Here is a 72,089-nt window from a genome sequence, read left to right as displayed (position 1 = left end):
TGTCTTGTTTATGTGAATAGCATTAATCAAGATAATATAAAATCTAAAAACTCACACCAAAACACATCTTGAACCTTGGATACTATCAAACTTTTTCAAAAATATTACAACATTGTCAACTTTTGTCAAACACTTGAAACTTTAAAAACATAGAAACATGTAACTTTAGGAGTCCTTGGTATGATTTAAGTTTCATCCTTGCATATCACACAATTACATTTTTCATTATTTGAGCCTCATAATTACATCCTATAGGCCTCATCTTGAATCATTTAGTCCTCATTTTTCATTCCTTAGGCTTCATCTTGCATCTCCTAGTCTTTACATTTCATCCCTAAATCTTCATCTTACATCACCCAAATTCCATTCTCCCATTTCTTCTCTCTCATTTTTTACATCTTATCCATCATTTATAATGTCCTACCTTTCATTCTTCATCCTCTTTCTAATCATAACACTATCCCCTAACATCTAGCTCTCTGGAATGTCAATCTAGAAGCCACCAAGTCCAAAATCACTCTAGTTTCATACCACTTTACCAACTGCAATATGAAACTACTAATTGTTCTCTAACTAGCCCCAAGTATACCATGAGTGCAATTGGCTCTATCTGAGCACACTTGGTTTCTAGAACACCCAATTTGGACTTCCAAATTTCATTTTGGGACCTTAGGAGTGTCACTAGGTGCCTAGATAGGTCCCCTTTTTTGATCATGTCCTAAACTTTATTCTTCATATCCTAACCCTATTTCCACAACTTAGGCTTCATTCGTCAATTCATAACTCTCCTTTTTCATCTTTAATCTAATCATAACATCATCCCCAACTAATTAGCTCTCTGATATAGCAGCTTGACAATCACCTAGTCCAAGATCAACAAACTAGTTTTAACCTAGCTTCCCAATTGTGCTATGAAACTACTAACTCCACTCAGACTGGCCCCAACTACACCCTAAGTATATTTGTTATTTTTAGAGTGCACTTGGTGCTATCATAGCACACTTTTTGACCAGATTGACCATTTTGGACCTTTAGACTGTATTTTGGGACCCTAGAAATGCCTCTAGAAGCCTGTATAGGTCCTCATTATGAACATAACCAAGAACATCATTTTTCACCCCAAACATCATTTTTTATCCTAGGATCCTTGCATATTGCAAATCAAGTCTACATATTCTTCATTTTGATCAACCCTAAACATCATTTTGAACCCAAAACTCCTTGAACTTAGTAAAAAATCAAAACAACATATGAGTCCTAGAGTATCTCCTAATGTTGATCAATGATGGATCTTGACTATAGTCTTTTTGTCATTTTCTTGGGTCAAACTCTATCTATGTCTTGATGGATTTTACCTTTTTATTTTTATCAACTTGATCTTTTAATTTTTTTATATCTTTTGGCCAAGACTCAAAGTCCATCTTCATAAGGTTAAACTCTTAGATTAATACTTTCCAAAGATTTATCCTAACTTCAAAATCTTTCATACACCCTTTTCATAGCATTATCATATATTGAGTCTCCCTAAATTTCATTCTCATTAACCCTAGTTGCATGATCACTTCATCGAGTATCTCCTAATGTTGATTGATGATGGATCTGAAATATAGTATTTTTGTCATTTTCTTGGGTCAAATTCTATTTATGTCTTGCTGGATTTTACTTTTTTATTTTTATCAACTTGATCTTTTCATTTTTTTTTATCTCTTTTGGTCAAGACTCAAAGTCCATATTCATAAGGTTAAACTCTTAGATTAATACTTTCCAAAGATTTATCCTAAGCTCAAAACCTTTCATAGCATTATCATATATTGACTCTCCCTAAATTTCATTCTCATTAACCCTAGTTACATGATCACTTCATCTTGCATAGTCCAAAACCCTAGCATCCCTTCTGATATCAAAATCCAATCAACTTGTCCAATGATTAATTTATCCAAATCACTTGCAAAACCCATCACCTTACTTGATCTCACATACCTATCTTGCATATCATAAATTTCATTATTGACCTTAACATAATTCCCTTTGCACTATCTACATTTTCATACATCAACCTTTAATATTATTTTGGCCAAGTCTAAAGTCCATACCTAATCTACATTTTGCATACCTTAGAATCATCCTAATATCCCTTAGTAAAAATCCAAAATGTTATTCACATTTGCATGTATGCATCATTCCCTTAGGTCGTTTACATCTTGTATATCATAACCATGGGTCATTTTGCACTTCCTTAGATTGCATAGTACATCAAAACCCCTAAAAATCCAAAAAAAATCATATCTTTCATACCCACTTACAAATTATCAAGTTTTGCCCTATTTTAACAATTGCACCCCTATTTTACCAACTGCACATGTGTAGTTAATAGTTTCAGTGTGCAATTGGTAGTTTTAGAGTGCATTTGTAATTTGGAAGTTCATTTTAGCTTCCAAAACACTAAATTGCACTTCCACACCTTTCTTTGCATCCATAAACCCTAGAAAAAACCTAAAAACACTTAGATCATCCATTCTTTGCATATTTTTCATGCAAACACTTTTTTTTACCAACTGCACCCTTCTAGATACCAAGTCAACACTCCTAGGGTGCACTTGGTACTGTTAGAGCATAGTTGGTAGTCTAGGTTTGCACTTGGCAGGTAGAGAGTCAATTTTGACATTTTCCCATTGCATCTAAATCTTTAGATATCATGCACTTACAAGGACTCAACAAGTTCACAAACTAGAAGAGTTATATCAACACTTATTTTTTGAAGTACAAACACAACCTAAAGTTTTTCCAATGTTGAAGAAAACTAAAATCCCCTAGCAAACACTTGACATAGATCAAATTGAAGCCTCACAACCTATGCTTTTGGACCCATTAAGTATGTAGCTGCAAAACCGTAACCATCAAGAAATGATATAACTAACCATCAATAACATGTCTACCATGAAGCTCCTTCAAAATAATTCCCCTTTACATTGAATGGTTCAATGGAGCCTTGATTTTGAACCCATATTCATACCTATACCACCCAGATGTGGAAGTGTACCTACAACCCTAGAGGATAAATAAACTTTCTCATTTGAATTCAACAAACCTAGCACAAGTACCATCAATCCTTTTAACATTCACCAAATTACTTTACATTTAAGTGATGATTCTAACATTGATTATGGAATCACTGATGAAGAAATGGCTAGGGCTTTCCAAGAAAAGACTTTTTGAAAGAACTTTATACTCTTGGCAGCCCAAGAAATTGTCAAATTTAATCCAAATTTGGAAGGACCCAAGTCTAAATATCAAGACAATCCAAAGTTTGAAAACATGCAACCTATGATTAATTTAGACATGGACAAGGGGAACAACCTTTAAAGTTTTCAAACAAAAAGAGAACACCTATAAGGTCTCACCAAGATTCGACCATTGAGATTCTCCAAAGTACTTGTTAATTTATTGTTTTGCATGATGCTTAACCACATCAATCCTTTCAAACATCTCTCTTGAAAAGCTAATCTAGGATCAACTCCAAGGTTCTATGAAATCTTGTGACCTAATGGAATCTTCTCAATTGAAGATAAATGTTTATGTTCACAAGGAGATCTTTCCTCAATTGACCAATTTTTGATAAGATGTTTGATCTTCTATTTGAAAAGTAACCACAAAAGAGATATATTTTTGGTATTTTTTGTTTTATGATGAATGCAATTTATCGATGCAACTATATGAATCCCTATTTTAACTAAGTGTTAGAAAAGAAAATAAAAAAGATAAAGTAACGAGAGATTAAAGAAAATAATTTGAAAGGGAAATTCCTAAAAGACATAAACCATAGTAACAACATGTCTGTGAGTTAAATCATTGAAAGATTAGGTAGGAAACCAATGAAAATAGGAGTAATGCTTCCTCAATTCCACTCATGCAATCATTGATGAGAAATCAATAATAACCAAAATATGTTTCACTTCTCATTGAATTGCAAGGACATGAAAAGTGTGCTCATGTGGGACAAGAATTTGTGTAGGAATAATAGGTGATCTTTTCTCCAACTCAGTACATCTGAAAAATTTGTTAACATGAGGAAAACATAAAAACTAAAAGGTTGCATAATCATAACACCACAATAAAGCCATTGGCTCTAGTATTATTCATGAACATACATTCACAAAAATAACACACTTTGGAAAGAATAACTACACTTAGAATGAGAGTAGCAATAACATATATTATTGCATCAAAATAATAGCCTAGTGTACATATTACATTCATGTATTTATAAGAAATAATCTCCTTAATTTGTGTTAGGAGAGAGAGTTCTTCAAAATGTAACTCATACTAAAAACTAGTAAAAGCAATCTAATTATTTACAAACTAACACTCTAAATGGTGCTAAGTAGGTCTCCACCCTTGTTTATATCAATTAATGGGTGCATGATCCTTTACATGACACAAAAGAATAAAATAATGAGAAGATAAGAGGAATGCAACTGCAAGATGAACTAGGAGTCTCTAGAAGCTCTAAACATAGAAGCTCGGCCTTAACTAGGCATTTTTGGGAGTTGAACTACTATCAAAATATGTTTTTGGTGCATGAAATACTCTAAATTAGGAACTAATAGTTAGCTATTGGTGCATTATTTCTTCTTCAAAACTGTTGGTGCATCTCTATGAAATGTGCACCTACGCACCTTAACGACACGTTCAAAAAATATCCAAAATTTTTTGAAGTGTCAAAATTGCATTTCTAGTAGCTAGGTTTTCTTCCCCTTTGACCAAAATGATGTCTAAATTTTTTCTCTTGAATTTCTTTATTATCTCTGTTACTTGGGAAACTTCTAGAAAATCTAGAGCTCTATATTTTTGCTTTACTAACTATTAGTAGTTTCTTACTTTGATTTGAGAATGCACAAAATCTTCAAGCTTTATATCTAACTCCAAAAATACCTCTTTAGCTTTAAATTATTGTCTTGAGTCTTCATATAATGAAGCATTCTCAAGTGTTCCTCAGAATTGTTGGACTATAACTTGTGTCAAAATGAGCTTGGATTTTGACTTATCTTTAGAAATCTCAAGGCAAGCAGTGTTCTAATACCTTTCTACTTCCAAATTTTTCTCTTAAGTTTGATCTCTTAATTTTTGAATATCTACATATAGTCCTTCCATGACTTTATTGCTAGAAAATATATTTTCAATCCAGTCATGATACCTTTGACCTTTTATTGATGTTAAGGCTTGTTGGTCTTTTGCATGGGTATGTACATCATCCATCAATCCAAAATCTTGGTTTACTATGGACACCAATTTGTCTGCACTTGACTAAATATGGTGCAATAGATTCAAATCCCCATGTATTATTTGTACACCTTTCTCCTCAAAATCATCATGCCATTAATAACATGCTTACAAAAATGGGTCTAATTGTATATTCCCCTTTTCTTTCTTCTCTAATATTGCAGCAAGAGTGGTCTTTGGATTATCTAGGGCTATAGGGACCCAAAATCCATGAAAATAGCCTCTTAAAAGCTCATTCTATTTCTACAATACGATCAATTTGGACTCATCTCGATCCATATGTCTAAACACCTCTTTCATCCCCATAGTGATCATCAGTTTAGTAGTTTCTACCATGGGTCTACCCAACATGACCTTGTTTATTTGGCAGTCCATAGGAGTTAGTTTCTCATGGTCAATATATAAAGGAGGAATATCTATGCACACAAGAAAGTCATGATCTTGGTTCTTCATGATGATGGCCAGTGTTCATGCATCACTCGTAGGTGGATCAGGTTTCTTGATGGCTTTTACCAATTCTATCATCCCCTCCTCAATAGTTAAATCTAGCTACTTCTTCTATTGAAACATGACCTCCCTCTTTAGACATGTCTGTATAGTTCCCATTAGAGATATGTATTTGATTGAATAGGTGGTTTCTACTACAAGCCCCTTTCCCCTATTAGTCCTCTCTACAGTCTTTTCTCATTGAGAAAGATCAACAGTTGGAGTCTTTGTATTCAATTAGGATAAGGTCCTAGCCTTTGTATTGTGAGGATTTTTTTGAGGCTCTTTAGGTATTTTCCCTTCCTCTAATACTTCATTTTCATGCAATTTATGAGGCTCAACTTCCTTCATCACCTATTCTTCTATTTTTGTTGCCTGAGGAAGTTGAGTTACTAAGCCTTTATCTAGGAAGATTAAGTCTTGAGGTGGTGGTGGGATGCCCAGAGGTCCTTGAGGTAGAGGCAATATTTGATTGCAGTCCTCCCCTAAGAGTTCACTCATGGGAGTATCTCTTATCTTCTTTCTCACCATCTCATTACCTACTTTCATAAAATTAAAATCAAAGAGATCAAACACATCAGTTTCTTGACCCTTTCATATCAGCTATCCATTATTGTTGCTCATCTTCTAATGTTGAATCTTGAATAGGTTCTTTCAGAGTAGATGGAGGTTTTACTATTGAAATTCTTCTTTTCTCCTCTCATTTTGCCCATGTTGATAAAGTCCTTTGACTCAAATGGACATTCAATTTTCTTCCCTTCTTCTTCTACATTAACTTTTCAGATTTTTTCAAGGACCTATTAGGGTGGAGTGTTCTTCTTCTTTAGTCTTCTCCTTCATGTTCCCTCTATAGTAAATTTGATCCTTTCTCTTTTTGGAGCTGGGAGGGAGGCTTCTTCCTCTTGTGTATTTGATGATTTCACCCTTTTCTCTTCTAGCTTCCCTTCTTTTGCATGTTCATCCTATACTTGTTCTTCATGTAGAGGCACTTGTGGCTCTTGGCTGGGCTCTTATTTGGGCTCTTGAGCTTTAGGCTCATGTTGTGGCTCTTGTTCCTATTGAGTTTCTTGGGATGTTTTCTCCTTTTCCTTTGTAGACACTCTCTTCATTTTTTTCTTTCCCTTATCCATCCTAAAGTACCCAACCTCCCTCTCATATTGATTTCATTAGGGATTGAGTAGGGAAGGTTGGAAATGTAACTAATGTACTTTTTCCTTTGGTTTCTTGAGAAGTAGCTTGTAGGGGGGTATCCTAAGGAATTGAATCCATTCTAAATGACTTCTTTATCCATTACTTTTTCAACTAGACTATATTTCTAGCTCGATGATTGATATTAGCATTCTCATCTCTTCTGATCTTCGCATTCATTATCGATCGGTCATAGATCTTGTCCCTATTGTACAAGGGATCCAAGATCTCTTATGTATCCTTCTCCATGACCTTTGGTAGGATCTTTATTTTGAGAACCTTCTCTACAAGATGTAGAGTCATCCAACAATAATCCCTTATTTGGATATCATAGTTGTCTACTGCGTTCATCTAATGATCCTCCAATACATCCTCATGTGTGAACTACTTCCCTCTAAGATGTGCCATTCAAATATTTGCAAAATATGGGTGAGTGGAGTTGTATTATTCAAGTGGATACTGGTCCCATTCTAAATCAAAAGTGATAATATCTTTCTTTTGCTTAACTTCAAAAGTATCAATTGTCATGGGTCAAACCCATGTCTTCTTGTTTTTTCTTCTTAATCTATCATATGTAGATGTAAGTTGGCATGCAATATCTAGAAAAATGAGCCTATCTGATGGATATCTTAGGAGCTTCCTTGGGTTTTCCAGCATATTGGCTACCCTTAGGTAAGTGAATGTTTTGAACTAGATGTAGTATGCACCAACCTTTGTGATCCTAGTCATTGCTTCTACTGACATCCTTTTTTCATAATCACCTTCAATGAATATGATGATTGCAAATATAAATTTATCATTCACCACCCTGTATTATATACTCTATGTTGAGAGTTTCTTCTTCTCCAGTTATTGATACACCGCATAGAGCCAAGAATTAGCATCTTGCATGCTCCCTTTTTTTGCAGAGTCCTAGGTAGTATGTAGTCCTTGCTGCCAGTAAGTACACCATGTATGATGTCATATTGAATCTTGGATCAGCCTTTAAGGCTATGAGTTACTCATGCACATTATTACTAAGGATAGTAGCCTAGTCTATTGGCATATTTTTAGTCCTGATGGTATCAATAAACTAGACTATCCAGGTATGAAGGTATCCTATTGCTGGCAGTCCCATGACCCTCCTCAAAAGTATAATTGTGTACCTAATATCATCTTTCATATGAACTTGGGTCATTTCCACTTTGCCAACTCTATACCGTACTAGTGTTCTATCTATTAGGAAGAAGAATTGAATTATTTCTTTAGCTTCCTTTTCATTCTATCGATGCCATCTTTCTACTCAGTCATAGGTTATCTTTAAATATTGATTAGCTCTAGGAATATGGAATAACTTCTTAATATTATCGATCAGAGGTCCATGACTATCTCCCTTTTGACACTCTTGATGATCTTCTCTTTGGTCACATAGTTCACTACAAGAGCCATTATAAGTCTAAGGACTAAATAGATGTACGATGTGATGTGTTAACAAGCCCTAATTTGATAAGAGTTCACACCATTGTAGATATCTCTTTTGGTTTGTTGGAGATAGTAAGGAATACATTCCAATCTATATGACCAAGCTAGGTATCTTTGATCTCTACATGCTCATCTTGAAACCAGTATTTCCTCAGTGAACCTTGGAACTTGAATACAATGAGTTTTGGAGCTATCTTTTCTACCACTTAAGAGGATGATGATGCTATCTTATCTAAACAAGAAAGGAGACATCAATTTAGAAAGACAAAGTTTGATCTAAAAAAAATCTAATTGATCATAAATAGATGAAAACCTAGCAAAAATCAACCCAAAATAGTCAAAACTCAATCAATCCCTTGACTAAAACACTATTATGGTGCTTAGCACAGCTAACACACCCTTATAGGTGTGCTAATGTGCTAAATGACCCCTAATTGTCCATTTGTGCATAGTTGCACATGTGCACATCTTTGTAAGGTTCACACATCTACTATGAAAGTGCTATTTGCAAGGACACTTAAGTTTTATTTTTATTTTTTAACTATCTTTGAGCACAAGGGTGTGCACATGTCTATCTTGATGAGGGTTGCATGTGCACACCTTTGTATTTACTTATGTTTTGTTTAATGATTTGAAGGCACAAAGGTGCACATGGGCGCACCTTGAGGGGGTGCCCATGTGTTCACCTTTGCATGTCTTATGTGTTTCATTAGTATAAACATTTGATGTTTAGAAGGTGCACACTTGTGCACCTTGAGGAGTTGCACATGTGTGTACCTTCTTGTGACTTATGTTGTGTTTAGGGTTTGTTTCATTTAGGTTTCATCTTAGGTTTAAAAGAAGGTACACACATGCACACCTTGGTAAGTTGTGCATGAGTGCACCTTCTTAGTGTATTATTTGACCTTAGGTTTGTTTGAGTGTTGATTGTAGGAGTAGAGGAGCGCACATCGAGGTAGTGAGAAGGTGAAAATGTCTAGAGAGTGTGGAGTGAAGTGAGAAGGTGGGGGCTCCATGGTCTTATATGGACCCCATGCCCTAGTGCACACCTCTATGGGTGTACACAAGTGTGCTTGTGTGCATCTCTAGAAGGAGATGAGTGCGCATTAGGGCACTCAATGTACTTGCACAACTTGAGGAGGTGTACGTGTGTGCTAGTGTGCTTGTGCACACTTAAGCACTTCAAACACTAGATACTCAAATTTTTCTCTAGATTAGACACTCTAGACTTCCCAAATAAGAGACTAAAGCTTGGCCCAAACTCCTAGGGGAGTCCAAAATATGACCCTCCCCATTTCTAGGAGAAATGGGGTGTGTGTTGTGTGACCATAACAAACAATCCCAACAAAAAGAAGAAATTACAAAGGAAATTATTCATTAGAAATAATTCTTCTAACATGTGTCAAATGAAAACTAAATTCTAAATTCTTTAAGCAGCTTTCAAGTTCCTTAATAGTCAAAACCTTAGAATCTTCAATTTTCAAGCTCAATATGTGCACATTGTAGTCAGTTCCTTTGACATCTCAAAGTATTGTCTATCATGAGCTTCTAGAAACTTGGGGATAATCTTTCACTCCACCATTTCATTGATTAGAAATCCTTATAAAACCTATGTATCAAGCACTATCTAATCAAATGAGAGAATCCATTCTGAGGGCTCTTAATGGGTCACCAACTTTGCATTGAAGTTTCATAGTAATCTCTTTTGATTTTTCTTGATAGAGCTCACATATTTCCATTTGATTCTTTCATGAAGCAATTTGTATAGATAATGGATAGCCATTTTGGAGTGCTATCCCTATTTTCTAATTACCTTTTTGGATCCTTTAGAATCTTTATTTCTTAACACCATCTTCTTAATTATTTTTCTTCTATACCCTGATGACTCTTAGACTGTGTGGCCAATGTATTGGTGTCATTGCTCATATTATTTCTTTCATTTCATAACCCTTGCATTCCTTTTTTATGAACATTTGGAAAACTCTCACACCAAACAATGATCTTAATAGTTATTTGAAAATACCTTTAGTCTTAACTAGCAAGTTTGGACTATCCCTTGCTACCATCAACCTAGATTTTTAAATCACCAAGATAGCCAATCATTAACTTTGTAAAGTGTTGAGAGTTATCGATATGCAATTCTAAATTCAAGGCTGAAATTCCTTTACATCTACAAGTACCATCTATTTTTACTTGGTATATGAAACAAAATCATCTGAATGCTTTGAAAAACAAATATATCTTCCCAAAAATTGAGACCAAAAAGGAGTGATCTATTGCATTTGTCAATAAAGATTCCTGATTTCACCTAACCCCTAGACTGATAAGAAAAGATGAACACAACTTTTAAACAAACAAACAACTTGAAATAAACACACAATTGAAAGTAAACAAAGATGTAGAAAATAAACACACTTGTGTGTGTGTGTGTGTGTAACTATAAAATTTCATTTTTTCAATTTTTAGGCCTCAAAGTAATGTTTTAGGAACTAGCATTGACTAGCAATGGGACCAATTCCCCTTGTAGAGAACTCATCTTGAAAGTATTTTCTCCCAAAATTCCTGCAATTTAATAAGGGCCAAGCCACAAGCATTGAAACTTAGTGTGATCACCTAACTTTTATTTTGCCTTGTCCAAAAGGAGAACAAGGTTGGATATTCTAAAATATTTGATTGTGGCCTGCTTGTCAAACCATCATTTGAAAATAGCCTAATGTTTTACCATGTGCTCTAAAGTGGCTATCCTTTTCGCATCCAATTCCAAGAGATTCATTAATATGATCTAAACTCTATCAGTTTCCCTAGCATATCCCTTCATAAATTTAAAACTAGAATCTTAAGATTGAGTGGGAACATTGGTTCTTTTTCATAGATGAGTAAATATGGAGATGTCCCCAAAGCATTTTTATCTTGACTCTATCCCTCCATAATTCATATTTCAGCTAAGTATGCCAATCTTTTGGGTTTTCCTTTAGCAATTTATTTATCACTATAATCAAGTTCTTATTGGTGGACTGAACCACTCCATTCCCTTGGGGATAGTAACTAGAGGAAAAATTGGTTATGGCCTAATTTTCTAATGCCCATTGAGCAAGGAAGAATGATGAAAAAGATGACACATTATTACATACAAGGAATAATGACATACCAAACCTTGTGATAATGTGTTTTTCCAAGAAATTTGTAACCACTTTTTTTGTGCAATTTCAAAAAGTTTTGACTTCTATATAGTGCATGCAATAGTATGTAGTTGTGAGGATGAACATATGTCCTGTAGATGAAGGTGGGTTTATTGGACCAATAAAGTCTAGCCCCCACTTAGAAAAATAGCATACCTCAAACACTAGTTGTAGTGGCATAGTTGGACATTTAGAAAAATAGCATACCTCAAACACTAGCTATAGTGGCATAGTTGGATGTCTTTCTCTATCAGCACTTGTTTGAAAAATATGGAAAGATCCCTAGAGATGGTAAGCAAAAAGTAACTTGATCTCAAAATCATGTGAATTGTAGCTTTTTCTGATCCATTTCACGTGTCATACCTATCATGAAACTATTCCAAAACTTCTTTCTCTTCTTCACATCCCAAACATTTCAAATACATTCCCTCATTGTTTCTTTTGTAGAGTTTTCTATGTTGAAGCAGAAAGGATTCACATTTCATCTCTAGTCCTCTATGCTGGGATCTATTGATCTAGTCAAGGTATTGATTTTGTAAAAGATAATAGATGATATCCTAATACCACACATCTATAATTATTCCTTGATCAATATCTAGTTGAGATACTAAGATCTTGTGTTGATTCTTGGTGTTGATTTCATCATCAAATCTGATTTCATTGTTAGCACTGATCTCATTATCTATGATCATCTTATTTATTTATTGTCCTCTTACCAAATTTATTGGTTGAATATCTAGATCAAACTCTTGTAATATAGCCATCTATTTTCCTCTTCTTTCACCCAATTCATTCTGCATCAATGATGTTTTGACTGTAGGGTCAGGCAAAATATCATATACCTTACTGTTGAGTATGTAATGGCAAAATTTTGTGACTTACTTTATTAGGGAAAAAGATTGTTTGGAAAGATTAGAGTAATTCAATTTATCATTCTTCAATGAACAACTCATTAGTATGATAGGTATCTCATACTCTTCTTCTTTCTTTTGAGTGATAATCCCAATGCATGAATATTCTAAAGAAAATGAATAGCTTTTGAATGGTAAATCATAATTTGGACTTACAAGAACTAGGGCCATAGAGATGGCCACTTTCATGTCTTGAAAAGATTTATTTATTTTAGGAACCCATTTAGTATTTGCTCCTTTCTTAAAAAAATCATTAAGAGGATGTACTATCTTAGCAAATCCACTAAAGAACTTACATACAAAATTGATTTTTCTGAAGAAATATTTTAGCTTTTTATGACTATGTGGAGGTGATAGTTTAAGAAGCACTTCTATCCTTTTAGTATTAATTGATATCCCAACTTTAGGAATAATATGAATGAGAATATTTCCTTTTGTGACCCTGAATGAACACTTTTTGGGATTTAGTGACATGTCATACCTTTGATATCAGTTGAATACTTATTTTAAGTATGCAATATGAGTACTCCTATCTTTGGAAAAGATAGTGTGGTCATCCATGTAGATAACTATGCATTTTTTTATCAGCCCTTTGAATACTTTGTCTATCACTCTTTGGAATGTGTCTCCCATGATGATCAATCAAAATGGCATCCTTCAATATGTAAACGTTCCCCATTTTGTTGTAAATGTATTCTTGAATCTATCTTCTTCATCTACCATTACTTGGTTGTATCAAAAATATCATCTGTAAAAGACATCATTTTAGACCCATTCACAATTTGCAATACTTCATCAAGCGAGGGAAAAGGGTAATTATCCTTCTAGGAAGCCAAGTTCAAATTGTGAAAATGCACACAAAGGAAAATTTCTCTTGTCTTATTCCTTACTAGAACCAAGTTAGCAACCCATGTAGAATGTTGGATTGGGAAGATAATTTTAGCATCAAGAAACTTTTGGACTTCTTTCATTATTAAAGGCTCAATTATGGGATTCACAAATCTTTGTCTTTGACGAAAGGGTTTCACATCAGGCTTCAACAAAATATCATGAATGATGATTTCAAGATGGTACATATTGAGTTCCTCATAAGTACATGCTATGATGTCTTTGTATTATGTAATAAATTGAAGCATACTTTCTCATTCTTGAGGGTTACATGCCTTTCAATTCTTACTAACTTAGGATCTTCTGTTGTACCCAAATTATAAGAATCACATTCTTCAATCACCTTTTCTTCAACATTTCTTTTACTACATGTGAATTTGTATTGATCAAAGATACATTCCAATTTTACCATCCCCTTAGAAATAGTATTGGTCTTCAAATTTATAATCTCATCTTCATCCTCTAGCTCATCATCTTTGGGTTTTTCATTGGGAGTATCATCAATCTCTTGTCCTTTGAAAATGCCATTGTACATAATGAACTCAAAAATATGTTGGTCATCTTGGAAGAGTTGGAATTTTGTAATGTTGTCTAGAATAGATAGGGTAGCAATCAATTCAACAAAAAAGCTCTTTAGCTTTGTTCTCTCAATGGGTTACAACACACTTGCTGAAATGGCAAGGGCATATGATACCATGTTCTTCTTCCTTGGAATGGACCTTATGTTCAGGGCCTAAAAATATTGCAACAAGTCCCAAACACTTTTCTAGTACCCAAGTATTCTTCTATCATTGCAAGAGTAGATTGATTTCACCTGTCTAATGACCAACTGAGAGTCTCCTTTAATTATGAGAGCTTTGACATCTTTCTCTAATGTGAAGAGAAGTTTATGAATCAAGGATTCATACACTACAACATTGTTAGTACGTCTAAATTGTAAGCAATATGTTGCATAAAAAGAGCTACCTTTGGGATTAATTAGTTCAATACCTATGTCATCCCATAATTTACATTTAGAGCTATCAAACCTAAGTGTCAAAATTGCTTGTTCTTTGGGCTTTCTGGACTTATGTTTATTTGTACATAGCTTTTCCTTCACTTGAGTTTTAAAAGATTGTTTCTTTGTGATCCATTACAATATTTCATGTGGTGGACTTTGTGAGTTTCCACAATTTATCTTTGATATAGGAGTCATTTATTTCTCTTGTTGACTTTGAATATCCCCAATTAATTTGGTGATTTTATCAAGTTGGGGTTTCAAATGAACAACCATCAAGGTCCAACCTTGTCCTTTTACAAAATTTCTTCTCCTTAGGACTTTGATCATCCTAGGTGGAGGATTAGATAAACCCCCATCATCTAAAGAAGTTTCACTATATGACATATTAGAATCTTCTTTTTCTTCTTCATCAATCCCCACAAATTCAGGTAAGTGCATGGAACTTGAACTTTCCTTTTGTACCTAATTTGGAGTTGATCATTTTTTTATTGCATTATTTGAGTGAGTACCCTAGCAATTGCTTTCTAACAATGTGAGCATTGAAATTTTAAATGACTAACTTTATGCAACCTACAGAATCTTGGAAGAAGCAAAATATTTGGGTCTGCTTCCTCACCTAAGAATTATAAGTTTACAACCATACTTTCTACAAACTAAGTCATGAGTTCTTCTTTTGGGATAAGGGTCGTAGATTCTTCATTTAGTTGGTCGAGTCTCTTGACTAAATTTATGTCAAGAGACATCAATTTTTAGGATTCTAACTTAGCTTGGAAAAATGCTACCTCATTTGGTGCATTATATTTTGTGATCATCGTCTTCATCTTTGGCTTAGTGTCGATCTTGATTTGATTATTCAGCCTTTTCCAAGGCAACCATAGTTGAGTAAAATTAGTTGAGAACCATCTTCTTAAGAACTTTTTCCTTCTCTACCTAGTAATTATCCATATGTTTCTAGGATTTCCTCCACATGTATGTCTATAATGTCTCAAATTCATAGGGTCTACAGTTAACTATATTCTAACATTTTTCAATACTTCAATAACTTTCACTTCTATCTTATTAAGTTGTATCACTATCCAATTTGAGGGTTGAGGAGTGACTCCCAATCTTTGAGCTATCAAAAGTGGCATGACGTTTGAAGAAGCTCTTGAATCTATTAGATAATTGTGTAAGTTTTTTCTAAAAATCTCAAGACTATGCAAAAAAGGAGGTACTTCAGCCTTGTCTTTATACATGGTAGGCATTTCCTCTAAAGTGTTGACTTCTTGCGATGCTATCTTTTTAGGGACTATGTTTGTGTTAGGAATTACCTTTCAATGATCAAGAGTCGGTAGGATTGGGATGATTTTGTAGCATACCAAACATGGACATATTATATTTTTATCTCTTTAGGCCTTCCATTGCACTATGATTTTTAGTTTCCCGTATAATTTTATCCAAAATTGTAGGCACACTTCTTTGATTTTAATTTTGTTTTGCAACATAGGGTGCTCTGGTAAGTATTGGATTGTTATTAGCTCTTGGATCAAGAGGTGTTCGATGTATAGAAGGAGGAATCCCATCAGCCATAGGTTTCCTTTGGTTATGTAAATTATAAGTATTTTGATTGTCATTTGGAAAAGCTAGCATCTCTTCTAGTTGAGGATTTGACTCTTGAATGAACAAAAAAGTGAATTCATCATTAGCTAGTTGTTCCAATTCAAGGTTTTGTGGAGAATAGTAATATTCTAACATCATAGTTTTGTACTGCATAGAAGACTCACTATTATTGCCTTGTGAATTTTGGTTCACTTCTTGATTTCCATTGAAATATGAGTCACCATCATTAGGTAAATTTTGATTACTGTCATACTGGTTGATGTCCACAAACTGAGCATTATTGTTATTATTAGTAGGGATGCTTCCATTATTTGGACAAGTATTCTATTGTCAATTTTTCCTTTGGAAACCATTACTGTAGTCTGTAGGATTGTAATTTTTCCCTACATTTTTATTTCCCATCTTATTATTTTCATTGAAATTATTGTTGTTGTTTTGACCATAGTTATTGTTGTAAGGGGCTACATTTATTCTTTGAAATTTATTGTTCTACCCTTGTGAAAATGTCAAATGGGTTAATTTGTTGGTAATTTGACATTGTCTTCTTCATTTGACTAATTTTAGATGTAACATTATTTTATTCTTCAACACAAATTACTACCTTTTGCTCAAAGAAAGCATGTTTTGGAGGTTCATATCCTAGGTAAGTTATAGTTGGAACTAGTACAATTGGTACCTATTGTAGTAGGAATGGATTCATTGGAATGAATTGATTAGACATCATTGATGGTCCAATAAGATATCTTGGTATCATTGTAGTCACTTAAGCCTGAACCATCAATCCTCCTTCATGCTTGGTAAACATAATCACTTTGTCAAAGACCTATTCTAATGTGTCAATGTTTATAGTAGGTAGCCTTCATAGAAAGATGCCAATGAGATGGTCCATAATGTTAAGATAAATCTATATTTCTCCTTTAACTAGTATAGGATAGGGTGTTTCCAACTCGTAGTAAGCCATGTGAAAGCGATGATTAAAATGTGAAATGGTCTCTATTGGATCCCTTTTGATCGATAAAAATTGATGTTGTATCACAACCAGGTTGAAAAATGTTTTGAATTTCTTGAGGAACAACTTTTCAAAGGTAGCCCAATTCTGGATACATCTTGGTGGAAAATTCACATACCAGTTAAAGTCAACTTCTCCCAATGAGTATAGGAATGAATAGAGGACCACATTCTCATGTTGAACTTTATTTCAATTGTATATTTCTTTAAATACTTTGATATGTTCCTCTATTGTTTTTGTTCTCCATAGATGAACCTTGGGCACAATTTCTTAGGATTCTTGGGAAGGTCATTAAGTGCACCTTGCAAGTCAATTGGTGAATCTACTACATTTGCAAAAAAGGCCATTGATGGAGGATTTGGTGGAATGATGGGTGGAGGTTGGTTTAGCGGTGGAACTAGAGATGATGAAATTTGGAATGGAAGTGGTAGAATTTTTGGGAGTCCTTTTATTGCTGTGAGGCTTACGAAATTGACTAAGTTCTAAGAACTCTGGTTCACTATCTAAAGATCTTAAAGCTCACTAAAATGGAGATGGTGGATTAGGATCTTCTAGTTTGCATCAACTATGGAAAAAGTATACCTCTATAGAAGCACACTCTCTCAAAATATTCCACCTATGTACGTATGCACCAGGGCACTTGTACACCTTCTAATAGTTTTAGGCAAAAAAAAAATTTAAAAATTTAAAAACCATAGAATTTCAAAATAGCAGGTTGTTTTTCTTTTCTAAATGATTTTTGTCCCTCGTCCTAGCACCACTTCTTTAGATTTTTCATTTTGCATGATGCTTAATGGTAGGAATCCTTTTGAATTCCTCTCTTGAAAAGCTAATCTAGGATCAAGTCCAAAGTTTGGGGAGATCTTGTGACCTATTGGAATCTTCTCAATTGAAGATAAATGTGTATGTTCATGAGGTGGCCTTTTTTGGTTTGACCAATTTTGGATAAGATGTTTGATTTGTTGTTTGAAAAGTAACCACAAAAAAGATATATTTTTGGTATTTTATGTTTTATGATGAATCCAATTTATTGATGCAACTATATGAATTCCTACTTTAACCAAGTGTTAGTAGAGAAAATAACAAAGATAAGGTAATCAGAGACTAAAGGAAATTACTTGAAAGGGAAATTTCTAACAAACATAAACCACAATAATAACATGTCTGTGAGTTAAATTGTTGAAAAGATCGAGTAGGAAATCAATGAAAATAGGAGAAGCTCTTCCTCAGTTCCACTAATGCAATTTTCGATGGTAACTCAATAATAACTAAAAGATGTTTTACTTCTCAATGAATCACAAGGCCATGAAAGGTATGCTCATGTGAGACAAAAAACTATGTAGGAACACTAGATGATCTTTTCTCCAACTCGATAAATTAGTGGAATTCGTTAACATGAGGAAAACACTAGAACTAAAAGGTCACACAATCATAACAACACAATAAAATCATTTTCTCCATTATTATTCATGAACATACTGTAGACACCTAAATTTGATTACACCGCTTTGGTAATCCTATTTAGTTATCTCTAAAGACATCATTAATTAAATTCTTATTTAATTAATCCTTTTCCATCCCTAGCTGATTAATTTAATTAATCATCTATAGTCCTAATTGATAAATCAAATAACCTATAATTTATCAATTAAATCCTATTCTTCTATCTAATTCCAAAAATCCCCATTTATTAAATAAATCTATTTGATAAATAAAATACTCAAATCTAAAAACCCCTAACTTATCCCTAATCCTCCATTTAGCCTAATCCACCCCATCCACCCATACTAACCAAGATTAGCCACTAACTCACCCACCCTCATTAATGCCATCCACTTGCACATCTCTAACATCTCTAATCTAATCCTAAACCCAAGCCTAATCCACTCCCTAATGTTGTCACATTCCCTAAACAAGTTTAAGACTTTCTTAAACCAAATCAAAGTCTCCCCTCAAAAATCCCAACCACCAAGTCATGAGTGCTCTTACAAAACATAAAAGACTCTTACAAGCCCACTCATGACTCTTACATCCATCTTCCACACTCTTCCCTCTTCCACACTCATTCCTCTTACATCTCTCTTACATACTCAACCCCACTCATCATGCCTTTAACCAACCCTTTACTCTACCCTCTCACGCTCATCCTCCTTGTGACAAGTGTCACCTTCCCATTGGTGCTAAACAAGCACAATCCATGTGCTCTTCTTTGAGTGCATCCTAGCCCTCCTTAAGTCTTCATCTCTCCTTGCATCTTAGCCCTCCATCCCTCAAGCCCTTAGCCTATAAATTGAATCCCCTCCCAAGCCATTTCATCACAATCTTTGAGCTAAAGTTACCATGCTATTTTGAGAACCAAAGTCATCAATCTTAACCTTATAATGCCAAATTGAGAGCTCACAAGGCTACCAATTTTCCATTACCCATCTCCACCATTGAAGCAATTGGGCAAGCAATTGAGCATACATCCACATCAAAAGACACATCTACAAAATCAAGAAAACATGGAGTGTTTTCTCTTTTGAGGTTTTCACTTCTTGTTTTCTTTTCTTTGTCTAAACATATATGTGAATTTAGTTTTAGTTTGTGAATGTTTACTTTAATATTAATGTTCCTCACACACTAAATCTTGTTCTACACATACATTCATAAAAAATAACATACTCTGAAAAGAATAACCACACTCAAAATGAGAGAAACATTTATTATTGCATCAGAATAATGGCTCGGTGTACATATTACATCCATGTACTTATAATAAATCATCTCCTCCCTTTGTGTTAGGAGAGAGTATTCTTAAAAATGCAACTCATTCTAAAAACTAATAAAACAAATGTAATTATATACAAACAAACTCTCTAAATGGTGCTATGACATAAGGAGAGTAAGAAGAACTAGGGCCAAAGGAACACCAAGCAATCCAAACCACCTTGCAAAGTTAACACAATGGAAGCAAACATACAAAGAGAACAACACCATAGAGAAAGAGAATGAAACACTTTTATTCATTCATCAAGTACTCAGCATACATGCCCAGCTGTAAGGCCTTCTAGGTTACGATTAGATAGAAAATACATTCAAGATCCAAGATCTAGCTTCAAATTCACACTTCTAGACACATATGCATCAAACTATCTAAGTTCTCCAAAATCTACAAAATAAATTTCTAACTCTAAACCTAAACACCCTATTTGTACTTGCCAAAATGACTTGCAAAAGATTCTAAGACATTAAATGGTAGAAAGGCTGACCCTAAAATGGTCTTCACACATCCCAAGAAAATATACTATCATAAAAGTCAAGATTTGTATTAATCCTATAAGTTAGCTTCTAAAATATAGAAAACTTGGGCAAAATACTGACACTCGACATCAACAAGAACACTTGGCACATGAAGGATCACTTAGCACACACTATACAACTCAACACATACTATCAAACTCAAGACACACTATAGATTGGGATGAGATAACATGCTAATCAAAGGTTAATATGAGGTAGGATAACTTCAACTTGATATATACTGCAAAATTACTAGCACTCAGCAATTGCTGCAACTCAGTAGTGGCTACAACTTGGCAACAATTGACAGAATGAACACAAGTGAATAGAATAATACATCAACTGAGGATGCTCCCACATCAAATAACCAAAGTAGAAGGAACTGACTCCCCTAGATGAATCCAACTTAGATTGAGAAATTCATCTAGCATCTTCAATTAGTCTACTCTTCCACTTTACCAAATATTCATAGTAGTATTTTCTGCTTGTGATTTTACCAACTCTCTGATCCAATATCTATTTAAATTCTTCAATCTACTTCTTATTATAATCATTAGGCACAAAAAATTTCTCATCTAACTCATGATACTTATTTAGATCTTACAAGGTCCAAACTTACATTGAATATAGAAGATATATCCATGTCATTAGGTAACTCAACTTCATAAGCATTACCACTGTCAAACTTCCTCAAGATCTTACAAGGTCCAAACATCTTCAGCTTTAGCTTACTATATGTTCCAATAGGAAATTTTCCTTTCTTCAAATAAACCATCACCTCATCACCAACTTCAAAAACATGATGTCTTCTATACTTATCAGCATTCTCCTTGTACTTGTGATTACTCTGTTCCAACTTCAACTTCACTTCCTTATGCAAAGACTTGATAAAATCAAAAAATTCTTCTCCTAAAACACTTATCTTCTCTTCACTAGTGCAACATCCCTTAGATATGATACTCCTCAAGGCTTCATTCCAGTAACAATCTCAAAAGGTGTCTTCCCTATACTCCTATTCACAAAATTATTATATGCAAGTTTAGATTGTGCCAATACCATCTCCCAATTATGTGGTTTGTCTCCAACTAAGCATCACAACGAATTACCCAAGCTTCTATTCACAACCTCTCTCTATCCATCAATCTATGGATAGAATGAAGAATTAAATTTCAAATTAGTACCCATCTTCTTCCATAAAGTTCTCTAAAAATTACCAACAAACTTACTATCTCTATTAGAGATAATGCTTCTCGATAATCCATGCAATCTAACAATCTCTTCGAAGAAAAGTTCAGAAAAATTCTTAGCATCTGATGTCTTCTTACATGGTATAAAATGATCCATTTTAGAAAATTGATCCATAACAAAAAATATATAATCATACCCCTTTGTTGTTTTAGGTAATCCAAGAAAAAAAATTGTACTAATGTCACTTCAAGGTTTCTCAAGAATAGAAACAGGTGCATACAATTCAATATTGTAACTTACTCCTTTTGCAACTTGACAAACTTCACAACTCTTCACAAACTTCCGAATATCCTTATACATCTATGGCCAATGATATTTCTCTTTCAAAAAACTCAATCTCTTATCAATTCTAAAATGTCTAGCCAATCCACCATTATGCTTTTCCTTAATCAAATTAATTCTCATAGAACTTCTTGGTATACACAACTAGATACCTTTGAACAACATACCTTCTTGAATGAAATATTCATCATACTTACTCATGTGATCAATTGGATTTGGTACTCTACACTCTGTCCAAGCTTTAGAAAAATTAGGATCAGTATCATACAACTCTTTCATTTCATCAAAATCAAGAACTTCAATCTTTGTCTCATTCAATAAAGAACATCTTTTACTCAATGCATCAGCAACTTTGTTAGTAACTCCACTCTTATGCGTAATTAGAAATGTAAAAATTTGCAAATATTCTACCCACTTCATATGCCTTTGATTCAATTTATGTTAACTTCCCAAGTACTGTAAACCTTTATGATCAATATACAACAAAAACTCCTTAGGAATCAATTAATGTTTCCACATCTTCAAAGCTTGAACAATAGTATAAAACTCTTGATCATACATAGAATACTTCCTTTTAGTATCATTCAACTTCTCACTAAATAAAGCAATAGCTTTACCTTCTTGACTTAATACAACTCCTATTGCACTACCACTTGCATCACATTCAACTTAAAATACCAAATTGAAATCAAGCAAAGAAAATATAGGTAACTCATCAACTGTTTGTTTCAAAGTCTCAAAATTGTTATCAACTTCATGTGTCCACTTGAATTCATTTTTATCTCCCCTCATTATCTTAGTTATAGCATTACAAATAGAAATTAAATTCTTTACAAACTTTTTGTAAAAATTAGCCAAGCCATGAAATGATCTTAACTCACCCACATTCTCAAGTGTAGGCCATTCCAAAATTTCTTTAACTTTCTTAAGATTCATCTTCAAACCATCATCTAAAATCACAAATTCCAAATACACAATCTCCTCTTGCATAAAAGAACACTTTTTTAGATTAATAATCAACTTCTCCTCTTTCAATCTTTGTAATACTTGTCTAACATGCTCAAGATGTTATTCCTTAGTCTTACTAAATATTAGAATATCATCCAAATAAACAATCACAAACTTACCCAAAAATCTTTTTAGAACTTCATTCATCAACCTCATGAAAGTACTAGGTGCATTAGTCAAACCAAAAGGCATACCTAACCATTCATACAAACCATCTTTTGTCTTGAAATCATTCTTCTATTCATCACCTTCTCTAATTTTGATTTGATGATAGCCATCTTCAAATCAATCTTGGTAAAATACTTTGCTCCACTCAAAAAATTGATTATGTCATCTATCCTTGACATAGGAAACCTATATTTCACTGTGATCTTGTTAACAACTCTAGAATTAGTACACATTCTCCATTCTCCACTATTTTTAGGTACTAATATAGTAGGTATAGCACATGGACTCAAACTTTCTCTTATCAAATCTTTTTGCAACAACTCATGCACTTGTCTATTAAGTTTTTCATTCTCTATAGGTGTCAATATATATGGTGCTTTTTTTGGCAAACTATCTCAAGGAATTAGATCCATACAATGACATATGCTTCTTATTAGTAGTAAACAATTAGGAATATCCTCTACAAAAATATCATTATACTCATTCAAAAATCCTATAATTTCTTCTGGCACTCAATCAATACTACTAGTTTCTATTGTCACTTGATCATTACCAACTTTTGTTGCTGGGTCATTACTACCAAAACTCGGTCCTCTATGAACTATAGCAAAAAAAACTTGTTTCTTCTTCTCTTATTTTTAAAATTTCTTTCAATTAACCATACAAACTTGAATAATAGTACAATTAACCTCATCTAGACTTTCAATCAAAGGAAGCAATGTTTTCTTATTTCCATTCACCCAAAGAATATATTGATTCAATCTTCCATCATGTACAACATATCTATCATATTGCCAAGGTTTACCCAACAAAATATGACAACATTCCATAGGCATAATATCACACAAAATTTCAACAAAGTAATATCCAATCTTGAACTTCATAATGCATTGCTCACTTACCAATATCTTATGCTCATCTTTGATCCATGAAATGTGATAGGGTTTAGGATGCTTTAGCCTCTAAAAATATAATTTTATAACCAACTCTTTTGATTCCAAATTTGTAGAACTTCCATTGCCAATGGTCACCTTGCAACATTTTCCAGCCATCTTACATTTGATCAAGTGAAAAGACTTCTTCTCAAAATGGGTACCTCATCACTTCCCTTATTACATAAGGTTCTTTTCACCATTAGATTTTCTTTAGCCTTAGGTCCACTTAGTGAACTCTCAATATTTCCTAAAACCACAACATTTATGTTACCTTGCCCACTTTCAGAGGATCTACATTCAAAGATCTATGCCCTTCTTTACCACATCTGAAATAATTACCATGAAAACCACCTCTAAACTAAAAACTACCTATTCCTTAGTAAGAACTAGTACCTCCTTGGTATGAAATACCACCTTTCCACTTGGTCTTGTATTTGTCATCATTTTTCCATTCATATTTTTCCTTATCTTTCACAAAATTATCAGATCTGCCACCTTCTCCATACGATCTACATCTACCTCTCTAGAATCTACCATCTCTACCTCTTTGTCAAGATCTCCTCATCTTTTAAGGAATATTTATAGGCTTCTTCCAAGCTTTCCAATTTCACATAACTTATCCAATCTTGAATTCTAGATCTCAATCCATTTAGATATCTTGCAATTTTCTCAACATCATCTTCCACATGTCCAAATTTAATGTCCAATCTATAGAATTCCCCAGTATACTCTTTCACAGTCATGCCTCTTTGTCTCAAATTTTATATCTTTCTCAACAAGATAACTTGTTAATCAGTATGAAGGAATTTTTTCTTTACCTTGTTCACCATCTTTGGTTATTTATCTATCGGATTGCAAATGCTTCCACCATAGTGAAGCATGACCTTTCAACCTAGCAACTAAAAGTTTCACTTTCCTATTATCAATAGTATTTTCATACTCAAATAACTTATCCATATTAGAGATCCAATCTAACACAGCATTGGTGTCCAATTTTCCATCATAAGGAACAACTTCTATAGCAGGCTTTGAATGTGCCCTACTCAACTCTCAACGATCTTTCCTCATATTGATTTTCCATAGGTTCTGGATTAGGGTTTGGGGCTACTACTTCATCATCACTCACATCCTCAAGATTTTCTCCTCTCCTCTACATTATCTCCATAGCCTCTAATCTGGTTGCAATTTGTCTCAATGTATCTAATATTGCATTATCACTATTCCCTCTACCTTGAACTATCTTTACAAATTAGATTCCTGCAAGATCATAACCCTCTACAAGTTATAGGTCAAATCCTTAAATCTACAACCTTACAACCAAATCCACCTAGGTTTCTACATGATTCAATATCCACAAGGACAAACCTCAAGCTCTAATACCACCTAATGCAATGTGGGTAAGAAGAACTAGGGCCAAAGGCATAACTAGAAATCCAAACCACCTTGTAGAGTTAATACAACAAAAGAAAACACACAAAGAGAAAATAACCATAGATAGATAGAGAGAGAGAGAGAGAGAGAGAGAGAGAGAGAGAGAGAGAGAGAGAGAGAGAGAGAGAGAGAGAGAATGAAATACTTTTATTGATTTATCAAGTAATCAACATACATGCCTAGATGTAAGGCCTTTTGGGTTATGACTAAATACAAAATAAATTCAAGATCCAAGATCTAGCTTCTAATTTGTACTTCTAGACACATATGCATCAAAGATTCTAAGTTCTCCAAAATTAGCTCTAACATTAAGCCTAAATACCTTATTATACTTTCCAGAATAGTTTACAAAAGATTCTAGAAAATTTCATAACAAAAAGGCCAACCCTAAGACTATTTGCACACATCCCAAGATAAGATCCTATCATAAAAGTCATGATCAAAATTAATCCTACAAATCAGCTCCCAAAATATAGAAAACTCAGCCAAAATACTGACACTCAACATCAATAGGAACACTTGGCACATGAAGGATCATTTGACACATGAAGAATCACTCAACACACACTATAGAACTCTTCATACACTATTGAACTCGTCACACACTATAGAGTGAGATGGGATAACATGCTAACTAAAGGCTAACATGATTTGGGATAACTTCAACTCAGCAAATATTGCAAATTACTAGTTTTTGGTAATTTTTGTAACTCGACAGTGGCTGCTACTTGACAATAGCTGGTAGAATGAACACAAATGAGCAAGATAACATGTTAACCCAAGATACTCCTACATCATGCTAAGTAGGTCTCCACCTTTATTTATATCAATTAATGGGTTCATGAGCCTTTACATGACACAAAATAATAAAATAATGAGAAGATAAGAAGAATGTAACTGTAAGATGATCTAGGAGTCTCTAGAAGATCTAAAAATGGAAGCTTGGCCTTAATTGGAAATTTTTGGGAGTCAAATTGTCATCAAAATGCATGTTCAATGCATGAAATACTATAAATTAAGAACTGAAAGTTAACTATTGGTAGGCTACTTCTTCTTCAAAATTGTCAGTACCTCTATGGAAAGTGCACCTACGCACCTTGATGGTAGGTTCCAAAAAAATCCAAAATTTTCTTAAGTGTCAAAGTTGCATTTCTAGAATCTAATTTTTCTTCCCCTTTTGAACAAAATGATGCATAGATGTTTTCTCTTGAATTTCTCTATTATCTCTATTACTTGGGTGACTTTTGGAAAATCCAAAGCTTTGTATTTGTCCTTTACTACCTATTTTTAGTTAGTTACTTTGATTTGAGTATCAACAAAATATTCAAGCTTTGTATCTAACTCCAACTATCCATATTTTCCATCTTCTATTTTCCTTGTCCACATTTGGTTCATTTTATTTTTCAATTGATCAATGTCCACTTTACCTTTGTCTCATTTTTTGAATGTACCTCCATCATGAAATTCTTGCTTTGATGTCCAAACTTGTGACATTTGGAACATGTATTGTTAGACATGTAGTTTTTCTTCTTTTGATTTATTCAAATTCTCTATGCCCATATTTTTGACATTCGTAGTAGTATCCTTCAAATCTAGGTGTATTCCTCAATCTTGACCTACACTCATGAATTTGATGTCCTTGTTTCTTGTAGTAAAAGTAGTAACCCATAAACTTAGGTTTAGAATTTTTCATACCATGTTTGTTTCGATAGATATTTATAGTATGGCCAATTTTTCCATAGTGATAGAATGTCAGTTTGTCTTTTGACTTTTTATTTCTCATTTCTCCATTCTTGAATGATTTTCTTTTCTCAATGCATGGCTATCCTGACCCATTAGAACAACTTCATGACTTCATAAGTTCCTCAAATCATTTCATTACTTCCTTTGGTTTTTTGAATTTCTCCACAGATTTGTTCTCATTCTTCAATTCATTCTTTACTAACTCATTATGTGAACTGAGATTTGCAATTTTGACATCCTTGTGATTCAGTTTCTGATTTGCAATCATTAGCTAATTCATTAGTTCTATTTGTGTATTTTTGATCTTCTACACATGTAATATCCTTTCTTCAAGTCTGGTAGCCATTATCCTTTTGTCTTCTTCTTCCATAGTCATATCTTCTTCAACTTTATATATATGTTCATTCACTTCAAATAGTCTCATTGATTGGATTCCATGCTCTCTTTTTAGTGCCCCTATCTCTTCATTGAGAAATTTGTTATTTTCAAGTAGTTCAGTAGATGCTTTGTCAATAGGATTGATTGGTTGAAATAGTCATTCAATTTCAACTTCTTCATAAGAGCATCACTTTATCTAAATGGAAATTTTATTTCTCCTTTTTAGGGAATCTGTTAGATCTTGTATTTACTTCTCAAGTTTCTATAGTGTGAGTTGAATGTTAATCACTTGATTGTTAATAGACTAGTCTAGTTTGAAAGCCCCTATCTCACAAGATCTAATCTCCAAGAATTTAAGATTCTTTTAGAGAACTAGAGCTTTGATACCAATTATTTATTTATAGAGGAGTAAACTAGATACTAAGAGGGGGGTGAATCAGAATCTAGAACAATTCATACTTTTCACAGATTCATCCAACATCTATCAAAAACTTGTGCATGCAACATTATAAATGTAAACTTGTTCTAATATGTAAATCAGTTCAATCACATGCATGAAAGTAATAACACATAAAACAATATTTTTTACCTAGAAACTGTCCAAGGTGAAGGTAAAACTAGGGTGGGGATGAGACCCAAAAATCTTTAGTACTACAGTAATAAAGATAACTAGTTAAGGTTACAATGTTTGACCATAAAATATTATCTTCCTTGTGAGGAGTTTGACCTATTAAAGACTTAAGAAATGGTTAGGTTTAATCTTATTAGAGGATTTGACACATACAACTAAGTAAGGACTCTATTAAGATATTCACAAAGATCTATTAAGATCACTCTATTAAGATTTACCTTGATTCAAGTCTATTATTACCTAACTCTTAGTTTTCTCTACAAGTTGATTTTGAGTCTTCTCCTTACTAACTAATCCTCTCCTATGATATGATAATGCTTGTCATTTCCTTTCACATTCACTTATAAATAGGTCACTTCCTATGTTATATGATAACATAACCCTTGAATGACTTTTGATCTTCTCAGTCCATCATAGTATAATGCTTTATTTTCACACATATTCTCTTCTCCTCCTTCTCCTTCTTCACGTCTCTCTGATCTAGGTTAATATCATCACTATTTAAAGATCCATGAAGACTCTTCTAAATGGTTCTATTTTTTTCCTCTTCATCATGATCGTTGAACATACACATAAGGATATGTGATTCATGTCATGTAAATGTTCTGTAACAAACTCTTCAAAACTTAAATAAACTTTCCAAGTTGGCTTGATAATTGTTTTGCCTAAACTCTCTTCCATTCCCAAATTTCATGTAAACTCTAAATTCTTGAGCCTTTACTATTTCTAATGATCACAATTGTTGTTGCTCAACCTTTGTTAAGCTTTTGATGCTTGACATATATTATGCCTGACAAATACTATATCACTTAATGGTTATGCACTTGTAATTTACTTAGTCATTGATAACTTTATAAACTTTCTCAATCTATGATGATCTCAGTATATATAGAAAATTAATCTATGACCGTAGACTTACTTGGCTTCTACAAAAATTTCTTAGTACATACCATCTTATGTACATATGTTAGCCTATGTAGAGTAGCTTGGTCATAGTGATGACCATCTAATTCTTCCTTATAAATGACTAAGTGGTTGATACTAATAGATAACAATGGTTATAGATACCAACACTTTTCTCCTCCTAAATTTTTCTTCTCTTTGCAATGCGCTAGAGGGTGGTGTAGAATATGGTGGAAAAACATGTCATATTTGAGACCTTTTGAGTGTTATCAATTGGAGATTGAATTATTTTTTCTATTCCCTTCCATGCCTTAACTCTATTGTCTGGAAATTTTTTAGATGGAATTATAAAATAGACATGTGGGTAATTGAAGGAGTAATGATATTTTAATGAGCTCTTGTGTTCTTTCACAATTTTGGTTGTTAAACTTACATTACTTGGGTACATTACAATACTAAACTAAGCTAGTAGAAAATAAATGTGAATTTAGATATATTTGTTAATATTTGATATCCTAGTTTGGATGTTAAAATCCTAAAGCATACTATGCATTTTTATTTTCTTTCTTGAGTGTGATTATCAATAGCAAGGTGGCTATGGCCCCTTAAGTTGAAAATATAGGTAACTAGTAAATCACCATATCATTGTCATTTATTTCTTACATTTTCTTTCAAGTTCTTTATTTTCTTTCACAAGCACTTGGACTTCCTGTAATGTTGTGATAGAAGAGGGAAGATGTATCAGTGGCTTCTCTTAATGTAACAATGTATTTTGTATGCAATCCTTGGGGAATTTAGAGAAGGGTGCCTTGGGCTTTGCCAACTCACCACCTTGGGAGCCTCTTTTTGGTAACATGAGAACTCTCATTTCCCTTTGTTTTCCCTTCTTTCCTCTTTCTTGCATATTTTTTATGTTTTATTCTTATTGCTTCTACACCCTTTCTTTTAATGCTATTACTATTTCTATTAATATCTCCCACTTCCTTGCTATTTGTTCATGTCTACTTTCCTTTTTATCTTCAATTAATTATCTGTCACTAAGTGGCAACATGTAGAGAAACAAAATGGCTAATGTATCCTACGTCTTTTGCTGATTTTTACTACACTATATGCTCTTGGGTGCATAACTACTACATCCTTTTAACTAAAGAATTAAGGAATAATGCATACATATCATTGTACTCTCCTAGGAGGGTAAATATAAGTTTCTATTGAAATTTTTATTTGTCATTATTGTTATTGTTTATTTTTTCTTGTTAATATATATAGATAGATATATATAAAAATTTTAAACTTTTACAAGTTATAACATTATCTTCAATATATGAAGATATATAATTATTTTCATGGGACAAAACTCTTACCAATGCCTCTATGGCTAACTAGTTATTAATGACAATTCAACATTTTAAATATTTGTTTGAATATTATTTTCAAAAAAACTTAATAAGAGGGGCTAACATTAAACAACAATTAACCTATCTTGTAGAATGTAATTGTATTGTTTTTTTCCCCCTAAATTTCATAGAACTGGCCAATTTTTAGTTGTTAATTATTAAAATTATGTATGTGAGTTTCTTTGGTGTATGAACATTCACATTTCCAAATACAAGAGAACACATGATAATTAGCTAGAAAATAGATTTAGTATGTGTATTAGATTGCAAATAAATAAATGTAAGTGGTTATATTGAAATGGATAGATGGCAATAGGTTTTATGTTTTTTCCATACAAGGGCAAGTGGTAAAGAAGCTCCACACCACCGCTCTCTTAAGTGACAAGAATGATTTCATATATAAATATTGGTAAGTTTTTTTTGCAATATTAAAAAGAGTTATAATGGAGGATGGTATTACATTAGTTATGTGGCTATTACTTTATACTACTAATAATAAATTAGGCAATTTTGATGTTAGTATCATACTGTTCTTGCAAGGTTGTAAACAAGTACCTTTATCATTAAATTTTAATATTGTTTCTCTTATGCAATGTAATGTAGGTTTGACGTGGCTCAATGATTGCAGATGCAATTATAGAATATAGTGGGAGTATTCAAGATTTTCTTCCAGCAAATTTTGCTGTAATGTCTATTGCAAATGATTATGTAAATGATCTTATATATTTGAAAACTTTTCTTTCCCCTCTTATGGTCTTCCTTGCTAGCAGTACTAGCTAGCCATCTTTTTGTTATCAAGTTTTATAAGTATTGTCATGAGTATTAGTGAGTTTCTATTTTCAATTGAGAATAAGATAAATAGTATTTTCAATTTTGTAAGTAGTTTTTCATAAGAAAAATAAGTTATTAAGTGGAAGTGTTGGTGTCAAATGGAATGTTGACTCATAACATATCATCCTTGTCAAAAAATTTCTTTTTATTCATTATTATTTTCTTGATTTGATGTGCTACAAGTATATATTGTATGTAGTTTGAGAAATATAAAAGCAAACATATGGATAAGGTTCAATTTTTTTTTTTGTCAATGGTAATAATTTCTCTTAGGTTATCAATAAATTATTCTTTAATTAAAGTAAAGAGGTCTTGAGTTGTTCCTTTCACCATCTAATGAGCTACACAGATCATAATAGATGACATTAAATTTTCTTACTTGTATAGAAAACCTTGTAACTAAAAATTTTTGTTACATATTTGACTAAAAGGTCCTAGACAATATTACTTTTTAATAACCTCCCACCATGCATAGAACTAGTTAGAATTTTTTCTTCATCAATATTAATAACCTTGGTCTTCATATATTCATTGTCATCACATATATCAATAACCTTTCCCATTACTTCCTTTGCGATTAAGTATTGATTATCTTCAAACCGATAGAAGTTATCATGAAATGACAAATAGAAATCCTCACAATAGAAATTGGATAATGCATTGAAAATATAAATCTTCTTTCACACAAAAGCTATAAATTTAGATTTTATGTTTTTGTTACCAAGAGACAACTCCTTTACCTATGTCAACAATCTTGTTGTGATTAAATTACTCTAATTTTTATATCAAGTGAATATGAATATATTCTATAGGAATGACATCATGTGATATCTTGTGATAAACATCTCAAAATGTGATCCTCTATTGAGATACTAAGACACAATTTGAGCTAGGATGCCACTCTTGCAATTCATCAATCAACATAGGGATAAATTTTTCAACCATTTCTATGAATGGATTTAGATATAAACTGAGATGTTATTTCAAATTCACTAAGAAAAGTTTCTTCAAACCCTAAAAATAATCCTAGCTCATCTTTGTCACTCTTCATCTCTCCAACTTGATTTTCACTGTGTGAAATGACTAGTAATGTATAATATTGATTGTATAATTCCAAGGTAATGATTAACTTAAATCATTCAATGCACCATGAGTTTGTTGGAATGTAGTATAGACTGGGTGATTGAGGTTTGGGGGGGTGTGTGGGTGGGGTGGGGGTGAATCAAAAACCAATAAAAATTATACTTTAATTCACCAATTAAACATCCAAAATGTAATATGATCTAATTACATGCATGAAAGACTCAAAGAAATAAAGATTTCATAACACTTGACACAATATTTGGTAACCTAGAAACCTTCCAAACATAAAGAAAAACTAGGGTGGGGTTGATACCCACAAGCTTTATTACTACAATTTAAGGTTAGCCTGTTAAAGCTTATAATTGATCACTTCTGATGATTTGCCTTATTAGGAGCAATAAGGACTATTAGGTCCACCTTGTGAAAGGATTTACAATATACAATGAAGTATGCACTCTATTAGGATATTTGGAATGAGACTATTAAGTCTACCTTGTTAAAGGATTTGACTAATGTACCTATTAGGATGAATCAATGGCTAATCTTTGATCTGCAACTCTATTTGCTAAATGAGATTCCTTTGAATAAAAATGATCGCCTTTCTATCATAGATAAGTCTCTTCTTTTCCTTATACTTCTTGTAGCCTTATTTAATTCACATTCATCTACTTCTTCTACTTGTTAACATCCTTGTTTGGATATGATACAATGCATTACATCTGTACCAATTCACTAAATTTCTTTTTGGAGTCAATTACAATACCTAATTCTAATAATAATCACAATTTCATATCACTTATTGTAACTTGAGTTCTAAAGACAACTCAATTAATGTTCTAAAACTTGGCAACACAGTCAACACTTGGCAATCTTTGGTACTCAATTGATATATAAGCTTGGTCCATACTGATCACTTGGAGTAGCAAGAACTTAGTTAGCACTAGATGACTTAGTGAATATTGAAGAACTTGGTAGATATTAAATTACTTAGTTGACAATATAGAGATTGGTTAACACTATACTCTATTGCATATGCTTGGTAGATATTAAGAAGGTCAACATGAACTACAATTTGTCCGATTAGCTCAATAGCAATTGAAACACTTGGTTAACACTTCAAGTAGTATGATAAGCTTAGTAGCAATTGTATAGCTCAATAATAATGTAACCAAGTAACTAAGTTTTGAGTCACTAATAGACAAATGATTTGACCATAAGGTCAACAATCTCCCCCTTTTGCATTAGTGACAAAAAAACTTATCATACCAAAATTTGAGTACTCAAAATACATGTCAAAACTCCCCCTATAAACATGTATGGGTTTGTAACTTGGTTTTGACTATTGTCTACTGTTTCTACTTCGTAAACTCTTACTTTTTGATTTTTCAAATTTTCTTTTCTAAATAAACTTTCTAATTTGTATATGAATCTTTCATACTATACATGTATTTGTATATGCAATTCTACCTTACATATGATATACACTTACATTCTCCCTTTTTTGACACAAATGCAAAAAAAAGAAGCATAACTACAAGGTAACACCAAAATGTGACAAGAAATCAATGTGTACCTTTAAAATGATGGTCATTTTCTTGTCCCAATTCTCTTGCAATACTTTTGATGCATGTAAGGCTATCTACACTTATGCTAAAAGTTCCATCATATGGTCAATTATGGAGAAATTATTATCATGGATCAATGTCTTTGCATGTGCAATATGTTTTTGCATTGCATCCATGTTGGGAAGGATCATGCCTTGAATTTCTATAAGTGTATCCCTTATCCTAGCTTCTTCCCTTAATAATTTAGCTTGAAGATCTATCAAATACCTGATCTTTACAAAATGTGTAGAACTCTAGCTAGGATTAGGTGATAATTGATGCACACTTGCCTTAAAAACAACATCTATCTTTGATAATTTATCCTTTATCTCCTTAGTGAAAATTTATGTGTCACTTAACTTTACAAAAAAAGTAACAACATTATTTATATAAATTTTAAAATTTGGAAGAAAAGTAGACAATTCTACTTGATCAATGGCTATCTTCTAAGCCACTTTCCCCAAAAATTTATTCTCAAATTTTATTTCTACCCTCTGCAAAATTTTATCTTGACCATTCAGTTCCTCATTGTACTTGTGAACTAATTAAACAAGTTGATCCAAAATTGGTTGTTTCTAATCAACCTCAATGCTTAGTGCATCAATGAATATGCCTTTGATATCTTTCTTTATTTTTCCTTTCCTCTCTTAGTTTTTTTTTTTTGCCCTCTTTTTCCATAGCTCACCAAGGGTATCCATCTGATCAAGAGTGAAATTGGTAAGATCACAATTTGGTATTACAATGTCCTCCTCTAGAGCAATTTCTTTAGTAGAGGCTTCTACCTCTTTACCCTTTTCTTTTTTAATAACTGAAGAAATAATTTCCTTATCTTTGATCAAAACTTCAATGCTCGGTTGAGGCTTGACCTCAACTGCCATTGCACATTCCATAGTAGAAATGATAGAATAAGTAACAATAGTAGAAATAGTATCAACAATAGATATGAGAGGAAAGCTTACTGATATTGGTTGTGACACTAATGCTGAGATGATTTCAGCCTGTTGCTCAATAGATAAAGTGATGGAAACTTCACTCATCATTGGACTCAGTTATATGGCTCCAATAGTTGGTTGGGTGATTGTTGAAGTAGTGTTTACCTCAACTAACTCAGTAGTAGCCTTCTCTGAGCTAGGTGGCACTAAGTCTTTTCTCAAAGAGAGAGGGAGCGAGGACATTACCTCTACTACTATCTTTTCTGGGTTTGGACCTTCAATAATTTGAATTTTAGGAAGTTCACCTCCTACTTCTTCTTGATCTTCTTCATCCTCTACATTATCTCTTTCTACATTGTCAATATCATCAATTTCATCATCATTTATTTCTTCATCATCTCTTTCAACACTTTCTTCATCATCAATTTACACAACTTCTTCACTAGGTTTGTGCAACCCATAGATATTCTTCCATGCGATAGTGTTTGACTTCACAACTACTTCAATGTCTTATGATAGGATTGGAAATGTATCAAATCTAGGGATCAACTTTGTTTCTTTCTCCTTCAATTATTTCTTCACTTCCTTATCAAAAATATTTGGCATAAGTTGTATGAGGGTGTGCTCTTTGATGTCTTTGGAAACATTTAATGCATTCTCCCAATGATGTGAATTGAACTTGCTTCATTAGGAGAGTATTTCCACTTTGCTATTTTTGCCACTAGGAGATCTTCTATATGTTTCTTCTCCTCTACACTCCTAGTGTTATACTTAAGTTTTTTGAAATATCTCATACCTCCTCCTTCTTCTAGTCTTTTCAATATTTCTTCAAAGGTAGGGGTAGTATTCTAAACTATGATTTTTTCTATTTCTTCATCATCATCATCACCTAACTTCAATTTCTTCTTTGATTTTTTTGTTCTTCTGGTGAACACAACATGGGGTGTTATAAATAGGAATTAATGAGAGAGGAGGTGACTCAGTAATTTACAAACTTTAGTCACCAACTGAATATTATTTATTACTTTGAACTATACATAAGAAAGTAATAAAGTAATGTTGAACAGTAATAGTAACCATGCACAAGGATAACTCATAACACCATATTTTGTTAACTAGGAAAACCTTGGCTAAGAAAAAACCATAGTGTGATGATACCCACTAGATAATATACTAATATATATGTTCCTTGTTAGAGGATGGACCCTATTAGGAGTGAATGAGAAAATTCAGTATAGAGAGTCCCTATTAGGAGACTTTGAATCCTTGTTAGCAGTTGTAGTACAATAGATGCAAGCTGAGCCCACTGCCCAAACATGCACTTCCAATTACAAGAAGAGCTCATTTCCCAAACAAGTAATTAGTCTTTAGGAATATAGATTCTTCCTCGATTTGATCTTGGATCACAAAATCAACTATGCATATATTGCTTCACACAAAGTTTGCATATCACAATACATCACTTGCTTCACCACACACTCACACTTTTTGAATTTGGAAGATGTCCTTTGCATGAATACCATGCCTTTTCAAAAATTTATGCTAGGTCAGCTAATACCATAATATAATTTTACAACTTAAAGTAAACATCTAGGATGTTGACCCTAATTGGTCAAGTAACTATTTTGTAAACAAAATAATTCCTTTCCTTTAATTTTGTTGTCTTGTTTCACTGGTAAAAAATGAATATCTTTTTTTTGTACAATCCATACTAATTTTTGAGGTTATACACATCATCATCAACATTTATACTATCTCCATCTAACTTTTATAGTCACAATATGATGTCAGTAATAGTTTACATACAAAATAATACACTGTTGTAAAAGAAATTCATACTTAGACAATTTTCTAAGTACCAAAAGCTAAGTATCTTTATTTTCAAGGTTTTCTATAATCATGTACATAATGTGTTGCCATATATGGAAAGAATTACATAACTTCATTAGCCAATTGTCAACAATCTCCCCCTTTGGCATTGATGGCAACAAAATAGGGAAAATTGGCTAAGAAATAAAAACTTGTCCATCTTACATATGCTCCCCTTTACAATATGATTTCATACCTTACAATTTTATCTTCTCCCCTTTACCTTATTTACAATTTTCTTATGCATCTTCTCCCCCTTTGACATCAATGAAAAAGGTCAAAATTTCAAAAACTATCAAAAACTCTGTAAACATCTTCCTTAAACTAATAGTATCTTCATAAAGTCATCAAAATTTTCCTTAATACTATTCATACCTTTTTTCCATGTATCCTTTGTTGATTTAATAGAGGTGAGAATTAGACATAGGGCATGTGATGCAATCTCAATTGCATTAAGATTAGAATATAAAAAGTTTGAGTAAGTGTCCTTGGCTTTGACACACTCCTCCAACTGTCTCTCTACAATAGATATTTTCAAAGAAATAGACTCTCTAAAATCTGAAAATCCTTTCAAAATCTATTCTTTTTGAACTTCCAATTTCCTGATATCATAATGAATACTAGCCACTTGTCCTTCACAGTCATAAACTTCATTGGAAGGTTGTTGTATCTGGTTAGATAGATCCTCTAGCTCACTCATCTTAACTTCAATATTACTATCAAGATCATTGGTCAACTTATGAGATAAGGTACACTTGAAGTTCAACACCTTTCTATCCTATTGACATTTATGAAGTTCCTTGATATGATTATCAAGACCCACCAAAACATTCTTGATATTTTGACAAATGGTGCTAAATAAGTTAGCGTGATGTGAAATTTGGGTTTTTGACTCTACCATATTCAAAAAAATTGAAAATTCTTCATCAAAAGACTTTAATACTACTTGTTCCCTCTATTCAGGATCTGCCTCTGTATGATGGACTACTAGAGTGTTGTGTATTAAGGTTCTTTGCAGGCTCTTCACTTTCCTATTCTTCTCAATAAGATTTGTCAGAGATGAGATCGAGTTAGTTTGATCATCATCATCACTTGTTAGGCTAGAAAGAAAAATTAGAGTAGATGAACTAGATGGTTTAGATTCATCTTCCCTTTACTTCTTCTCAGCTACCTATTTGACTCTTCTCTCTTCTTTCTCTTTCTCTTCCTTCTCTTTTCTTTCCTTTTCTCTCTTTTCTTCCTCCTCTAGTCTCTTCTTCTTATCTTCCTCTAATTTCCTCTTCTTTTCTTCCTCAAATATTCTCTTCATTTCTTCTTCAAGCAATTTATGCTTAGCTTCTTTTATTTTCTTCTTTTCTTCTTCCAATAGCCTCTTCTCCTCTTCAATTTGTTTCAGTTGTTGTTGAATATCCTTGGTATGAGATTCAAGCTATTTCAAAACTCTCAAAAGGGTTAGTATCATCAATGTTAAAAGTAACATTAGTCTAATCAATCTGCATTGTGTCACCACTTACTAACACTTCTGAGGTTCTAAGTGCTAGTGAAGGTGCTACCTTAGACTCTATCATCATTTGACTAATAGTTGTGGCTATTTCACTTCTTATTTTATACCCACCATAAATATAAATGGTCCCACCTTGTTTCTTATGTAAGGTGCCATATTACTCAACAAATTCCTATCTTCTTCTTCATCATTAGTCTTGCATATTGTCCTTATCATAGACTTCTGAAGTCCTATTGTGATATCCCCACTAGTAAAAAATTCATATAATTAAATCAATAATTACTATATAAAGAGAGATAATATACCAAAAAATTATATAATAAAAATCATATTATAATATTATACAATATATTACATAATAATAAAGTAATGTATAATGAAACAATAATCAATTCTATAATATGTAATTTACATAATAGTTATATTAAAATCTAATTAAAGTTTTAAAAATGTCACAACCCACTCCATCTCATACTGAATAACTCGGTATTGAATTGCCACCTCAACTAAAACAACTAAGTTATTGCTTAAAATAGATTCAAGCAAAACTAATTTAGGTATTCATTACAATTGATGAACAAATCATGGAAGTTTTAATGAAACAGTTACAAATATTGTTAAAAAAAAAAAAAAAAGGTTCGGCTTGCATTTTTGTATCTTCTTGAGATGAATGGGATACATTTTTTTAATAGAGAATGGTATTAAAGAAAAAGTTATACTTGTTTTTAGACATGTGAATGATACTATATTTTCATGTGCAAATCTTTGGTACAATTTAGCAGAATGGGAGACCTATTTTCGGGAAGAAGTCATTGTCAAGGGGGGAAGCCTTTTTTTTAATGACACCACAATGATGTGGAATGGGGATAGTTTTTGGTTATTTTTGTTACTATTAATTAATGGCGAAACCAGTTGGAACCTCTGCAAATATGATGGAGGCATTGGCGATGATTGGAGGAGCCTCGGGAAGCTTAGCATAACCAGCAAATTGAGTTTTTCTTTTCTTTTCTCTCATGACTTATTTAATCTTCTTGTAGTCTTTACACTCAGATTTCCTTATGTTGTTTAAATAATTTCATCTTTGATATAGTAAAGAACATCTAAATGTGAGCTCTCTGCCAATGTGTGTAATATTTCTTTAGGAGACTTGCTTAATTTGATGGAGACCATGTATCGTGAAATGATTTAATGTGAAATTTACAATGTCAATTTGAACCTCATACAATGACCCTCAATAAATTGTATATGTGGATTCTCCATAGTAACCATAAGGTTCAATAGTTCAAGGCATCAAAGTCAACAACTGTAGAAAGACTAGAAAATAGAGACAATGTCTTGTAATCTTATGACCAATGTTGGTAATCACCATGATTAAAATGACTAGGCAATGCCTCCTACATTCTTAAATTCTATTCCAATTCTTGTCTTCATTGGCATTAAACATCATTATTTCCATATTAGTAAAGAAAGGGTTTTCTTGGTGTTTTGTTATAATTGTGTGAAAATGGATACAGTTAGAAATTAATTGTGAGTCTGAGCATATTTCTTCACCATAACACAAGACTTAAATTATAGGACCAAATATTTATAGAAGCTTATGAATTGTGCATCTTTATCTTATTAGGGTTATCTGGGTTAGAGAAAAAAGGATATACATTTTACTCCATCTTGGATAGCCACATCTTGAATATTAACACCGTTTGACAAAATGGATGTTGTCAATAAAACTACCTAAATGTTTCCAATGTCAAGTTGGAATCATGGAAGAGGAATCCAATAAAAACTATTTAAAATTCACAGTCTTTCAAAATGGTATACATGCTCCAATGAATTAGCCAATATAATGGGAAATACATATAGATCTATGTTGAACCATATATTTGTTGTCCAATATTGATGATTCAATGTGTTCTTTGAAGGATGGATATATTTTTGAGTAATGTCTGACCTCAAAGTGATAATCATAGTACTTCATTTTATTTTATTTTGTATTGCTATAGGAAAATATATAAGGATGTGGGAGTTCTTCTTTTTAGTTCTAGTGCTATGAAGAATATAGATATTTACTAACTTTTAATTAATGTTTTGGCTGCATAAGTACATAATGTTGAACCAAATAGTATGATGAACTTCATATGTCTGAGTATGTTAGTGGAGGTTTTTTTTGGCGTTCTATTAAGTTGTTAACTTGGTTGCATAAGTTGTTTCCAGTGACCAATTTTGATTTGGCCTGATGTCTACTGCTAGCAAGATTAGTGAGATGATATTAGTTCTTCTTGTAAAATAAACTATCAGTTAGAGTAGGATTGCTCTTATTTATGTACTATATTTGCAATGGGCATACTGATATATATGAAGAGCATGATTAGTTGGATGTTTATTTAAGCATAGTTAGTGCTTCATACACCTTGAACTACTTTTCTTATCAAACATTTGTGGAGTAAAATAATGGTACTCAATTATCTCTTAGATTTATCTATCATAGAGATTTTCTATCACTCTTTATTCTTTGTCATAAAATGTGTCATGTTATCTTTTCTAAGAGAACATATAGAAGGGTACTGAACTAAGAATATTTCTCTAATGTTGAAAATACCACTATACACACACGATGAGAGTTGGTTATGATTCCATGAACTAGCATTGAGTAGAAAGTAACTAAATTTCTCTTTCTTCTATATATGCACCTTGTGTAATAGAATCTTATGAGATGAGCTCAAGATATGAAGACATATTTTGAATACTATTCAATAGAGAATGAGTTTTTTTCATACTAGAGAGAAGATCTTTTGTATTGGATGCACACAATTCCATTACTTCTCTTGGTTTTACTTGTTTAGTCTTCCTTGATGTTGGGATAGGTATCTTTCACGTCAGGAAAGATTCCAAGGAAGCTTAATAGCTTCATGGTAGGGTGGTAAAGCAGTCCTACAATATTCTTGCCCTTGCTATTCTTAGACAGGTTCTAAAGCTTCTATCAAAAGGTTGACATAAATGGTACATCTCAATATTCTAGTAATGAATTTATGGTTACTTTTAGATTTGAGCATATATATATATATATATATATATATATTGTTAAAGTCAATAATATTTAATAAACTAATGTTAACTGGTCAATATTCAAAAGTCTTGACTCTTGTTGAATTTTCCATATTTTATGGAGATTACTGATGTGGAATTGGTTTTGTAGGGGCAATCATTACATATGGTATCATAACTCTTGGTTCCACACTTGGGCCTTGAGTTCATTATGCTAGACACACAACTATAAATCAACTAGTTTACCTTATGCTATATGAGATGATGACATGGGTTGCATGTTGTGCCTCTTAGCTATGATTACTTTTTACATAGAAGGATGTGATGCTCCTTATACATGTCATGATTTTGAGTTGAAATTGCATTCCTTTGAAGATTGTCAAACTGAAAATTTTATGGAATGATTGGTAATTTGTGTGCCTCATATTGTTATAATTATATTTTGATTTGAATTATGTGATGATATAAAATGCCTATTGTTGTAGTATACTTGAAGTATTTGTTTCTTGCAAGTATGATGAGAGAAGAGTGTAACATTTTGTGATTATTGAGATAGTCAAATGATGGTTGACTTTTGCACTAGGTTGTGAGTGCCTATGAATTCAATATTTTCTTTGTGATACCAATGAATTTTTATTTTTATTGTTTATTTTATGCTAGATTTATGAGGTTCATTGAGTAACCTAATATGATAAGTAGGAAGAAGATGGATTTCATTTGTAAAACTATTGCATGTTCCATTATGCATTTAAAAATATATGATTATCAAGATATATTACATGTGATGCATGTGAAATTTGGTTATATTCTTAGCACCCCTTGGATGCAAGGTGTCGTTAAATATCTACTCCCTCTTGGTGACTAATGAGAGTCATTGTGCTTTAAGTGAATTGGGTTTTCATTTTTATGTTCAATTTCATGAACTTGGATGTGATGAAGGACAGGCTTGAAAATTTATGTTATTTGTGACCATTGAGCCACCAATTTTGTGACCTATTTACTGTGACTTTTGTTCACTTTTATTTTTAATTTTGTACTTCCTTTTGGACTTTGAATTGAGAATTATGAATCTTGTTTTCAAGATTTCTTTGGTCTTGAGGTGGCTAGGGTGTGTGTGTATTTTTGATGATGCTAGTCTTATGGTTTGAAAGTGATGTCATCTATGATGTTCATTGTGGAGCAATGATAGGATTTATAAGGGATTAGATTGTGAAGAATATGTCATTCTTCCTTTTGCATTTTTTTTATTTTTTATTTTTTATTATTTTGGAAAGCTTATCTTTTGATGTGGGTGTCGAATGTGGATAAATAGGGAAGGGTAGAAGTGTTGCTTTCATTTTCCACTCTACCTGCTAGTGTAATATTGGCACTACAAAAATTCTTTGGCCAAATCTATGTGCATATGTTATATGATATGCTTGCCTATGTTTCATCTCCTTGCCACATCCATGATTATGGCTACTTGGACATATGTGGGAGTAGTATGCTTCATGGCTGCACCAAATACATCCTGCTTTTGCACTATTGGGCATTGTCATGGATCCCACATAAAGTACCTATGGTATTGTGAAGGCATTTCCAGACTAGGAATTATATGTGTTAGGTAGGATCCCAAGGGAGTGCATTTTTTATTATTTGGGCACCGTAGGGTTGGTCATTCTATGTGTTAGGTAGAATCCCATGGAAGTGTAAGGCTTCATGGTTGGGTAGGAAATTGCCTCAAACCATATTTTATGTGATGATTTAATGGTATGAAGGCCATACATCACAACTTGCACTTATATGTTGGTTAAGCACACTAAGGTGACAAGATGGGCTTGAGGGCCTAAGGTCACTAAATGAATAAAAATTGGAATTACGCATCCTTGCAGATGATTGATGAGCATACCTAGATGATTTACTTAATGGTGTTGATCATATGGTAGACAAAATTGCACTTGTATGATGTTCTTATTGTTCCATGTCCAATGTCTAGGTTGACATTTTCTATGATGCCGATTGAGGTATGATGCTTTAAATTATACTTCATGTATGTATTAAATCATATATTTTGATGGATGGGTGACATGTAGGTCAACATCCTTGGATAATGTCATGTGTTACATTCCTAAATGGATAATTATTTGTTAATCCTTGATTATGGTAATGAAATAGATGTTGACTATTCAAACTATGGTTTTTCTTGATTATTTTCGTGTTTCTTACAATTGATAATGTGGAAAATTCTTAGTAGGACATGGCTCTTACATATGATAGAATAAAGTTGGACATATAGGTTAACTTCTTTTGATATTTTCATTTATGGCATAGTCATTTTATGACATGTTGTGTTCAATAGTTTGGTCGACAATTGGTTATGAAATGTAATATTTATTGCACCTATCATTTTGACATGAAAGTTGGAAACTAGAATGAAGTTGCAAAATTAATTGGAAGATATTGTATCTACTTGTTGATTCAACTATTTGTAGATGATTTTTTACTAACCTGAATTTTTGGCCTATGTGGCAAGCATATGAAAATATGGTCTTCCTATGAGGATGCAAATAGGTATGTATAGATCCCTCTTTTATCTACTTTGATAATATTTTTGCATTGGTGTTATGTATATGTGATGATCCACCATGCATGTGACTTCTACTTTGTAGAAAGTTGTTGACTCCTTTTATTTAGTCAACTTGTTCAATCAATGATAATCAATGATTTGGTCTTCTTGAGTTATTTGTTTGACTCCTAGTCGATATGTTATTTGACATAGACTTACCTATTATGCACCCAACTTATACCCTTTGTTTAACATGTGTGTTTGGGACTTAGTTTGATTATCTATTGATTTAGAAATTTGGGTCAATGTTTCTTGACATATTTGACTATGAGGCTTTTTGTTATCCATCTTCTTATCATATTGGTTAAATACATGCTACTAATTTTGAGCTAAATGGTGCCTTTTGAGGTAAAATGTCAACTTTCACAAGCATTTAGATGCATAATGATGATTAAATGTTAATAAGTACATTAATGATAATATATTTCATGTAGAGTAATATTTAATGGAAGAGATTCATGATAAATTGATGTCTTTAATATATTTCATGACAAATCAATTGATGATGAATTAGATGTAATGAGATTGCATTGCTTGATTATGTTCATCAACATTGACCTAATGATGTGGACACTTACTCCCTTAGCAAGAACCACATGTGGATGGTACATATGGATGATTAGTTTTACTACTTATGATCAAGGTTTGATTAAACATGAGTTAAAGCAAAATATTGACTCTTAAAAATTATAACTAAAAATTTATCTTCTTTAGCTATTGATATTATGGATGAGCTCAAGGTGTTGTGAGTGTTTGTATATAAGTATGGAAGGATGTGGATATGAAGTACCTACTAGCAGGATCAAATCCATGTGATGCCAAGGTATAATAAGTAAGCATAGGTATGTGTATGATATCATGAGATTTAAGGTAATATGTTACTTAACTTTGAGAATCACTCAGATAAGAAAGCATTTGATTTGTCATTTCATTGGAAAATTTATTGATTTATATTATATAATGGAATAACATTTGGTGTTGTTCTTGTAATGCTATAGAGGGAATGACACATCATTAGAAAGGGGGAATATTGTCGGAGAGAGGTAGCCTAACCTTGTAAAATTGTAGAATAGTAATGGAATTCACACACACTCGCATGTAGAAAATTTTCTTGAAGTGATTACTTATACATGTGCTTATACAAAATGTGTGTTATTTTCTCTAAACTTGTTACTTCAACTTATGTTAATATTGTCTTTGAAGAGATAGTTTTGTGAGAATTAATGTATTAATGAAATGTAGGTTTCATTTAACAAACTAAAATTTTGACTTTATTTCAGTAAATTAAAGTCAATTCCATTGATAGCATTGTTATGACTAATAGAAGTTAGATTATTTATCATTACAATATGGAATTCTTGGAGTTATACAGATATGATTGTGATTTCTTGCATATTTGCATCGAGACGATGCTTTTTCTAATTGGGGGAGGATGTCACAACCCACTCCATCTCATATTTAATAACTCAGTATTGAATTTCCACATCAACTAAAACAACTAAATTATTGCTTAAAATAGATTCAATAAAAACTAATTTAGGTATTCATTACAATCGATGAATCAATAATTGAAGTTTTAAAGAAATATTTACAAATTTTGTAAAAAAAAAAAAATTAGGTTTGATTGGTATTTCTATATCTTTTAGAGATGAATGGGACACATTTTTTACAAAGAATGGTATTAAAGAAAAATTCATACTTTTTTTTAGACATGTGAAGGATACAATATTTCTGTGTGCAAATCTTTAGTGCAATTCAGTGGGAATGGGACACCTATTTTTAGAAAGAAGTCATTATCAAGGGGGAAGCCTTTTCTTTAATGACACCACAATCCTACAGAATGGGGATAGTTTTTGGTTGTTTATTTTACTATTAATTAATGGTGAGGCCATTTGGAACTTCTATGAATATGATGAAGGCATTGGCAACGACTAGAGGAGCCTCGGGAAGCTCAACATAATTGGCAAATTGAGTTTTTAATTCTTTTCTCTCATGACTTGTTTAATTTTCCTGTACTCTTTGCAATCAAATTTCCTTATGTTGTTTAAATCATTTCATCTTTGATACAATAAAGAACATTTGAATGTGAGCTTTCTGTCAATGCATGTAATATTTCTTTAGGAAACTTGCTTAGTTTGATGGAGACCACATATGGTGAAATGATTTAATGTGAAATTTACAATGTCTATTTGAACCTCACATAATTACCCTCAAGAAATTGTATATGTGGACTCTCCATAGTAACCATAAGGTTCAATAGGTCAAGACATCAAAGCTAACAACTACAAAAATGATAGAAAATAGAGACAATGTCTTGTAATCATATGACCAATGTTGGTAATCACCATCATTAAAATGACTGGACAATGCCTCCTATATTCTTAAAGTGCATTCCAATTATGCTCTTTATCCACATTTAATGTCATTATTTTGATATTAGTAAAGAAAGTGTTTTCTTGGTGTTTTGTTATAATTGTGTCAGAATGAATACTGTCAGAAATTAATTGCAGGTCTAAGCATATTTATTCACCACAACACTAGACTTAATTAAAGGACCAAATCTTTATAGCAGATTATGAACAACACATCTTTTTCTCATTAGGTTATCCTGGTTAGAGAAAAAAATGATATACATGTTACTCTATCTTGGATAGCCACATCTTGAATATTAACAATGTTTGACAAAATGGTTGTTGTCAGTAAAACTACCTAAATGTTTTCAATGTCAAGTTGGAATGTTGGAAGAAGAATCCAATACAAATTGTTTAAAATTCATAGTCTTTCAAAATGGTATTCCTATTCCAATGAATTAGCCAATATAATGGGAAATACATATAGATCTATGTTGAACCATATATCTGTTGTCCAATCTTGATGATTCAATGTGTTCTTTGAAGGATGGATATATTTTTGACTAATGTATGACCTCTAAGTGATAATTATAGTACTTTAGTTTTTTTTGTATTGTTGTAGGAAAATATATAAGGATGTGGGAGTTCTTCTTTTTCAGTTGTAGTGCTACAAAGAATATAGATTTGTACTAACTTTTAATTAATGTTTTGGCTACATAAGTACATAATGTTGAATCAAGTAGTATGATGAACTTCATATTTCTAAGTATGGTAGCAGAGGTTTTCTTTTGCCTTCTATTAGGGTGTTAAGTTGGTTGCATAAGTTGTTTCCAATGACCAGTTTTGATTCAGCTAGGTGTCTACTAGTAGCAAGACTTATGAGATGATATTAGTTCTTCTTGCAAACTAAACTATCAGTTATAGCAGGATCACTCTTATTTATATACTATATTTGCAATGGGCATATTGATGTATATGAAGAGAATGATTAGTTGGATGTTTATTTAAGCATAGTTAGTGCTTCAGACACCTTGAACTACTTTTCTTATCAAACATTTATGGAGTAAAATAATGGTAATCAATTATCTCTTATATTTATCTATCATAGAGATTTTCTATCACTCTTTATTCTTTGTCATAAAATGTGCCATGTTATCTTTTCTAAGAGAACATATAGAAGGGTACTAAACTAAGCATTTTTTCTAATGTCGAAAATGCCACTATACACACACAATGAGAATTGGTTATGATTCCATTAACTCGCATTGAGTAGAAATTAACTAAATTTCTATTTCTTCTATATATGCACCTTTCATAGTGGAATCTTATGAGATGAGCTCAAGATATGAAGACATATTTTGAATACTATTCAATAGAGAATGAGTGTTTTTCATACTAGAGAGAAGATCTTTTGTATTTGATGCACACAATTCCATTACTTCTCTTGGTTTTACTTGTTTAGTCTTCCTCAATGCTAGGCTGGGTATCTTTCATGTCAGGAAATATTTCAAGGAAGCTTATTAGCTTCATGGTAGGGTTGTAAAAAACTCCTACAATATTCTTGCCCTTGTTATTCTTAGATAGGTTCTAATGCTTCTATCAAAAGGTCAACATAAATGGTACATCTCAGTATTCTAGTAATGAACTTATGGTTTCTTTTAGATTTGAGCATATATGTATATATATCATTTTTGTTAAATTTAATAATAGTTAATCAACTAATGTTGATTGGTCAATATTCAAAATACTTGACTCATTGAACTTTTTATATTTTATGGAGATTACTGATGTGGCTTTGGTTTTTCAGAAGCAGTCATTACAAAAAATTATATATATTCATAATATAAATATATTAATTAATTATTATTACTTAATAGTAATTATAATACTAATATTAATAAACAAATATAGAAAATTAAATGAAAGGATAAACCCCCTTTCTAAATAAGATATATAATAATATTGCACTCCAAAAAATGGAATCATCAAGGAGAGAAATGAGGAAAATTTGAAAAGAATAAGTAATGATAGAAAAATAGACAAGGGTCATTATAGATTAGAGCCTAATCCTACCATCCTATTAAGCAAAGGAAGAATCCATCTTTTCAATCATCAAATATTTTCCTATTTAATTATTCCATTTGTAATTAGAAATTTAGATCAAACCAACCAACAACAATATTACACACCTCTAAATAATTATTGGGAGCTACAACCATTAATCTATGGAATACATTATATATGAAAAATGAAATGAAGTTCACATACTAAAGATTATATAGGCGTTACTTTATCATATCCACATTATCTTGAAAAAGTACATGATACTAAATTTGTACTAATAGGCACAATTTAGAGACTACAATTTTATGTACACTAGTTAAAATTAAAACTATTGATCAGGTCAAGGGCAATCATTTTGTTCACAAGATTTTTCAACCATATTTTGATGACAAAGTGTCCAAATTTTGGTGATAAGATAGGAAGAATTATGCTATCAAAATTCGAAGTATAAATTTGCATAACTCTTAAGAGAACTAACAAAGGGGCACTTGAGAAAATAATATATCATTGTTGAAGAATATGATTATCAACCTTAGAAGTTGACATTATTTATTGTTCATAATTTCCAAATAACGGTTCAATAAGAGTGTCACTTCCATCAATACAACAATAATTAACCATTCATTGCTATAGTGCAAGATCTGTTGAATGTTGGGAAGATCTTCACGGAGAATACATTCACATGAGATTTATGGGAACTAAATTGACACTTATGCTGATAACTGACTCTTCCACTCAAATTACAGTGTGCATAAGAAGCTGTGAGAGGTAACAGATTATATAAACACTCAAGATAATTAAAGAAGAGATATCACACTTAATAAACATATATATACATCTCCCCACTTTGGAGTGATATACCATAAACCAATGGGCCAATCATTGTTAATGAATGAAGGAGGAACAAATACATTCTAATCAAATAAAAGAGAGGATCAAACAAATAAGGAGAATAGTAGTCTCAAAAAGATATCATTCACACATTGGAAACATCTAATCATAAGGAGGAAAGAAAAAGTACAAAACAAAACACAGATGCATGTATAGTAATTTGAAATACAAAATAAAAGAAAGGCCATGAAAATAAGTCAAAGCATAAAAAATGGTAGTTATATATTCTTGCTAATAAATATGTCAAGTTGCGTAATTCAAACTCAAAAAGGGAAGCATATAAAAAAGGACATGAAAAATAAATTAATTTGTCATCACATATAGTGGTTTATAAACATTGCCAAAACTAATATAAGCATTGAAGATGGCAATAATACTAGCACCATATGTATTCCCTTACATATTTCTCATTGGCATTGACATGACCGAGCTAACATTTATGAAACATGGAGATCATGTTGAAAGAAAAATGGGTTATAAACTTCTTAAATCTGACATGCCCACATGGGAATTCCATTGAAAGACAAAAGACTTGGAACTATGATAAAATAGAAATTAGTTTAAATAGTTATAAAGAAAGAGTAATTATAGTGCATGAAGAATAAAGTTATCATATTGAATTTGGAACACAATTCCAAAATAGGTACAATATTACATGGCACATAGTTTAATTTAAATTACCGAGGAAACCATATATGGACATTGACCTGGATTTGCGATTAATCTTCTAGAGGTATTTTTTTATTATTTCTTATTCTTTATTGAAATTTTAATATAACTATAATATGTTAAAAAAATCAAAGTAAGATAAGATTAATAAATATTTTGTTCACAATGATAAATGTATGCATAGAATATATCTGATGATTAACATGATTTTTTTCAAATAAGTGATTACCATATTAATGATTATATGAGTAATAATGTTTTTTGTAACATATTTAAAATAATGTTGTGTCTAAATTGGAAGATAAAAGGATAAGTAAGTTGGATAAAATTCCCTTTTGGGTCTCAAAAGGAGACATTATTAAAAATATTTGTGCTTAAATTCATGATGGATAAGGAATGTGCATAGGGTAAGGAGTAAATCGATCACGTTGGGGCAATAGAATTCCAATATGGATAAAGATTTGAGGGAGGCCCAAGATGAGTGTTTCCAAACTCAAGAAGCAGTAAATCTACCATCCACATCAAAATTAAGCATGACCTAGTGAGTAGGGAGTGTGTATAGGAGGGAGTAAATCGGTCATGTTAGGATGAGAGAATCCAATATGGATAAAGATTTGAGGGAGCCCCAAGCTAAGTGTGTCCAACCTCAATAAGTAATAAATCTATTATCCACATCAAAATTAAACATGTTCCTAGTGGGTAGGGAGTGTGTATAAGGCGATGAGTAAATTGGTCACATTTGGGAAATAGAATCCCAATATGGATAAAAATATGAGGGAGCCCCAAGATGAGCATGTCCAAACTCAAGTAGTAGTAAATCTACCATCCACTATGTAATTATACACCCTATTATAGTACTAGCTATATAATATGCATCTTCAAGAACTTTTGATCTCTAGATGGAGAAAGGAGCACATGTTGGAAATATAGATCAAGTAACTGAGAGGGGGGGTGAATTAGTTACCACAAAAATTTTTTCCACAAATCCCTTAGATGTCTTAAAAACTTAGTTACTGATGTCACTTAGTAGCCACACAAAAAAATGTTGTAACTCGGTAGATGTATGTTAACTTATTAAGAATTCACAAAGATTTAACATGCATGCATAAATTAAATAACATCAAACATAAGAGACACCATATTTAACGTGGAAACCTAATATGAGAAAAACCACCAAGTAATTAGCTACCAATTTTCACTCTTCTAAAGTGAGCCCTATTAGGAGCCAACCCTATTAAAGGTTATAAAACACATTGTTAGGTATAACCTTGTTAGAGGATTTAAACACCCTGCTAGGAGTGGCCTCGCTAGAGGACTTTAGAACAATTCAATAGAATTGTCCACCTTGTTAGAGGATTTACAAAAATGGTTGTTAAACCAACTCTGTTAAGAGATTTAGGAATCACTACTACAATGATGAAAAAGTAACAATGAAGTGACCTAAATGAGATGCAACTGATCTTTTCTATTATAATTCTCTATTTTGCTTCACTAGATCCTCTCTTGATCGAATTCACCTTTGCTACTCCTCAAGGATATTGGATCCTTCTTCAAAATTTGATCACACTTTCCTCTTCTCACAATTCACTTGCATGATCGTTCATTCATTCATCATGCTTTAGAATTTTCAACTTGACCTTTTATTTATACCTTACAAATTATCTAGTCGACTCATTAAGAAGTTACATTTGCCAATAATCATTGCATTAGTCAGCTGCACACATTACATGAAACAATTAAACTTTATTTCCCAAAATAATAAAATCCTTCATTGGCCAACCCTACTTGGTAAACACTACTCTAGAAATGATTTCCAATGTTAACCAACTGAAGCTCGGTAAACACTGAGAACTCTACAAAATCTTTTGGAGATTGAGTGAACTTTATAGATACTAACTTTTCCTTCACTGACCTTGTGAGCTCGGTAGAAACTAACTGATAACTAATATGAAATTTTTGTAACATCAAAGACAACACACAATTGAACAATTGTATCCAACAATGTCCCTCTTTGGCATTGATGGCAACACAACATGTCATAGTAGAATGAAATTTGAGGACAAGTCTTTTTTGATAGAATATTTCTCTCTCTTAGATTTTATGCTACAAACTTCTCAAATACAGTAATCTCCCTCTATGAAGGAATTATATAGCTTCTTATCAAATAGCTAACTCTCCGTAGTCAAATTCAAATTTCAGAAAGATATGACAGTATACTCTCCCTTTTTGACAACACATGCCAAAGACAACATAAACCAAAAGAATAACAATGTACCTTGAGTACTGATTCATATGTAATGTTTCCTTGATTATGTTGCATCAATTGATGAATTTTTAACTCGGTTCCTATTGATGCATAGCTAAAAATTCATTTTAGTGAGCTTCAAACAAGGGAATGACCCCTAACTTACCTCTTAGATATAAGAATGCATCCTTAGGTAGTGTCTTGGTGAATATATCAACATTTTGTTCTTTTGTATGGACATATTCCAATTTGATCTCCTTATCCTACACCAATTCTCTAATAAAGTGATACTTTATTGCAATGTGCTTGGTTTTTGAGTGCATCACTAGATTTTTAGATATGTTGATTGCACTTGTATTGTCACAAAACATAAAAATAGGTTCTTTGATTTGCACCTTCATGCCTTCCAATAATTGCTTGAACCAAACAATATTAGAACAATTTACTGCTGCTGTAACATACTCTACTTCTACTATAGATTGGGATGTACAATTTTTCTTTTTACTTGTCCAAGAAACCAACCTCTTTCCAAGAAAGAAAGCTCCTCAACTTGTACTCTTCCTATCATCAATGTTTCCTACCCAATTAGCATTAGTAAACACTTTCAAATCTAGATTACCTCCAAATTTGCACCATAATCCATAATCTTTAGTGCATTCCAAGTATCTCATGATCCTTTTGATTTCCATCATGTGATTTTCTCTTGATTTTGTTGAAAATCTTGCTACAATACCAACTGCAAGAGCAATATCTAGTCTTGTATGAGCTACATACTGCAACTTTCCAATCATTGATCTTTATAATGTCTGATCAACCTCCTTTGATTCATCATCCTTGGTAAGCTTTAGTCTAGTGCACATAGGAGTCCCAACTAGTTTACAATCTTCCATACCAAAATTTTTGAGTATCTCCTTGATGTATTTAGAATGAGTGATGTAAATGTCATTCTCACTATGCTGAATTTGAAGACCAACAAAGAATATAATCTCACCAAACATTGACATCTCAAATTCTTTGTTCATTTGCTCTAAATTTTTTTTGCCTAGATCATCATTTCCTATAAACAAAGTGTTATCCACAAATATTTATGCTAAAACAATCTTGTTGTCTGGTCTTTCCTTGATATACAAGCTACTTTTATTATTAGTTCTCTAAAAAACAATCTAAATAAAATAGTTATTGAATCTTTCATACAATGCTCTAGGGGCTTGTTTTAGACCATACAATGCTTTGTGTAATTTGCAAACCATGTCCTTCTTGTTTGGATCAACAAAACCTTCAGGCTATTCAATGTAGACTTTTTCATCTAGAATACCATTGAGAAATGTTGATTTGACATCCATTTTATATACCTTAAATCCTTTGTGTGTAACATATGCAAGTAAGGTCCTGACACCTTCCAATCTTGCAACAGGAACAAAATTCTCTCCATAGTCTATTCCTTCTTCTTGACAGTATCATTTACATACTAGTCTAGCTTTGTTCCTTGACACCTTACCATCTTCATTCAACTTATTTCTAAATACCCACTTAGTTCCAATCACATTTTTATCTTTAGGCTAGGGTACAAGAGTCCATGTTTTGTTCTTCTCTATTTGTTATCTCTTCAATCATAGCTTCAATTCAAATTTCATTTTCTAATGCATCTTTGACATTTCTAGGTTCAAAATTAGCTTGTAAACAAACACCTTTTAGTTTTCTTCTTGTCATAGTGTCTTCAAATTTGTCTTCAATAATTTGATCTGGTGCATGATGTCTCCTAACATACTTGGCTAATATAGGTTCCTTGCCTTTTGAACAAATTGCACTGTCATCCTCTTGTATTTCAACTTCACATTTTTGTTGTTCTAGTTGATATGACTATTGCTTGGGTCCTTCAGACTTGGTAGGCATTGTCTTGGTAGCATCTAAAAGTGGCTTGGGTTCCTATAGCTTGGTTTGAACTTCTTGCAGCTTAGTTATTGAAGACTCAGGAGTAGAAGATTCCTAATTTATAGATGTATCTGGCACTATATCAGGTTCAAAGAAAAAAAAATCTCTTGTAATCTTCTAGTTCCTTTTTTATTTCTTCTCCAGTCCTTTCTGCAAACTCATCAACTTTCACATGTGCACTTTCTATGACTTTATGAGTAGACAAATTCAAACATCTATATGCTTTACTTTTGCAAGAGTATCCCAAAAATATTCCTTCATCACCTTTCACATCAAATTTACCTTTTCTAGATTCTTTTAGAATATAACATTTGCTTCCAAATACTTTTAGGTAACTTACATTAGGTTTATATCCATACCATAACTCATAGGGGGTTTTGAATGAGTCCTTCTTTAGCTATACTTGGTTCAAGGTATGAACTGTAGTGCTGATAGCTTCCTTCTAGTATTTGATAGCAATGTTCTTTTCAATCATTGAGGTTCTTGAACATTTCATGATAGATCTATTCCTTCTTTTAGCTATTCCATTTTGCTCGAGAGTTCCAAGTGCTGATACCTATCTTTTGATTCCTCTTTCAATGCAAAATTTATTGAACTCATAGGAGATGAACTCACCACCTCTGTCTGACCTCAAGCATTTCAATCTTTTCCCTATTTCCTTCTCTACTCTGGCCAAATACCATTTAAACTTCTCAAATACTTCTAATTTCTCTCTCAAATATATGACAGTCATCATTCTAGAGTAATCATCAACAAAAAGAATGAAGAACTTTTCTCTAATATAGATTTCAATTCCAATAGGTCCACACAAATCAATATGCACAATTTATAAAACTTCTTCAAACTGATAGTTCTTACTTTTAAAGCTAGTCTTTCCCATCTTACCAATTTGATAATTCTTGGATAGACCAACATTGGGTTTCTTTATAGTAGGAATGCCTCTTACTTTCTTGAATTTGCTTATTTTCACCAGGTTATCAAAGTTCACATGACATAACCTTTTGTGCCATAACTAACTTTCTTCAACTTGAGAAATAAAGCATGAACATTCACCAAGTTCAAGATAAAACAAGTTACCTCTTATTTATATGCCTAATCCAATTAGCTTTCTTTTTTCATCCACCAGTCTTGCTTTTCCATGCATGAATTCCACTTTGAATCCAATATTGATTAGCTGTGCCACACTCAACAAATTGTGTTTTAGACCTTCAACCCAATAGGAATTATCACATACAAGTTCTTTGGTTAGTGAGATTCTTCCTCTACCTTTTATGCAACAAGGTTCATTATTACTAAACCTCACACTACCACCATCATAGTCTTCAAAGTGTTCAAACTTAGTTTTGTCACTAGTTATATGATGAGAGCAACCACTATCTATGATCCATGTATCATTTTTCCTCACATGAGAGATAAGTGCCATTTTATCTTCCTCGCCATTATCTAATTCATCTTTCACAGCAATATAAATAATTTTATCTTCACCATCATCAGAATCATTAGAATTTTTAGCCATGAAACATGTTTTCTTACCTTTATCCTTGAATGATTTGAAGTCTTTCTTGCCATTGCACTTGTGACCTTTCTTCTCATCCTTGTTTTTCTTGTTTGGGCACCTAGCAACAATATGTCCAATTTCCTCATCTAAAAAATAGATTAGAGGAACCTTAGCTTTGTATTTCCCTTTTCCTCTAGAATATTTTCTTGCAAGAAGAACTTCAACCACCTCAAGATCATTATTAGAACTCTATTCTAATTCTTCTTCACTTTCTGACTAAAATTCCTTTATCTTCTTGCCTTTTTTTTTGAGTGAAAGCTTGGCTTCAAATGTTGATTCAATATTCTTGTAAGTTGGAACATAGTTGTCATATTTATCTATCTCAAATGCAGTCAATCTTCCTACTATTGCTTCTAAATTTATCTTATTATTTGCTTCACATTTTCTTTCTTGAATTGCAGAAATTCTAATTGCATAAATGGGAAGTAATGTTTTAAGAACTTTACTTACAATTTTTTCTTCTTCAATGTCTCCTCTAGAAACCTTGATTGCACTAACAACAAATTTGACTCTTTCAACATATTTTGCAATGTTTTCATCCTCTCTCATCCTCATCTGATCAAATTATCCTCTTAGACTTTCTATTTTGGCTCTTCTCACATTGTCATCACCTCCATAGATATCTTTCATCTTGTTCCACATTTCAAAGGTAGTTTTGCAATCCTTGACATCATCAAATTCTTCATAGGTTAGGGTAGATGTAATGTTTATCATCATGGTGTTATGAGTCTTCTTCTCAGCAATGTCATTGATAGACAATGTACTAGAAGGAGTCACATATTCTTCATCAAGATATTTCAATCGTGTTTCTCCAATAGAAGCCAAATGGAGTCTCATGAGACCTTTCCATGCTAAAAAGTTATCCCCATTAAGCCTTGTAATTTCCCTCTTGTAAGACATCCTAATCTTTAGCTTAGATCCTTTAAATCCTTCCTATAAGCACCAAATGCTCTAATACCAATTTTTGGAAATATAGATGGAGTAACTAAGAAGGCGGGTGAATCAATTACCACAAAAAACAAATCCATAGATCCCTTAGATGTCTTAAAAACTTAGTTACTACTGTCACTTGGTAGCTACATAGAAAAATGTTGTAACTCGATAGATTCATGTTAACTTATTAAGCATTCACAAAGATTTAACATGCATGCATAAAATAAATAACATCAAACATAAGAGACACCAGATTTAAAATGAAAACCCAATATGGGAAAAACCACCAAGTAACTAGCTACCAATTTTCACTCTTCTGAAGTGAGCCCTATTAGGAGCCAACCCTGTTAAAGGTTACAAAACACACTATTAGGTGTGACCTTGTTAGAGGATTTAAACACCCTGCTAGGAGTAGCCTTGCTAGAGGACTTTAGAACAATTCAATAGAATTATCCACCTTGTTAGAGGATTTACAAAAATGGTTGTTAAACCAACTCTGTTAAGAGATTTAGGAATCATTGCTACAAAGATGAAAAAGTAATAATGAAGTGACCTAAATTAGATGCAACTGATCTTTTTTGTTACAGATCTTTGTTCTGCTTCACTAGATCCTCTCTTTATTGAATACACCTTTTTTTCTCTTCAAGGATATTTGATCCTTCTTCAAAAATTTCTCACACTTTCCTCTTCTCACAATTCACTTACATGCTCGCTCATTCATTCATCATGCTTTAGAATTCACAACTTGACCTTTTATTTATACCTTACAAATTATCCAGTCAGCTCATTTACAAGTTACATTTGCCAATAATCATTACATTAGTCAGCTACAAACATTACATGAAACAATTAAACTTTATTTTCCAAAATAATAAAATCTTTCATTGGCCGACCTTGTTCAGTAAACACTACACTAGAAATGATTTCCAATGTTAACCAACTGAAGCTCGGTAAACACTAAGAACTCTACAAAATCCTTTAGAGACTGAGTGAACTCAGTAAACACTAACTTTTCCTTTGCTAACCTTGTGAGCTTGGTAGAAACTGACTAATAACTGATATGACATTTGTGTAACATCAAAGACAACACAAATTGAGCAATTGTATCCAACACAACATTCATGATCAAAATGGTAATACATTTCCTTACCTTTTTCTTATTTCAAATTGTAAGCAGGATTATAACATGTATACTATGTGTCTACATTGTGTCTTCATGCATTTATATGCTCGCTTTGTGTCTTCATGCATTTGTATGTCTACCTCATGTTTGCATCACATCTTCTAGCATTAATGTATCTACTTTATGTCTTCATTCATATACAATCATATACTAACACGTTTACTTTGCAAGTAGTTTAACACATATGCAGGGAAAAGAATGAATTTGATTTATAAATTGCTTGTGGACAAGCAAATTCAAGAGGGGAGGACTGTGATATCCTCACCAGTAAAAGATCTATATAATTAAATCAATAATTACTATATAAAGAGAGATAATATACCAAACAATGATATAATTAAAATTATATTATAATATGATACAATATATTACATAATAACAAAGCAATGTGTAATGAAATAATAATCAATTCTATAATATGTAATTTACATAATAGTTATATTAAAATCTAATTGATGATTAAAAAAATTACATATATTCATAATATAAATATATTAATTAAATATTATTACTAAATAATAATTATAATACTAATATTAATAAACAATTATAGCAAATTAGATAAAAGGACACACCCCCTCTCTAAATAAGATATATAATAATGTTGCACACCATGCACACCATAAAATGGAATCATCAAGGAAAGAAATGAAGAAAATTTGACAAGATTAAGTAATGACAAATAAATAGACAAGGGTCATTACATCTATGTCCTCTTCTTGAGCTGGTATCTTCTTTTCAATAAGTTTGTCATAGACTTTTTGATTTATTGTGCCTTCAATATCCTTAAGTTTTAGATTAGTATCTATTATATGTCTCATAGTAGAGATATCATTATGATATTTTTCAATATCATTATACAAGTCATAAAATTTGTTCATCTAAAAAAATTTCCCTTCATTAGCAATGGCTGAATTAATCTTCTCTATCTTTGGCTTCCAGGGTTGTCGAGCTTTGCCTGCTAACTGTTTAGAAGTAGTTACTTTCTCTTCCTGTTTACCTTCCTGTTCTTCTTCTTCTTCTTCACTAGATTTTATAATTTTCAATAATGTCTTTTTTCTTTTACCTAGTCTAGTAGCCTATTGCTTGACTTTTTTTTGTCTTTGTAGTCACAACTTCCATTAATCTTTTTGATTTTGTCTTTGGCTCACCTGGTTGTACATTTAACAGTGCAGCATATGGAATGCTCTATTCTAAAGATGTCTTTGCAAAAAACACTAAAAATGGTTGTACATACATTATATCTTGCTTCATTGTATGTCTAACTGCCTATGACTCACTTTCAGTTATACTGGCCTTTGATAAAGCTTTCTTCATTATTGTCTCTATCTTCTTGTGAGATGCTTTCTCTAAAGATGCCTAATGAGTTGATTGGATAATCTCTTCATAAGTCCCAAATCTATACTCAACTTGGTCCTTCTCAAAGTTCTATAATAAATCAATGTATCCAATTGCTATATCATCACTTGAAATTTATAACCTAAGGGATCAAGAAATTTTTCACGAGGTTCTACTACTTGAATATGAGTAAAATTTGCATCAACCATGATACATATGTCATCTTTAAATATTTTTACAATTGCAGATGCAATTATGAATCTGTCTAGGATTTTATCTGCTAGACATCTTCTACGTACATTTGTAATCTCCATTGTACACCTCTCACTGTTCATAATCTATGTAACTGATAAGTATGGAAATCTTTTAACTACATGAAAGAATATATAATTCAATGACTAAAATCTAAACACACTATTCTTTGTCCTTTTAATTTTCTCTAGGTTCTTAAGAAGTTGCATTCTCATAATTTTACTAAGATTAACATGCTCCTTCTCAACACATATCTTATAGGCTACATAGATGAATCATACTGACAATTCATCAATCTTAGAACTTGCACATATAGAGTAGGAAATTATTCTACTTAGGCATCTTACATCATCTTTTTTAATGGTGCTAATCACCATGGCCTTTCCATTATAAACTACTTTTTTGTAGCTTTCAACCTTCTTCTTAACATGTTTCTCACCTATAGGTACATTGCCTTATTTTCTAAGACCAATTACCTCATGAATAAAGTCGGCTGAAATGTCAACTACATTGTCTTCCATCTACATTTTTCCATCATGAATTATACCTAGTATGATCTTAGTCCATTTATTAATGTCCAATTCTTAGTAGAAATGATATTTGAATAGGTTTAGTTCTTTCAAATGTTCAAATATTGGCTTCATAGTCATATCATGATTAAAGATTAATTCCATATCTTTATTCATATACTCGATCCAATGTATTCACACTTGTTGATAAGATAACTTCCTACATCTTCTAAATACACTACATTGTTCAGAGTAATGGATAATGTAGAATTAGGGTTTCCTTCTATGGGTTTCATGAAAACAACCTTAAATTTTGGTCTCTCCTCATTCTCAACTTTATGAACTACTGACATATCCATGGCTCTATAAAATATAAATTTTATCAAATAAATTGTATGAATAAATAATAAAATGCCTCTTTATGAAAATAGGGTTTACTTCAAAATTGCCTTGTCAAGTCACTTATGAGTTCTTTATGCTTCAAATCACAATGAAGTGGTAATCAACTTTGTACTCCATTTTATTCATCAAATTGAACTTGCATTAATTGCATACTTTGCAAACATGAAAAAGATGTCAATTACATTTTGAAATCAAATATCTTCTCAGGATCTTCTATCTGATCTTTAGATGATATCTAAGGTTTACCATAGCTTCCTTCCATCATGAAAATGCTCCATAAAATTCTCTATGAAAATATAATTTTCATGTTCTACTATAGAATGAACTTTCTCTATAATAATAGTAACTCTTAACTCCTTCATAACAAGTTCTAATAAGCTCCAAATTTCAAGCAAGCTTAGATACAGTCTAAACTTATCTTAATACACCTTTTCCCAACTTTGCTACCCATAATTTGATATTTGAGTGAAGTTTCAAATTATGGCACTATGGACAAGCTTAATTCAACTTAGTTGAATCAAATTTGATTACAGACTTCAATCTTCCTATCTCACCATCTTCTAGCTTATCTTCTGATATGTCTAATGCTTTTACAAATGCCTCATTGAGTTCTTCTCGAAGTTCACTAACTACATTTCTTTGTTCCTCATTTTCTTTCTTAGTTTTGGAGTTCCTTTCATGGTTCCTTTTATCATTTTCAACATTTCTTCCATCATTCCTTCTATTTCAAAAGTTTCTTCCGTTGTTCCTTCTATCTCCAAAGTTTTTATCCCTTATACAATACTTTGTTGTATGTCCAAATTTGTTGCATAATTAACATATTGGATTTCTACTTCTAGGATCCTATTCATCAACTGGTGCATGACAATTTTGAGCTATGTGTCCAAAGTTGTTACACTTATAACACATGATCCATCTTCTTTCTTCATAAGGTCTTGTTTCTCGTGATGTCCTCTCATTAGATCTTCTTCTATTTGCAAGGTTAGTATTTCTAGACATTCTACTATTCCTACTATCATTATCATACTTAGGTTTCTTACAATCAATTGCTTTATGATGCATACCATGACAATTATGACAATAAAAATCCTTAACATGATTAAATGACTTATTTGTACAATCTCTTTTCATAAGACCTATTTCATTACATCAAAATACTTACCTCTAAATTCATACCTAGATTATTTAGGAGACTCCATTTGCTTTGATTCATCCAATATCTCAACTTCCTTGTCTTGTCCAACTTCGTTAGGTTTATCAGAAGATTGACTAGATTCAATCTTATCATTAGATTTAGCTTTCTCTTTTGGATTTGATCTATTATCAGGTTTCTTTGCAGAGATGCTAAATAGATAACCAAGACTAGTCTTATCATAGGTAGGTCTCTGTATTGACATAGAATCATCAAGCTTTTCTCTACTAGAATAAAGCTTCTCAAGTTGCTGCTTGCTCTGAGTTAGTTCACCTTTCACAATAGTGTTATGCTTATAAAGTTCATGATCTTCTCTTAATGTTTCAAATTTAGATGTCTTCTCTGCCAAAATTGCTCTAAGATATGTATCCTCAGTCCTCAAATTATATTAAACTTTGCTAGGATCATTCCTTAAAGTCAACTTTAGACTGGTAATCTTCAATTCATGCTTCAAGATCTTGTACTTTGTTTTCAGCTTTGAATAATCATCATCACTAGTTTCAAATTTAGTAGATTTAGGCTTGGAATTGAGATGTTCAATATTATCCTTCAATTGTCCAATATATACTTTGGAGTCTTCATATCTATCCTTTAGCTTATTTCTTTTTTCAGTAAGGAGATCAATTTGTTCAAGTGTCTCTTCAAGGTTCTTCATCAACTATTCCATATCCATAGAGATCTTACTCAAGTTGTTAAGCCTCTTCTAAGCAACTATACTCTGATACCAATTGTTAAAAATAAGAATTACTGAGAGGGGGAGGGGGGGGGGGGTGGTGAATCAGTAATTCACAAACTTTAGTCACCAACTAAATATTATTTATTACTTTGAACAATACATAAGAAAATAATAAAGTAATGTTGAACAATAATAGTAACCATGCATAATGATAACTCATAACGCCATATTTTGTTAACTAGGGGAACCCTGGCCAAGGGAAATTGTTAGTGGGGATGATATTCACTAGATAATATACTAATATATATATGTTCCTTATTAGAGGGACCCTGTTAGGAGTCAATGAAAAAATTTAGTATAGAGAGTCCTTGTTAGGAGACTTTGAATCCCTATTAGGAGATTTCAACCCTGTTAGGAGTTGTAGTACAATAGATGCAAGATGAGCCCACTACCCAAATATGCAATTCCAATTACAAGAAGAGCTCACTACCCAAACAAGTAATTATTCTTTAGGAATATATATTCTTCCTCAGTTTGATCTTAGATCACAAAATTAACTTTGCATATATTACTTCATAGAAAGTTTGCAACAATGCATCACTTGCTTGCGCACACACGCTGTCACTTTTTGAATTTGCAAGATGTCATTTGCATAAATACCATGCCTTTTCACAAATTTTTTCTAGGTTGGCTAATACCATAGTATACTTCTCCAACTTAGATTAAACATCTAGGATGTTGGCCCTCATTGGTCATGTAATTATTTTGTAAACAAAATAATTCCTTTCCTTTAATTTTGTTGTCTTGTTTCACTAGTAAAACATGAATATCTCTTTTCTCTACAATCTATACTGATGTTTGATGTTACGTATGTCATCATCAACATGTATAATATCTCCATCTAAAATTTCTAGTCATAATATGACATCAATAACAAGTTACATACAAAACAATACACTACTGTAAACCAAATCCATACTTAGATGATTTTTCGAGTACCAAAAGCTAAGTATCTTTATTTTTGAGGTTTCTTGTAAGCATGTACATCATATATTTCCATAAATGATAATAATTACATATCTTCATTAGCCAATTTTCAACAAGAAGGACTTTGCAGGTTTGGTAATTATGACCTTCCCTTTCTTCTTGGGAGGCTCCTCTTCATCAGGTTCTTCTTCCTCTACATTTTCTTTCTCTCCTTCTTCATCCTCAAGTTCATCTCCTTTGCCTTCAGTCAACATAAGAGGAGAATTGGATGATTTTTTTTCCTTAAGTATTTTCTCCACTTTCTTTCTTCCTCTTATCATGGCCTGAGGCATCTTAATTTCCAATACAATTCTAGCCTTTGCTTCCTCATAAGTACCAAAATATGGTGCCTTGATGTCCATTGGTTCATTGATAAGGGCTTCAATTATATCATTTGTGTCATATATGTTAACCTCATATCCTAGATTCTTAACCCATGCCACTCTTGGCCTTACTACCTAGGTATGGACCTTATCATAGTCAACAAGAAAATAGATATCTACTTTTCATTTTATCTTTGAAAGTTTCAAAGTATGCATCCATTTTACTTTCAAAATTTTCACCCTTCTCTGCTATGAATTCATTAATCTAATATTAAACTAGTGTATCCTTCTTCCACACCATAGTTCCTTTGGAGGGAAAGATCTTTTTCACATAAAAGAATAAAAAAGTTAACAAATATCTAAACTTACATGGAATTTTCTTTGATGACCAAATTTTCTCCATGCTCTTACTTAGTCAAGTTAGTTGCAGCTTGGTAAGGTCAAAGGATAACTTGTTCTTCATAACTTTGAATCCAAAGTCAATAGCTTCACAATGAAAATTGTTCAATCAACTCAAGTTGTAGATCTTATGATCAATGACATGGATATCAAAATTTATCTCCATGTCAGTCATGCAATTCAACTTCATGCCTCTACCATCGTATTCAACAATTTGTTTATCATCTTCTTTATGATTTGAATAGGTTGATCCAACCCAAAATGCATGTTGTGGACTCAGCTTAAGGTAAACCTAATCCATTTCCCTTGGAAAGCCCTTGGTATATGTAAGAAATGTATTAATCCTTTTATCTCTAGATGCTTGTGCTCAGGTCTCAAAACACCATCCACACATAGCTCATTGTATGCCTAGTTCATCTCTAGGGATCTTGAATCTTGAATTGAACAATGGTAAAATGACCAAATATCATGTATATGAAGTACCTTGGGAGGAATCTATGATTTCACTCTAGTAGGATCAAGTGCTTCTACAACTGTCAAACTCAGTTTGAATGTAGGTGCTTTACAATCAAATCCTTGAACCAACATTTTTGAACCCTTCTTCACCTTGCCACTAAAAGATGTTATTCTACTTGGTAAAGCTTCAAACACTAGAGTAAACTTCAACAACAATTGCTTCAAATTGCATGGCACTCTACAATGCTCTAGAAATTCATGGTGAAACAAATCATTTTATTTCTTCCTTTTTAATAAAATTCAGTTTTTACGATGTCATTAATGCTTTGTACAATTTTTCATTTGGTGACAAGCTATCCTCCACTTGGTTAAGTCTTTATTGCTTGGAAGATACCTTAAACTTGGTAAAGTTACCACCACTCAGTCTAAACTCATTGCTCGATAGAGTAACCAACTCAGCATCTATATCCAAAACTAGGTAAGATTATGCAACCTAACCTTGCTTAGTAAGCTCTTGTGACCCGATCTTGCTTGGTAAGGTCTTCAACTATCGTATCATCTCAATAATCCTTATGCATCTTGAATGTTGATATGCATCTTATGCTTACTAACTAGAACTGATGTGAGATGTCTTCTTAGTGTTATAGTTCCAGTAATCTCCATAAAAAACTAGGTTGAAATGGTTCTATCACCCAACTCATTGACTTGGGTGTCAATACTTTCATTACTCTAATTTGCATCCGCAGGATACTTCCTTACCCATTATTGCCTCATCTGACTTCTAATATTGTAAGCCTTTGAACTACAACATTTGGGGTCAAATTATGATGGCAATTTGCGATGACAGTGTAATTTGTTGTCATTTTCATGGTTTTTTTGCAATTGTCCCTACCATCATTATAATACTGACATCAGAGTCATAATTGTGATGCACTCATGAGCATAAAACAAAACAAAAAAATGTGACAATCATTTTCCATTTGTTTTGATTTTGGAGAGTTGTATGTAAAAGAGGTGGAGAGCTCCAAATGAGGGTGGAGAGTTGTGAACGTTATCATGGCCCTTGTGATTGATGCACTTGGTTGATGTGCCCTCGTGATCTCTACATTTAATTTATGTGCCCTTGCTCTACAATTTCATTGTCTTGTCATTCCATTTCTTTATGATTTTATTATTGTATCATGCCTTGCTCTACAATTTCATTTCCATGTCATGCCTTTGTGATCTATGTGCCCTATCTCTATGATTTTCCTCAAGGGTGAGAAGAGGTACATATGTAAATGTTTTTTTCTTTTCCTTTTAAACATGTATGTCTTTATATTTCCTTGTAAACATGTATCTTTTAATATATTCAAAGAGATTTTTTTCAAGGTTCTTATTACATATATGATCTAGTTGTATACATATTCCAAAATCTAAATAATAAAACAATAAAACTCACTCAACCCGTGCTAAGTGACTTACCTCAAGATCCTACACAAAAATAATTTAGACCACAAAAAATGGGTTGAGTTTGCAAGAAATTTTACAAAAATATATCATAGAAAATATTTTTATAAAGAAACAAGCTATAACCAATTAAATGGGTCTAGTTGTTGATTAGCTAGGTTGATATATATGTATATTTAACAAGGTTGTGTCTTTTGCAAGAGAATGAGCCTCATGATTATGCATATGTGCTTGGTGCATTTCATTCCTGTGATATATCTATGCATTTTGTTGTTGTTCCCTTGCTCTACAATTTGGTTATCACACCCCTGTGATCTCTATGTTTCATTGTCATGCCCTTGCTCTATGATTTTGGTTCCATGTCCTTCCTCTGTGATTTTGTTTCCATGTTGGTTTCTTTTCCTTCTAAATAGATATCTCTTTATATCTCCTTTTGAACATGTATATTTAGAGATCTTTTTAAGGTGATAATTACAACTTAGCTACACAATAGAAAAATTGATGCAACTAAATACATATTCCATAATCCAAATAATAAAAAAATAGAACTCACTCAACCCGTGCTAAGTGACTTACCTCAAGATCCTCCACAAAAATAATGCAAACCAGGAAAAATGGGTAGAGTTCACAAGAAATTTTACAAAAACATATCATTGTAGATATTTTTAGAAAGAAACTAGCCATAACTAGTTAAATGGATCTAGTTGTTGATTAACTAGGTTGATTAAAAATTCCTTCAAAACTATCATCAAATTAGGTACAATAAAATGAACAATCATTTTTTCCTAGCTAGTAGGATCAAATACAGTTTTCCAAGGATTGTATATGCAAGGAATTGAAGAATAACTTTAGTGAAAAGTTGAGTGTAAGGAGTTGAAGAAGCAAGTTCTTCTTCTATGTAAATGTCATAATCACAAGGCCCATTCTCTTATAGAAGCCTCTACCACAATTATATTACCTCTAAACCATGCAAAGGATATTGAAGTGGTTCCTAACATTGAAACACTCTTATAAGCATTTGATACCTGGGATCATCACAGGGATACTGTGCCAATACATGAAACACTCTTATAAGCATTTGATATTTGGATTATAAATTCTCAAAGACACTTGCAAGTGATTCCAATTTCATAGTACCTATCGCAACACTTTCTTGGATTCTATCCAGTGGCTCCCATAATATCATCTATATTTTCTAGTTGTTGTTTCTTTTGTGTAATCTCTTTCTAAAGTTGTTCCTTCTTGTTCTCTTTCTAAAGCCACTCCTTCTCCTTTTCTCTAGTGCCTTAAGTTTTGATTATCAAACTTCTAAATATCTACTTCTAACTTATCTAAAATCAACTTCACATTGTGTTGTAACTCTAGCATAGGTGTTTGATCATTGATAGCTTTCATTTCAGCATTCAAGTTTTCAAGAATGGTCAACACCCTCACTTGCGTACCTCTCATGTAAAGCACTTTTTGTACTATTTCAACACCATGTTCTTTCTTCTAAGCTAAAAGTTATTTAGATGTATTTTCTTGTAAAACATTAATTTTGTTGAACAATTGTAAAATCTTAGAAAGTGCATTATTATTTTCATGTATGTATGTATATGTATTTATATGTATATGTATGTATGTATATATGTACGTATGTATGTATATTATGTATGTACATATGTATTTATGTATACAAAAAGATCTTTTGGATTATGGATTATGAATTATAAACAAAAAAGAAAAGAAAACATGACATTAATCATTCCCCATTTATTTTGATTGATTGTGGAGAGTTGTGCATGAAAGAGGGTGGAAACCTCTGAGCTTGGAGATCTTTGAATGTTGGTATAGATTAATGGAGATCTAGGATTTTGTTTTTATTCCCTTGTGATCTTCATTCCCTTGTTCTACAAATTTTCTTCAAGGGGAGAAGAGGTATTTATGTAAATGTTATTTTCTTTCTTTCTAAACATTTATCTCTTGTTCATATATAATAGCTTTGGTCAAATTCAATGATAACTGATTATGATGATTGTATGCATACATGCATGTATGTATGTAAATTAGTTCACTATGTGAACTACTTTACATGCATACATATACACTTGCATAGTACTTGTGCTAAATTAAATTAATCATTCGTGTCTTGAATTCACATAAGAAATTATCTTTGCATTCAATCAAATTTATTCATATGGATTATATTATCTCTTTGTGATTGATTAAAGATCTTGCGCATGATATTATCTAGGCAATGATCAAATCATTCACATTGAGTCATAATAGGATCAAGTAGATGATTCTTTTATGTTACATCATACTAGAATTATACAGCTACAACTATTACTCTTTTTTTTTAAATTTAATCATATACATTTAAGACAATTATTTTTTCTTAAAATTAGATTGTATATTTGTTATCACTAAAACACAAATATAGATCTGTCGGTATTCCTTTTAGTAAAGAACATACCAGGTAGATTTAAACCTAATACCAAGAAACAAAGACTAGGAACATGCCTAAGGACGAGCTAAATCTTATATTCAGCAAGGCTAAATCTTAGTTCTGGGCCAATTAATAGAGTCATATCAGGACTCACTTCACTTTAGGCTCTGCAAAGCCAAGGTGGGCAAACTTGAGGGATTTGTCTAATTTATCTTGATACTTCATTACAAGACTACCCTCTATAGCAGATATGGTCAATATCCTTCTTCAATTTGTTGGTAAATCTCCTGATCATAGTAGCTAATCATAACCAAGGAAAATAACCACAAATAAGCCATGACCTACACTTATAGTTCTTCAAAACATAAAATGGTAAAATAATATTCATTTTGATTTGATTTCTCAGCATAATCAGGTGTGCAACAGCAAAGAACATTCATCCTTCAAGCTAACTAGTCCCTTATCCATTGGGCACTAACTAAATCTTCACATACAAATGAATACCTAAAATATACTCATATATTCAGGTATATGGTCTATCTGCTTTACTTGCAAATAGACATCAATATTCATTAAAACTCTTGTACTTATGGTGGTATCCTTCTGGTGTAACCTGCAATCCTATCAGTATAAACAAGCATTTACTTGGAGCTTTGTTCCAATAGCAAATCTATTTTGATATACAACCTTAAGGGGATGTAACTAGAGCCAAGCTCTTAGTTCTTAAACATAGAACATTGCAAGTACTAGAAGCAGGAGATGAGAATCAGAATGAAACTAAGTCAAGTGAAACTCTTGCATTAATTTCCTTGGAAACAATACATCATCTGCATATCAAAATTCAAAAAATACACACAGAATGACTGTGTAATGCAAATGCCTCAAAAGGAATACAATATGCTATTCATAATAGGAAGAATCATTGAGAAAAAAGGTATCACAAATTTGAGAGAACTCAAGATTGGAACCATGAATGGTCTCTCAGTCCTAAAAAAATGGAACCCCTAGAAAGAATGAAAGGTAGAAAAATGTAGCAAAAGAAAGAATCTTGGATCTGATCTTCAACTGACAAGTGCCCATTTGAAATGCAATCCTCTATAACTGAAAAACTTCTTCCTTCCATCTCCCATTCTGATATGATCTTGTTTCATCATTTCTATTACTGACTTGCAAAATATCTTTGTTGAAATGATGAAACCTTGCTGAGTCACCAAATATCTGATTTACCCATTGAAATGCTAGTGAAATCTTAATTTACTAAATGAATGTGATCAGAAGTCGACCCAAACTGAATTTTTATCTCCTTTTAACCAAATTCAGGTCATCACCATACTAGGAATCAAATTTGAACTTCCATTCTTGAATATTGTTGCAATTCTGGTACCTAAGACAAATCCCCCTATAGCTTGAACCAGCTGCTTCCTGTGCAAAAACTAACCTTGGAATTAGAAAATTCAGACTTCCACAATTTCGACGATATATGATAAGGCATACCTAGCCTCCTAAAAATGCCCAGAAGGTCAATTTGAAAAAAGCTCCTCTATTAGAAAACCTTGGTCTGTCTACAACTTCTTTTAATTTTAAAATTTTCAAAAATTTTAAATCTTCTTAAAGTTCAAACTTTACACTTAAGCCCTTTTCAAATTTAAAATGAACTTGCACGTATCCTCTTGAAAGAAATTTTAAAATAAAATTTTTAAAACCATTTTATTTTCCCTTTATGCCTCCATCCGAGTCAACAGGATTTGACTGTCCTTTTGCCACGTGTTTGCATTTGATTGGCTGACCATTGCTCTTAGATGCCACGTCAGCACCGCAAGGACCCAGTGCCATTTGTTGAAATTTGCGCTTCCCCGCATTACTTAAATTCCTACAACTTCATATTGCGGGGAAGCGCTGCTCGTTCGATCTTGCCACCTGGCAGCATCTAGTGAACCTGCTTGAACATACACGTTCCTACCACATCATCACTCCTAGGACCCACACTACCACATATCAAAAATGTGCTTCCCCACATTACTTATTGACCTTGCAACTTTTTTTGCGGGGATGCACCATTCGTCGATCTGAGCAACGTGGTGCCATCTGCTGCAATCTCCAATCTGGGCGCCACATCAACTCGCGTGCATGTTTGATTAAAATTTTGCTTATGTCATCACTAAGCTCTCAGATGCCACATCAGTACCGCAAGGACCCAGTGCCATTTGTTGAAATTTGCGCTTCCCCGTATTACTTAAATTCCTACAACTTCATATTGCGGGGAACCGCCGCTCGTTCGATCTTGCCACCTGGCAGCATCTGGTGAACCAGCTTGAACATACACATTCTTGCCACATCATCACTCCTAGGACCCACACTACCACATATCAGAAATGTGCTTCCCTGCATTACTTATTGACCTTGCAACTTTTTTTGCAGGGATGCACCGTTCGTCGATCTGAGCAACGTGGTGCCATCTGCTGCGATCTCCAATCTGGGTGCCACATCAACTCACATGCATGTTTGATTAAAATTTTGCTTATGTCATCGCTAAGCTAGCATCTACGTCTAAAGCACTAGGGCCCACCTTGTCATGCACCCTTGCCTTTCAAAAGGCCCTTCCTTGTATTCACATTGAGTTAAGTGTTTCATAGTATTTAAAAACTATAGTTTTCCCTTACACAGTAAATGTGGGATTAAAGTTTATCATTGTTTTCCTCTCTTTTCTCTGTGTGGACTTGTCTTTAACCTGATTTAATGGTGGTCATAGTGATGTTCCTGCCATCAAGCACCCTGCCATTCATATTATCGATGGCATCCCTCATTGGCTGGGAAAGTTGAAGTAGAAGCTGAATTCGTGGGATAAACCAGACAAATATAAATGCTACAGCTCCTCACGACTGGGTTGCTCACACATTGACACCAAGAAAGCCTCTCCACTGCTTGCGTGGGATTTTTACAAGCATGAGACTCCTTTCAATGGCGGCTTGATATTATCACTGCGAGCTCTCCTTTGTGGTTAGCGCTGTCGCTTCCAACATGGTTTTCTCTGCTTGTTTGCAGTGATCTCGTCCTTTTCTATCACTAGATATTCTTTTACAAATTTGAGTTCCTTACATAAACCGTGGCACTCCTATTGTATATGCTATGATTTTTTTATGCCTTCACGCATTTTTTCTATGGGTTCCTCTGTGTTGGCATCTAGCTGCGGCATTGTATGGTGTGATGTTTGCTGTTAACCTTGTAGATTGCGTGGAGTGCTATACTATGGCTTTTCCAAGCCATTGGTGACTTTCATGCCTTGACTGCCCCTATTCTTTCATTCTGGCACAAGGTCTATCTCACTTTTATGCCACTCCTGCTCTATATTAGCGTAGGGTCTACATCTTTTGTGCACGCAACTTTTTAACATTGGGATTTTCTTTAAAAATGCGGTGACTTCATAAATGAATGAATTTCCCATGAAAAATCAAACCTTGCTATTCTTCATCTTAAACTTAGCTGGTTTTCTTACATTGCATTGACTTCCTTAACTGTTGTGAACTTTGCCTATTCTCTCTTCTTAAAACAATGGCTCCCCACTACCATTTTCAGTGCTGGATTTTCTATTGTGTGGGTTGATCCCATTTCTAGCGTGGGAGTTCCTATTTAATGTGGGCGCTCATCTCAACTAGGGCCTCTATTCATGCGTGGAACTGATTCCACAGGGTGTGGACTTCTTGATTTGACTGAAATGACTTCATCTTCACATAATGCCTTGCCTCCCTTGCTCTAATATGAATCTCTTCTAACATGTGCAGCGGCTTTCTACTTTTCCTTACTGTTGTATTCATGTAAGTCATATATAATACTGATTTCTCCTCTTGAGAAGGTTGCTTGACAAATCATCATGAGGTGATAAATTTATGACTTGTTTCATAATGACCAAACTGTTCCAAGATCTAGGTAAAAATTATA

This window comes from Cupressus sempervirens, chromosome 7 (genome assembly GCF_028749045.1).
Source record: "Cupressus sempervirens isolate cs-2001-9-10 chromosome 7, ASM2874904v1, whole genome shotgun sequence".
In the NCBI taxonomy this organism is placed as follows: domain Eukaryota; kingdom Viridiplantae; phylum Streptophyta; class Pinopsida; order Cupressales; family Cupressaceae; genus Cupressus; species Cupressus sempervirens.
Note: the sequence above shows the minus strand (reverse complement) of the source record.